This window comes from Hydra viridissima, unplaced genomic scaffold (genome assembly GCF_058129835.1).
Source record: "Hydra viridissima isolate aposymbiotic clone 2 unplaced genomic scaffold, HvirCarnegie_v1 scaffold_14, whole genome shotgun sequence".
Lineage (NCBI taxonomy): Eukaryota > Metazoa > Cnidaria > Hydrozoa > Anthoathecata > Hydridae > Hydra > Hydra viridissima.
The window spans coordinates 1,906,537-1,978,625 of NW_028324313.1; the positions used below are offsets into that span (position 1 = coordinate 1,906,537).

The 72,089-nt window shown below is 32.2% G+C and overlaps 3 protein-coding genes, 1 long non-coding RNA gene and 4 pseudogenes across 8 annotated transcripts in view; 5 read left to right on the plus strand and 3 right to left on the minus strand.

Annotated features, from left to right (window-relative positions):
* The window catches only part of LOC149878756 (uncharacterized), a 2,490-nt pseudogene extending 1,698 nt beyond the window's left edge, over positions 1-792 (minus strand). Inside the window, exon 1 of the transcript XR_016446858.1 lies at positions 1-792. This exon is cut by the window's left edge and continues 229 nt beyond it. The product of XR_016446858.1 is annotated as an uncharacterized LOC149878756 (transcript).
* The window catches only part of LOC149878755 (uncharacterized), a 13,328-nt gene extending 7,627 nt beyond the window's left edge, over positions 1-5,701 (plus strand). The window contains exons 2-4 of the long non-coding RNA XR_016446859.1: positions 1,235-1,310; positions 1,506-1,532; positions 5,212-5,701. This is a non-coding gene — a long non-coding RNA (uncharacterized LOC149878755). The remainder of the gene's footprint in view (positions 1-1,234; positions 1,311-1,505; positions 1,533-5,211) is intronic.
* A 15,950-nt stretch (positions 5,702-21,651) lies between these two features.
* On the plus strand, positions 21,652-35,942 carry LOC149878757 (uncharacterized). Of its 2 annotated transcripts, XM_090071495.1 has the most exons (5): positions 21,652-22,138; positions 30,353-30,607; positions 31,331-32,521; positions 32,844-32,870; positions 35,247-35,942. In XM_090071495.1, exons 1-5 carry the CDS (start codon positions 21,811-21,813, stop codon positions 35,363-35,365), a joined length of 1,920 nt encoding a protein of 639 aa, XP_089927621.1. In that variant the 5' UTR covers positions 21,652-21,810; the 3' UTR covers positions 35,366-35,942. The 2 variants fall into 2 exon arrangements, with proteins under 2 accessions (XP_089927621.1, XP_089927622.1); XM_090071496.1 differs by lacking the exons at positions 31,331-32,521; positions 32,844-32,870.
* A 1,744-nt stretch (positions 35,943-37,686) lies between these two features.
* On the minus strand, positions 37,687-38,495 carry LOC149878758 (uncharacterized). Its single transcript, XM_090072080.1, has 3 exons — positions 38,409-38,495; positions 37,992-38,151; positions 37,687-37,856 (listed from the first exon to the last, which is right to left on the minus strand). Exons 1-3 carry the CDS (start codon positions 38,493-38,495, stop codon positions 37,750-37,752), a joined length of 354 nt encoding a protein of 117 aa, XP_089928206.1. The 3' UTR covers positions 37,687-37,749.
* A 1,334-nt stretch (positions 38,496-39,829) lies between these two features.
* Positions 39,830-41,216, plus strand: LOC149878759 (uncharacterized; annotated as a pseudogene).
* Positions 41,217-41,399: 183 nt separating this feature from the next.
* LOC149878760 (uncharacterized) lies at positions 41,400-42,370 on the plus strand (annotated as a pseudogene).
* Positions 42,371-45,192: 2,822 nt separating this feature from the next.
* Positions 45,193-46,270, minus strand: LOC149878761 (uncharacterized; annotated as a pseudogene).
* Positions 46,271-64,462: 18,192 nt separating this feature from the next.
* LOC145193560 (uncharacterized) overlaps positions 64,463-72,089 on the plus strand; it is a 12,018-nt gene continuing 4,391 nt past the window's right edge. The window contains exons 1-7 of one of the 3 annotated variants that reach the window (XM_090071977.1): positions 64,516-64,563; positions 66,200-66,433; positions 66,699-66,814; positions 67,233-67,516; positions 68,257-68,563; positions 68,829-68,926; positions 69,074-69,313. In XM_090071977.1, coding sequence (XP_089928103.1) covers positions 68,872-68,926; positions 69,074-69,313 — 295 coding nt within the window. In that variant the 5' untranslated portion in view covers positions 64,516-64,563; positions 66,200-66,433; positions 66,699-66,814; ... (1 more) ...; positions 68,257-68,563; positions 68,829-68,871. Of the gene's footprint in view, positions 64,564-66,199; positions 66,434-66,698; positions 66,815-67,232; positions 67,517-68,256; positions 68,564-68,828; positions 69,314-72,089 lie in introns of all 3 variants that reach the window. The other 2 variants (XM_090071976.1, XM_090071978.1) reach the window with 2 other exon arrangements.

Below are 72,089 nucleotides of genomic sequence, written 5' to 3' on the forward strand. Positions count from 1 at the left end.
TTACTTTTACAATTTTTGGGGGAAGAACACCCAGACATATCATGTTCACACAGAAGAATCTTATGAGGACATGTTATGAGGTCCATTAGCTTATCTAACTTCAATATAAGTTCTTCTTTTACTTTTGCCTTAGTTCTTCCCCATGCAACGTTTTCTACTTTCTTCCAAAGGGTTTTAATTCTATAATAAAGTGATTTCTCACCAATAATAACTGGCTGTTGAAACTTAACATTTGCTTTTCTCCATTGAGCAAGAACAAATGGAATCAGATCGCTAGCAAGATCTTTGTTAGAATATTTATTATGGTGTAGATTGCATGTCATGCTTTTTTGTTCTTTTAGTAAAATCCCTTTTTGAATAACTGCTCTGTTTGTAGGCAGCTCGCTAGGAATAAAATCTTTTCCAGGTCCAATAAAATCTGAAATTGCAGTGGTGGATGATCTAGTCTTAACTTTCGACATTTATAAATATCTCGATTAAATAGCTAATAATGAATAAAATAGTAACAAACTTCGATCTTGTATAAAGCTTTTATACAGCGGAGAGCCAAGTAAAAATATCTTTTAAAATTAATTCGGCGCTGCGCTTATTAGGAGAGTTTATTACATAAAAACGGATTTTGTTTTTTTCATTTTAATAATCTGTAGATATGAAAATTTGGGTATCAAGACGTTTTCTGATCAAAAAGTGGTCCATAACAGACCTACCTTGAAATTTAATTTTACATAGGAATACACCTTTTCTTAAGCTTGAATTTTATTTTTTTCAAAAACATATAAATCTCACTGTACCCTAATGTGGAGTTTAACAAGGAAGAATGCGAATGGGAATTTAAAAAGCTTTGGAATGATGCCATCGAACAAATGCTAAACCAGCAAAATAAAAAGATTGTTCCCGCTGATCATAATGAGGCATTCAAGTTTAAACTTTATAATGGTTATGGGCAATCTGCAAAGTTTTACAGTACTATTAGAAGACATTGTGGTAGAATCTATAGAGAAAACCAATATTTTTATCTAATTGTAGAGTTATATAAGATAAAATAATGTCGCTCACAAAATCCAATGAAAGAGATCTAAGATGTGAAGTTGAGAATGTGATTTCATCAGCTATTCATCGTATACAAACTACTTTGTTTACAAGTGTGTATATTTTCGTATACAAACTTATTGTCAAGAGATTGGCTAAAAATCTTTGCAAGATTTAAATTTTAAAAGATGATCTTTTTGCGTAGTGAAAATTGATGGTAGGAAGCTTAACCGAACGATAGACTTTTTTAAAGCAAAATCAAAGATAAAGGAACACAAAAGGTTAATATTTTGGTTTCCTCACTTTATACTGTTTTTTTTTGTATGTGTGTTTTTTTAATATCTTCATTTTTTTTGTTATCTTACTACTACAAACTATTACTATTTTTATAATATTTATTTAGTTTGTGTTACATATATATCATATTTAGATTAAACTAAATTTTTTATGTTTACTTTTTGAAATGATATATTTAGAATCTCTTCCAAAGATGGCGCTTTTCGGTGAGCAAATTTTACTTTTATTTTATTACCCGCTAATTACATGCTAAAAAAACTTAACTTCTTGGTCAAACAAGATTTTTATAAAAGTTAGAATTACTTCTGAATCCAAAGTATCATTAAAACTATCGTGAGTTAGGTATAAGATTTGATATAAGGTTAGATATAGGAATTCTTGATTCTATTTTTGTGCGTTTCTTCTGTAGATTAACTGTAGATTAATTGTTTCAAATAAAAGAATATAGAGAAAAATCATTCCAACTTAATTTAAGTTATTTAGGGTTTTAATAATTTCAATTAAATATGCTGTTAAAGATGGCTTTGTAACATTTTTATGTAGAGACAAATGAGACGAGAATCAAATCAGGCATTTGAAATGACTATTGGCTACTTGTTTACATTAATAGTTAAAAGGAAAGATTAGAAAGATGTTTTACCGAAAAATCTTTTTGGGAAAATATCATATAGAACGGGTTTATATGCTTGACAGAATATAAATAATATAAATTTAACGAAGTTTAATTCTAAATTTTTTAAGTAAAAATTAAGACGTTTTGTCTTCGAAGTCTTTTGTTATAGTTAAAATCCAAAAAAATAACAACAGATTATGTAAAAGAGAAGAAAGAGAAGCAAGCGCATTTGTTTAACCAAATACCACAAAATGATTTTAGGAGAAAAATAACAACTTTTATTGATTTTAAACCGTGTTAGTTGTCTAACAAGTCTGTTTTGGAATTGCCAGAGAGACCATAACATCATGGCACACAATTCAAAGGCTGATTTTTAAGATACTGAGACCGAAGACTTAGGTAAATAGTGATATGCAATTAATTTGTGAGAATGATTTGGGAACGATAGGCTTACATGCTTATATGCTTCATCAATAACATTGACTTCTCATTTGTCTACTCTGATGAAACATTACACTTTTCAGCTTTAACAGAGTAGATACAATGACAGTGTAAATTTAAATAACCAATACTTATCAAAATCAGGATCATCTTAAAGAGATAGCACTATGCTTAAAACACCTTTTTTTTTGTCAATAAGTGTAATGATAAACATTCACACATACATTTCCTTGGTCAAGGACATTTTGATTCCCTTGGGCATATTAGCAAGACTTTGTGCCAGCCTACAAAGCAAATAAACCATTCAGTTTTTGAAAGAAGAAATATATGGTACCCCTTTTCACTTGGCTACCGTCTCTGGGATATCCCTGATTGTTTTCAAGCTTAGGAGGTGATGTTCAAAAATTACTTTAGTAACGGTGAAGCCTTATTTGATTTTAGATTCACCTTCAGGTTAAAAAGTTTTTTATGTTCTTATCGCGTCAATTTTGACACTTTTGCTCTGTATAAAACTTACAAGTATAATTGAAGTGAACCGTAAGTTCAAGAGAGATTAAAAATGTCGAGCTTAGAGTTTGCACAACATGAAAGAGACTCTAAGAAAATATATTTTTTTAAACCTTTTAAAGATAAATTGAATCTTGAAAAAAGGTGGGCAAAACAATTTTCCTTATCATGATTCGAAAACCAAAGTTTAGAGTTAGATGTGAACAACTTCAAAAATATTTAAGCTTAAGTGACGAAAAGTAAGAAAGTGCATGCTTGGAGCATTACAAAAAATTAGAAAGACTTTTTTTGTGAGTTTAAACATTACACAGTGGGCCGGGTGGTTGACAAATGTAAAAAATTAGCATTCTCAAAAATAACATTATTATATACCATTTTATAGCTGAAACAACCAGCTTTTAAGAAATGCATATATTTTTGTATAATTATTATGCCCCTTGCGTTTTAAGCTATAGATAAAAAAGTTTTTTTTCAAATTTTTTTTTTTTCAAAAAATTTTTTCAAACTTAATAATATTTTTGTGTTTCGAATAAGCATAAAATAGTTAATAACTTTATAACCACTCTTTTTATTGCATTTTTTAATAAAATAAAGTATGACTTTTCAAATGAGCTATTGCATCACTGTTTTGCACGTAACTGATGTCAAATAATTTAATTTTCATTGTAGTTCAAGTACTTTTTTTAGTTAAAGTTCCAATTATAAAATGAAATACTTTTGCGGTCCGACGTAGTCCAGTAGTTTGAGACATGAAATACATGGTCCAATATGTACATCATCAATAAAAATTTGATTTATCATCAGAAGATGTCCCCATGGTCTCTATTAATGATTTTTACAAGTTAAATGATGGATCAGATTTTATGGGGCGAAAAGATTATATGCATTCATATGCTTCTTTTTTTCATATGAAGTCAATTTGTATATTTCAATTTTTTTTTATTATCCATTTAACACGACGATGCTGCAGAATAAAAAATTGATTTGATGGACAAAAAAAAAATCAAATTTGGAATCAGCTTACTAAATTTAGTAAAGAACAACCATAAAATCTGATAAAAGATTGATAAAGGAGTTAAAGTAATTACTTTAATATACTGAAATTATATTACATGTAAAGTATTTAAAGATACAATAATTCAAGTCCTAAAATTCAACAAGTCCTAAAATTGAAGTATTATTTTAGATTGCCAAAAAAAGTGTATTACTTTATAAAACTTTAAATACATAGTAGATAGACTGAGTCTCATATTTGCTACTTGCTAAAAAACATTTTTGCATGAAAAAGTGGCATTGCTCAAAAGAATAAAGATAATGATTTAAATTACCTGAAGTTGATAACAAAAAATCTTTTTTACAGGTTGCCATAAAGATTTATAATTTCCATAGTAAAAACAGTACGAAAGACTTATTCTAATTCTTTTTAAAAGGCAATGCCATCTGTTCCGAGGGAAAAAAATTTCATTTCGAGCGTCGTAGTAGTTTCGAAGTAATTTTCTAAGTTTCCATGTCTTTTGTCACATAATCCTTAAATTGATTAAAAAATTTAACGATACCAAATAGTAAAATAAAGTTAAAATTTTATCAAGTTGAAAATTTAGATTCTATTTATTTTATAAAATTTAGAAATTGGTTAATATTTCTGTAGGGCTTTTGAACTGTGTTTTGTTAATTTTGATTTTTTATTTAAAAAAGTAAATCTTTAGTTCTTTTTGCTTAAGCTTAATTAGATACAAACAAACATTTTTGTCTTTTTTGTGTTGTTAATGAGTTTGCGTTCAGTTTTCTTCTATCATAATATGTTATATTCTTTAATAAGAAAAATAGTACTAAAATTAGTCTCTCGTTTTAAATTAAACTACCTTTTGAATTTCCTTCAGAAAGTATGAAACAAAGAGGTGACTTTTCACCAATTCCATACATATCATAAATCTGTTCAAATTTTTTTGATTTTGGGCAATGCTTAAATACCAAGGTTGTTCATAGTTTTTAAATTTTTGATTAGTAGAAAATTTTTAGCATTTGTATTGTTTAAATTCATTTAAACAATACAAATGCTAAAACTTGACATAGAATCGTCTTCTTTTTTTTTTCATTCTTTAAATGAGTTTTTACTTTTTTGTTTTTTTGTAAATATATTTGTTTTACTTGTTAATTAAACAAAAAAATATTATTGCTATTAAATAATTGACAAAACTTACTTTTATTATTATGTTACAACTTACCTATAATTAAAACTTATTGCTATGCATAAATTAAAAGTTTTATTAAAACCAGAATAGAAATGGATAAATTTTTTTTTTCCTAAATTTGAAAATTTTCAGATAAAAACGAGGATCAAGAGTTTTTCATGGAATGCTTCCACGAAACACAAACTACCATCTCCGATAAAATGAAGAGAGCGATGAAACAGCGAGAGTGGTTGCTTCTTATACCGAATGAAAGCGGAACATGAAAATAATTTTAAAAAAGTATTTCTTCAACAAATTTTTTGCTAAAAAAATGAAGTTGAAGTATTTGTGTGTTGAGAAAGTTCGTTTAACCTCCGATGAAAAGGACATAACCAAAGAGTGATCGACAAACGTTTCTTGGGTTATCTTTAAATTCCCAATGAAGTTCAAAGGCTGGACACCAAGCAATAAGTTTAAACACTTGTGGATATATATAGATAATAACGTCACAGATACGGACTCCGAATGCTTTTATCCATGGATTGAGCAGTGAAAAAAAGTGCGGCTTAACATTAACAGCAAAATTGCTTTCATCAAATATATTTATAAATGAATTAAAAATGAATTAAATATTGTACAAATATTAGGAAGTTGAAGGTCCGCTACTCTGATGAATGATTTAACAGCATCAAAAGCTTTAAATCATTTGTGAATAAAACATCTCATCAAGCTCATAAATGATTTAAGATAATGTCCAAGCTAATCTGATAAGTAAATTGAATTTGAAAGATTTGTTCAAACTTTAGTTGTTGTTTGATATTGTAAATTATGTCTTAACCCCTTAACTGTGTCAGACGGATATATCCGCCTTTCAAGGGTGTAGCTCTTCGTGTATCTGACGGATATATCCGTTTATTGGAACTGTAGGCTTATATGTGTCTGACGGATATTTCCGCATTTTGGAACTGTTGCACCATGTGTGACTGACGGATATTTCCGTTTTTGACATGAGTTAATGAACAGATCAGATATCACTGTTCACCAAATTGACCCCCAGGTTGAAACTCTCCCCACTCCTGATTTTTTTACATTTAATCAATCATATGCATTAGTAAACACAATGTATGTTGTCAGAAAAATATGAAGTGTTAAATATGTATACTTCCAAAATTAAAACGCATAATTTTTGGCTTTTTTTCTTCCAAAGTTTTAATAAAGTCAGCCATTGTGGAAGTCAAAATAACCCATTAATACTTCTTTATTTCATTTACAAAAAAACCATAATATACATACATTTGTATCACAAATGATGTTTAAGTTAATTCTTGTTTAAATTAAAATTTACCGCTGCAGATTTTAACTTTTCTCCATAACTTTTTTGTCCTATGTTTCTTTTATAGTTCATCCAAGTTTTTTTAAATTTGTGATAAACTAGTTCACCACATTGTTCTGCATAGCTAACTAAGCTAATATTATTGCAATCTACAAATGTGAGAATGTGACACACTAAAAAATGTATTTTCCATGAAACTGTCAAGTCATAGTTAAATACATCTTTTGTATATAGTTGAAGACTAGAAAATGAACTTTTGAAATCTTCAATTTTAACAGAAACATCTGTACCCATTTCCAAACCAAACACAGCTGATTTCACTAATGAAAACTTACGCAAGCAATTCATTATTGGTAAAACATTGATTGCTGCAGTTAAGGTAACATCCCTCTCCGAAATATCTAACAGGGGCATAAATCAATTATCATCCACAACTCCCATCATAATGTGAAGCTCAGGTGGAGGAACAATGTGTTCAAGAAAATTTTCTTGATCTTCTTTTAAGTAAAGGAAATGAGGATTTATTACATTTTTGTATTCCTGCATTTTCAATCTTTTTTTTCCACCATATACATATTGATCATAACATAAGTCTATGGAGCCCAACGTTCTTAGTTTCCCTGCTTCAAGGGAGCATTCTCCTTCACAATACAGACAGGCATATTTCCCAGAGTGACTTGAAAGTTCTAAAACCACTATTTACACACTTTAGGTCAAATGGCATACTGAAGTTTACTTCTTCAAGTTGAAGAAGTGCCAATAATTTTTGGAGATTGCCATTATCCTCTGAGACCATCTCCACTATGGCAAGAGTATAGGATTGCTTGACACCAGAATCTTCATATATTTCAAAGGAAGAATAATGATTTTAGGATCGAAAACGTTAATAATAACTTTTAAGAAGTTTTGACCACCATTTAAAGATATTCAGAGTTTCCTGCAATTCAGTCATTTTAACATTAATAATCAATTCAACAGCACTTGTTAGATTCCTGTGTAAAGTAGAACATGATTTTTTGGTTTTATTTATAGAGAGTTCTAATGAATTTGGTAGCTCCATAGTTTTTTGGTAAAAGATATGATTTACTTTCTTTCTTTTTGACTTAATTTCATTTACTCCAACTGTAACAGAGAGAAGATTTCCACCTGTAGACATCTTGAACTGCTCTACACTTACAATGCTTTCACTCTCCATTTTATACTTTAACAATCCAGATGCTACTTGTTCTGCATGTTTATCTCCAAGTGATTCACTAATATCTACGATATTGGTTACAGCTTTACTTTTGCAACAATCATGAGAAACTCCTCTAAAATTAATAGAAAGAATTTTATAACAGTTTTTGAAATAAGTAAAAACAATAAAAAACATATTGAATCAAACTATAAAATAGCATAGAGAGAAAAAATGTTTTAACTGATCTTGTTTTAACCTTATTTTTAAATTATAAAATCATAAATATAAATAATCTATACTAAGATTTAAATAGCAGAGTCCATAGATTTTTTCAGCTACATTTAAAGTATTTGAACCTGGCTAATTATTTGTCTGGATATATATCAGAGGTTCGCCTAATAGTACTCCTATTTACCTGAAATACATTACTTTCTATCAAATACATTATTCTACCTGAAGTATATTATATAATATCGATATGTATATGTGTGTGTTAATATATATACACACACAAACACACACACTGGCTAGAGAGTATATCAAAGGTACTTTATTCTAAATATATGTTAATGGGTTATTTTGACAACCATAATGGCTGACTTTATTAAAACTTTGGAAGAAAAAAAGCCAAATATTATGCGTTTTAATTTTGGAAGTATACATATTTAACACCTAGTTTAGATTTTTTTGACAACATACATTGTGTTTACTAATGCATATGATGTAAAAAAATCAGGAGTGGGGAGAGTTTCAACCTGGGGGTCAATTTGGAGAACAGTGATATGATAAGTTAAAAGCAAGTTTGTTTATTTATGTTATGTAATAGCTTTTAACAAAAGTATGGTCTTCATTTTATACTCTTGAGTTTTTTCAAAATATGGCTAATAGCTTTATATGACAATGCTTTAGTTTAGTGGAAAAGTAAACGTGGTCTCGGCTAGAAAATCTTATCCTAAAAGAAGTAATTATTCTGTTCAAGATCTAATTGAATACATGGGAGAAAGCGATAAATTATCTGATATTATTTCTAATAATGGTTCTTCTAATGAAGGTTCAGTTAAATCTGTTACAGAAGAAAAAATAACTTGCTCATCATCAGCAGATGATGATAGTGAAACTGGCCTTGTTGACACTGATGTAATGCTATTGGAACAAGATAATACAAACGATGAACCGAATTGGGTTAAAATAGACGGTTATAAAGCAAATTTTGTTAAATTTGAGGGTAATCCAGGACCTCATCCAAGTTTTATAGTTAATAGTAGTCCTCTTACTATATTTGAAGCATTTGTAACAGACGACCTCGTTGATCTTATTGTCGAGCAAAGTAACCTTTTCGCAATACAATATCGTAAAAATAATATAATTAAAGATAGATCTCGAGTTCAAAAATGGATACCTTTTGTCAGAAACGACATCAGGCTCTATATAGCATTCATTTTATATCGTGGAGTCTTATGGAAACCAACAAATGCTATGTATTTTTCAACAAACCCTCTGTTTGACACACCACTTACACCATGTAACAACATTTTTGTTTATGTTAATTTTTTAATGTTTCTTACATAATTTTTGTATGCTGATTTCAGTGGTACCATTGGTTTTTCTCTATCATCAAGATTTCCTGAGAAAAAGCATAAAGTATATTTCGGAGTTTTCGTATATGTGTAATGCAATTAAAACATTATATATATATGCTGATTTTAACTATATTCGTGTGTTTATTTTCAGTTTAACTAATTACAACTGTTACATGAAGTGGTGAATATGTCTAGTAGATCCTGCAAGCTTTGTCCTGACTCATTCTGTTATGTTTGTGGTTACTATATTAGTCCAACACAAGCTAAACATAAGATTGTCAGTGGTACAAAATTCTTTACTGCATATCATGCTTATTTTGGCATGGCTATGGGAGATCAGGAAAAATCGTGGGCACCACACTACAGTTGTGGTAGCTGCAGATCAACTCTGGAAGGATGGCTGCGTGGAATCCGAAAGTCAATGCCCTTTGCGATTCCGAGAATATGGAGAGAACCGACGAACCATCATGATGACTGCTTTTTCTGCATTGTTGACATTTCAAAGTATAAAAAACCGAAAGATAGGCTGACTCTAGTTTATCCAAGTACACCATCTTCTATTGGACCAGTTCCACACAGTGATGAATTGCCTGTTCCTACTCCACCTCAATCCGAAGAAGCAGCTGCATATCATTCTGAAGTAGACTCACCGGATGAACTCAATGATGACTGTGATTTCAGGGAACCGAATGATTCACCTCATTTCCCTATCCAACAAGAACTTGATGACTTAGTACGAGATTTAGGTCTCACTAAATCAAATGCAGAACTTCTGACATCACGTTTGAAAGAATGGAATTTATTAGATCCAAGCTGCAGAACCTCGAAATACCGAAAAAGACATGAAACATTCGCATACTTTTATGTAGTATCAGAATCACTGTGCTATTGTCATGACGTTCGTGGTCTTTTCAATGACATTGGCATTGTTCACAATCCTGAAGAGTGGAGATTATTCATTGACAGCTCAACAAGAAGTCTAAAGGCAGTTTTGCTCCATAACGGAAACCGATTTCCTTCGATTCCAGTAGCTCATTCCGTTCATCTAAAGGAAGACTATAAGAACGTGAAGTTGTTGCTTGAGAAAATCAACTACGACAGTTACAAGTGGGATGTATGTGGAGACTTTAAGATGCTAGCATTTCTTCTCGGTCTGCAAGGAGGATACACAAAGTACTCGTGTTTTCTTTGTTTATGGGATAGCAGGGCTGCAAACCAGCACTTCACAAGACGTGAGTGGCCAGTGAGAGAACATTTACAGCCTGGTTCGCACAATGTTATTAATCAATCTCTGATACCTGTTGAAAAGATCTTACTACCACCCCTTCACATTAAACTTGGTCTTATCAAACAATTTGTCAAAGCATTAAACCCAGATAGTGCAGCATTCCAGCATATTCGGCAGATGTTTCCAAAGGTGTCAGATGCAAAAATTTCAGCAGGTATATTCGTTGGTCCACAGATTAAAGTTATGTTGGCATGTAAGGAGCTTGAGGACAAAATGTCTGCTGTTGAAAAAGAAGCATGGACTGCATTTAGACATGTTGTTCATAGCTTTTTAGGCAACAATAAGAGTGATAACTACAAAGAGATAGTGGAAAACTTAATTGTACGGTACGCAGATATGAAATGCAGAATGTCAATAAAGCTGCATTACCTGCATTCACACTTGGAATTTTTCAGACCAAATTTGGGTGATGTGAGTGAAGAGCACGGGGAACGTTTCCATCAGGATATTCTTGCAATGGAGAAAAGATACCAGGGCAGATGGGATGCAGCTATGATGGGTGACTACATCTGGTGTTTGATACGCGATGACGAGAAACTTCATAAAAGAAAACCTCGTTCTACTGTTCACTTTTAGTGTTTTTTGAGATTGTGAGAGACTGTTACAATACAATATAATGTAACATGATTGCAAAACGATTTATATTAATTATATGTTTAATTGATTTTTTTTTTTTTTACGACCAAACGATTGATGCAATAAAAAATCCAATGTCATATTCAGACTCAGCATACTCAAATTAATTAAGAAACATCAAAAAACTTTGATAAACAGAAATTTTTTTTTTTTTTGTTACATTGTGTTATAAGAAAAGTATTGTCTTTTGATAGTTTTTGTCTTACTGAGAAGTTTCTTAATTTTGTTGATAACAGTAGTTTGCCAATAAATTTCTGTAAAATAGCAAAAATTAAACCGATCTATGACTATCTAGTAAATAAATTCAAAACTCTGTATATACCAAATAAAAATATATCAATAGACGAGTCACTGCTGCTTTGGAAAGGTCATTAAAGCTGGAAGCAATACATTCCAAGCAAGCGTTCCAGATTTGGAATGAAGTCCTTTGCATTATGTGAATCAGCTACTGGCTATATTTGGAATTGTTTTTTGTACACTGGTAAGGAAATGACTGACAGTTTTGCTCCAGACTTAAAAAAAATGCAAATATCAAGCTACTAAAATTGTTATTACTCTAATGGATAATTTAATTGGTAATGGCTATTGTTTACACATTGATAATTGGTATACATCTTATGAAATTTGCAAAGTATTGCTGGATCATAATACTGATTGCATTGGTACATTACGTAATAATCGCAAACAGATGCCGCAGGATACAAAGAATGCTAAAATTAAAATTTGTGATATTTTAGTTCGATATGATACTAAAACAAATATAATGTGTACCAAATGGAGAGACAAGAAAGATGTGCACATGCTGAGTACCTGTGTTCAAAATGATAAAATCACTGTTAATAGAGCTGGCAGAGAAAAAAATATTCCTCTAGTGATACATGAATATAACAGAAACATGGGTGTGTTAACCGATCTGATCAAATGTTGACAACATATGAATCCGAAAGAAAAAGACAAGAAAAATGGTACAAAAAGATTTTTATGAATTTGATTAGCGTTTGTGCATTCAATGCAAATATTATAAACAATAAGTTATCACCTAATATGACATCCTTACAGTTTAGAGAGTCCATTATCAAATAGAGCATTGTTAAATACCATGAATCAATCGAGAAAAAAAGAAGTCGAACTCGAGTATTACCTTCTCCTTTAAGATTAATAGAGCGTCATTTTGTTGATGCTATACCAGCCACAGAAAAAAATATCAAACCAACTAGAAGGTGCGTTGTCTGCTCTGAAAACAAGATTAGATCAGATACCCGATATATGTGTCAAGACTGTAATGTTGGTTTGTGTGTTGTGCCTTGTTTTAAAATTTACCATACAAAAGAAAAGTTTAAAGGTTTTTGTAAATAATTGAACTTTTGTTATTAGATTTTAAATGTCTTACAAATCTTTGTTTTATTTTTTTGTTGCCTATAAAATTTAGTTCCTTGTTGATATTATCAAGAAATGTTAAATGCTATTAGGTTTTTTTTTTGTTTTTTTTTTTGCAATTTTTGGCGTACTAAACGAAAATTAACTAAACAGTTTAAAGAAATCGTTAACAAAAATATTTTGCCGTAAATAACAAAGCGATTTTTAAAATTACGCCACAGTTAAGGGGTTAATATAACTAAATTATTAACATTAGAGAAATTTGAAACTATTTTTGTCACTCGGAAAGTATGAACAGTTTTAATCTTTTCGAAGTTTAAAATGAAAAATGGATTACGAAAATGGATAATTGATTTTAAATTTAGAAAAGGAATTGTCAAGGGGATTAGATTCATGTAAGCTTGTAAAACTGCGTAAAATCCATTTAACAGTTGATAATTTATCAAAAAAAACATAAAAAAATAGTTTATGAAAACCTCATTTAAGATACGCGACGCTTATTAAACATTGTTTGCTATGCTACTTCAATATTAGGTTTTGTCCAGTGTAAAGTATTAACCAATATAAACTGATGTCTAAATTTTTATGTTTCTTTATATAACTTAAAGGTTATTTACGGGATGGTAGACAGGATAAAAGAGGATCATTAAACTTGTTGCGGAAGAATTCAATGAGAACCATTATTTATGAATGACCCCTAACTTCAATAAGAACACAAAAGACTTATCTATTTAAAATGCAAAAGTTAAGAGAAAGTTTATTTTATTTTTGATACAAGTTAAAAATAAATGAGGAATGTACTTGGTAAGGTACACATAAATTTATTCAAAAATATAACAAATTGAGATTTTGAGGAACTTAAAAAAGGACTCTTTACATGAATAATTAAAAGTAAAGAATGTTTATTCACTTATGAACTAACAATTATTATAGCAAAAATGTTGATTCGAATGTTTGCTTTTTTTACTAATTCATTACCATCTTTGCCACATCCAGAATATGCAATTCTACATTGTGACAATTGATAATGGACAAGTGGTTTAATCTCTTCTGGGTCATTGTGTTTCTTAAATGTCTTTATTCTTATTAGCATTGAAAGTGATTGCTCTGTAGTACATGTTGTTATCGGAACTGTCATAATTAAGTGCACGATTTTTTTAAGCCCTGTTGATGAATCGTGCTATTTTCGTGACATTTCAAAACATTTAAAACGTCCATGAAAGACTTTAAAATGTTTGGCTTTAATTATGTTATGAAACATGTCATTGCAATATAAGTCAATCTATGTTTAGATTATCTTTATAAAAGTCACAAACTGGTTTTGGAGAGTCTTCTAAACTGATTAGAAAAGACTCTGCATTCAATAACAACAATTGGGAGTCAGAAGTAAACCTTAATGTTAAGCCGCTTAGAACAAAATTAATAACTTCTTTGTAGACTTGATTATAACGTTCTTTTGCTTTGAGAATGTGTGGCTCTGTTACTCCACAGCCAAATCTAATTGGTAGCTTTCTTTACCTTGGTTCTTTAGTTTCATCTAAACCAAGAAGTTTCCATTTCTCTTTCAAATCTATTTACAACATGGCAGAATTAAATTTTTCTGTCATGTTGTAAACATTGTCTTTTAATGTATCAATAAATCAATAATATCTATGGATGTTTTTAAATGTAGACTTTTTCTCTTGATAACGGTTCCTTCCAAATGTTTTAGGATGCTACAAGTAATTTTCAACATAACAAATTTATCTGCCTTATCCAGTTGCTTCATGAATCCGTTTGCTTTTGCCCCGCCTCATATTTTTCAGTCTAAGACAGTTATGAAAAGAAGTTTCGTAATTCTTCTCAACTGGTTCAGTATTGATGCAAGCGATGTGTATCGCAACATCCATCGTGTAGAGCGAAATGGTCTAAAGGGACATAATGTCACATTTTTGCTGAAATGTCTTTAGCCAAGCAAGTCTCTTCGGTCATTCAAGAATGAATGTAATTAACTCCCTATTAAGCAGAAGAATATCTCTTACCTCAATGAAATTCTTCATAGAGTCTTGGGATACGCGATTGCACTTGACAACATACAAATAATGCTCTAGATTTGATGGCTCTTATTTTTGCTTGTAAGCTGTTATAATCTCCCGAAACATTTCTTGCATTGTCAAAGCATTGCCCTCGTAAATCATTTATCGGTATATTTAATGTGGTTATTATACCACAAACCACTTTGAAAAGGGTTTTACAATTAGTTTTGCCGGTACCGTAAAAACCTGGAAAATATTCTTCAACTTCAAAAGTGTTACGGTCGACCGATCGAACACGCAACGACACCTGTTCCATCACAGATTTGTCTAAAGTCTCGTCAAGCATTATTGAAAAATATTTAACTTTCTTAGTTTTGACAGTAATAACTCTGATTATTTCGGATACCATTATTTGAAACAATTCGTTTGTTTTTTCATGCAAAATCCATTTATATTTCATTCTCTGTAACTAAGAACTCAATTGCGAAATATATGTAGCTCTAACTTTTAAAAACTGGCTTATATTTGAAGCTTCTTCTGTATAAACTCGAATGGCTAGTCCTTGACTTGGGAGTTATTTAATCCTTCTGTGGTAAACTTTGAATAAGCGGCCTTATTCGTTTCTTTTCTTTAAAATATTTAACAGAACTTTTAATTTTTGTCTTTGTAATAGTTAACCCATTTGTACCTGTCAAGCTAGGAATTGAGAATTTTAAGGGTTGATTTTCTAGTAGCTTGGCAGGTAATTTACAAGAAGGTTCAGTTGAAACAGACAGTTCTGAAGATTATTCGGAGGAAGCCAAAAACGTTGGTGATTTTAGGCCGCTCAATGAATAGCAATACAGCTATTGATGAGCCTGATTACATATCTTGAATTGGGACAGTAGATTTATTGTTGGTTCTAGTCATGTATTTCAACATAGCCATACTAATGATCCTGAAGCAGATTTTTGACCTTGTGATAAATATAAAAAGAAGAAAGCTGTAAATAATTTAACATATACCGATTTAATTATGAAAAATTCCTTTCCACAGAATAATAATTGAGATATTTTCAAACTCTCTTCGTGAATGAGCACAATAGTTGGAGAAAGAACAGCAAAAAATGAAGAGAGAAGGATTTTGAAAGCAGTGTATGCTAAAATGAATGACTGGAAGTCATGAATTCATATAACAGGTTGAAACATCCCAATTGCATTTTATAACAATAAAAAAGACAAAAAAACAAGCTATTTTAAAACATACATCTTATGTTAATATAATGCACTAAAAAGTAGTAAAGAATTTTTCTGTCTTGCAAGCGTGGGTCAATTTTGTTTCTTTTTGTTGTTTTGTTTGTTATTGTTTCTTTTCAATGACCATTTTTTGAAAAGCACTTTAAAGGTCGAATGGTTTCCATAGCGGTTCGTTTTTGCCAGGCTATTAATTCTATTCAAACGTTTGTGTTAGTTTGCTCACTTGAAAAAAAGAGAAATCAACATATTTTATTCATTGGATGTGGAAAGCATAGTGTACAAGCATAATTAAACATTGCTAGTGGACGGAAACTAATTTTTTGAAAATTTTCTGTCGGTTACATACTAATTTTTAAAATATGCTAAAAACAAACGAAAACTTACCACAAATACAAATATCCAACAATAGACAAACTGTTAACCTTAATTGCACTAAACACTCTTTATATATAAAAACATCAGCTTCATTCATTAACGTAATTGAGAGTAAAATAAATATCATTTAATGGCTTGAAATTCCAGTATTCTTTTAGAATCGAATTTCTAAATCATTTTTCTTTCCTTATGTCAACAATTGCCCGTTTTTTAGTTACGTACAGAAAAACCTCTAACTAAAAATTTTGATCTTGCATTTAATTTTTTGAAAACTTTTTTTTTGGTGGGTAGGGGGAGGGCCTTAATTTTTTAAAAAATAACGCGTTGTACGCAAAAGGGGAGGGGGTAGTTAAAGGCGTACAAGTGCGTATAGAGGGAAGGGGGGTCCAAAATTATTGGTTTTACTGCGTTCGTTATTTTTGGTCATCCCCTAACCAAAGTTCAATAAATATCAGTTTTTTTGTTTCGTGAAAAAAAGTCCATTTAAAAATATTAAATGGTTTTTTTGGGTTTTAGGGTTTTAAATTAATTTTGTCGAGAGTTTTTGATTTTTATTTGATCAAATGTTTGCATTTACTTTATTTCATTTTTAATTCGCTTTGGTACTTTGTTTTTGTTTTGGCTTTTTATTTTATTTTATTTATTTTTTTTATAAGTTTTGTGAACGCTTTGATGAATTATAAAAAAGGTTGTATGAAAACTCTCATAAAATATTTATTGTATAATTAAATAGTGTGAGCAATTATTGTTCTCCAACTTGCAAATCTTACCAGCAACCTGTCACAGTGTTGTGCACTATCATAAAAGTGTAAGTCAGTCTCACAAAACACTTTCATGAAACACGTGATCAATTCGAAGCGTTTGAAAGAATGGCAAAAGTATTTGCAAAATATAATTGCAAGGAATGTGCAAAGCGCAAAACTTTTGTGGAAAAAGATTTGAACCTGAAGCTAGGGATAAAAGTTATTTTGATGCGACTTTAATGTCTTTGTCTTTTGTTTTGAATGCGAGTGAGAATTCCCGTATCCGCTTGTCTAAGTAGTCATTGTCAGACTAACAGTTGAAAAAACTGCGAGTAACTTAAACTGGATTAAATTACAAATTTAGTTTTTTAAAAAGATAGTTGTAAAGTGAGAAAATGTTTTCTGAATCATATTAATGATTTAATGCATCCTTGTCATGTTTGAACTCAGCAATAGCAGATGAGTCATTGGTTTTCTGTATTTCTCGTTAGCATCATATCTGTTTCAGAATTGTCGAACGCTAAAATAGTGATTGAAGAAATAGAAACCATGTTTTCGAAATGTTGGAATTGCTTATCATAAAATATCTTTTCTTTCAAATGAAAACAATTTAGTGCGAGTGATTTGTGACCTTAAGAATCTAAAATATTTAATTCTTGAAAATTTAAAAGTCCAAGAAGGAATCACTTTAAGAAGCACAGCTTATATGACTTACAATCCAATTTATGCCGTAGATTACATAACCAGTCTTGGTGAAAACTGCCCCTCTAAGCTTCAAGGCTCCACTCCGATATGTTGTTAGATTGGTCTTTTAGGCGCCACTCGACTTTCTCCCCCCCCTCCCCCCTAATTTTATGATTGATTCTGATAGAGAATTTTATGTTGATTAAGATTCGTATAAAAACATAGGTCTCAAAATCAATGGAAAGTGCTCTAATTCGAAGTCAAAGTTGTAAAAAATCCCACTTAAAACCCTAATATTCGCCATTTTTTTTTCAAAACGCTTTCATTTTTAACGAAAATTAATTACCGTTACATTGCGCAATAAACAGACCTGGTTTCCATAAGCCTTAGCATTATTGTTTTAAAGTATTGTAACGAAAGTGTTATAACGAAATGAAATTAATAGAAGATTTCAAATAAAGGTTGAACGTAGAATGTGAGAATGTAGAAAAATTGATGAATAATTATTATTATATCCTACGCTGGTTTTTTTTTATTAAAAAAAACGGTTGAAGGTTACATTTTCTAAATTTTACATGTGATAGAACAACTACGAACTAAGTTTCAAAAGTTCTTCTTTTAGGAAAAAAAACTTTTGAATTCTTTTTTAAAATTTATTACAAAAGTACATTACTTGCAATATAGTTTATTCTCTAATAAATCAAAAAACGGCTATTTTCGTTGCCACAAAAAATTGCGCAAGATAAACATACTTTAACGAATTTTTTAACGTAAAAACCATGCTATTAATGTTTTGCTTTTGTCAGCTAAAAGATCATTAACTTATTATTTTCAAAATGGCGAATATTAGGGTTTTTAGTGGGATTTTTTACAACTTTGACTTCGAATTAGAGCGCTTTCCATTGATTTTGAGACCCATGTTTTTATACGATTCTTAATCAGCATAAAATTCTCTATCAGAATCAATCATAAAATTAGGGGGGGGGGGGGGAGAAAGTCGAGTAGCGCCGTCTTTTAATTAAATTTAATTCCTATAATGAGCGCGGTAAAAAATAAGTAGTTTTTCATTTGCTATATTGGGATGGTCACATTAAATTTATGCTGCGTAATTTTAGAATTTTATGCTGTGTAAGAATTGTATTAATACATAGGTCTCAAAATTAATGTAATGCATTCTATTCTGAAGTTAAAAGTACCAGAACAAACAACAAATCGCTAATTTGTGCCATCTTGAGTAATTATCATATGTTGTGGTTGTTTTTTTTCAAAAGTATTAACAATCTGGTTTTTTTTATTATTACTTTATTGAAGATTTCGAATAATGGAACAATGTTTGTATTCTATTGCGTTAAATTATAATCACAGATATAAATCTTAGCCTGGTTCTTACTTTATTGTTAAGAATATCTTTTTTTTTGACTTCACTAAGTAAAAAATTTTACTTTGTGAAGTCAAAATATAAACTTTATATAAATAAAATATGCTTTATAAACTACAAACCTTAAAGCAAGTAAAAACTTTTATATCAAAAATATATTTGATTAAAAAAATTACATTCAGTTAAGCTCCCCCCCCCCTGCTTTCAGTTAAGTCCCCGCCAACAGAAAAAGGATAAAAAGTTCAAGAACGATAAAGAAGTACAATTTGCTCGTGCAGAACTTATGGTTTACTCGTTGCTAATACGAAATGTAGTGGATGTAAGATGCCCTCTACACAGCAATTAAAGAATGGTTCAATTGCTCAAATCATTTTGGAGATGTCTTATTAAGCGCAGTAAAAAAACCTTTAGCTAAAGAAACGGAAATGTCAATAAGAAACTCTACCAACATTTATGGCAAATGTAATACTTTCCTTACGTTTGGAGTAGAAGTGCGGGTAAAAGTCGGGATTATCCATAAATGATTTAAGGCAAGAACTCAACATCGGAAATGACAACACCATTGTTGATTGGAGTCAAATTTGCGGAGATATTCACTTCTTTTATTTCCTCAAATACCCTGATCCAATAGGCGATCCAGGGTGCATTGGTGATAGAGATGAATCTGTTTTCTGTCGAAGAAAGTATTTAATTGGTAGAATAATCCCTCAGTACTGGATATTTGGTTGGTATGAACCTGCAACTCAGAAAGGCTCTTTTATTTCTGTCCATAATCGCGACGCTTCTAGATTGATTTCGATCATACATAACTCGATACTTCTCGGTGTTATTTTCTTAGAGTTATTTTGTGTGCGTATGATGAATTATTTGCTCCTGCATATTTACATAGCAGTGTTAACCATACACTTGACTTTTTAGATCCGCAGATAGGCGCGACAACAACTCATGTGAAACTATGCAGTGTCGAGCTCAACCAAAGTTAAGGTAAGTGATGAGGCTAACTTGTTGCAAAAAGGTTGCTTATCATCTATCTCATGTTATTTGGGTGCAGAGATTTTCCGAAACTAGTTTTTTATACTTTAGGGATCAGGTTGTATAAGCATAATTTGACAACTAACATGTTTGGCTTTCTGTGTGGATTGCTCGTAACATAGGTTTTAATTTATGCCTACGATTTTTTGAGTCTAAAAAGAATATTGCCATTGCCATACAAATTTATTAAGAACATTTGTGCTGGGAGCAATCCGAATTCCGTTTTTATTATACTGCGAAGGTTTGTTTTTGAATTATTTTCCTTCTCAGATAATAAAAAGAATGTTTATTGGAAAAATAGTCGTGGATTCCGTTGGAAAACTAATATTTGATAGAAGGAATCATACGTTGATTGAAAGCTAGAGTAACAAGTTTTATACCTTGTCTGTCTGATTGCACTTGAAAAAAGTTTTGTATCTATAATAAACAAAAAATCCTTTTGAGAAAAAACCTGACAGGCATTTTTTTTTTCTATTTTTTAAACAAAACTAACCGTTACTTTACTCAAGATGGCAAGTATTAGTGATTTACTTATTTAAAGTAGTTCTTTTTTTTGCATTGTTTAAAATGAATGCATTCTGCTCAAACCTCGATTTCAACTTAATTAAAGGATTTTCGTTTTAAATCCTAATGCTTGTTTCCTAACTTTGTGCTGTTATTTGTGTCAATATCATCAGTTTAGATTTGATACCATGATGTTTGCTGGTTCAATAATGAGTTTTCAGAAAATATTTTGAATACGGTATTTTAATATGTGGCATTAAAATAATACTGAAAAAGAGAATCATGATTACAATAACGAAGTTTATTTTGAACAAAGTTAATTTACAGCCATTAACTAATGTAGGAAGAGAGTTTTTCTGAACTTTCGTCACTTTTTTGATGGTTTTCTCTAACAAACTACTTTTAGTTGTTGTTGGGGCACAAGGGATCAAGTTTCTATATTTTGTAAATTGAATAAAAGTTAAATTATAAGTTTCATTTCATTCATTGGCGAAAGGACTGAGATATATGTCCTTCATGATAAGAAATCACTGAAACGCAAGCTTTTACTATCTAACGGCTTAAATAGAGGTTTAAAGTGAGTTGTGTAAATGGAATCTTAATGGCAGTTTAAATTTATTTTAACAGAAAAAAATCAATAATTTTGCCAAGTAATGGCATTAAAGCGTATCTAATTATAAATATAAAAATAGAAAAGTGTTTTTTTTTATTTGTGGTGCTGTTTAAATTGTTATGCGGTGTATCTTATGCTAGAGCAACTGTGCAACCATCAAGGAACGCAGTAAGTATCACTGCGCTTGCATTGACCCCAAACTAAGTACGTTATCTCAAACTCAGTGCTGCATGCATTAACGTTTTCTGCTGGACATAAATCAAGTTGCAGTGCCTGCTCATTGTTTTATTTCTGCTATAAAAGCACCTAAAAATGATCAATATATATGGTAAACAATTACCACGGCTGCTTTAAATACCTTTCATTCTAACTAAATTAGTTTCAAACAGTTCAATTCTCATTTAAAATTCTATTTCAAATGCATTCATTTCTAAAGTTCACATTTCTCTGATAATACTGTTTTTAAAAATATTCAGAACACATTTTGGAAACGCAGATTGAGAGTTTAAAGATGAAACACCAATATTTATTGTTTAGCTATTTTTTTAACCCAAAAAACATCAATTATATATGTAATGTTTATGCTACTGAAATAAGCAATCTTTAATTTACTTTATTTACCTAGATTGGTATAAATAACATATGGTTATGATTGCTGTTTATTCAAAATGGCTATCATAAATGAAAAATGGGACGTAACGGTGACCTATCATTGGGAAACAGGTAAAAGTTACGCCGATGACTTGTACAAGGTTCTGACTGCTAATGGTTATGCAGTTTAGATGGATGAAAATGTTTTACAGAGTAACATAGCAGTGGAAACATCAAACGCTATTGCGAACTCCGAAATTACTTTATTCCTGATTTCAGAAAAGTATGAGAAATCCCATTTTTGTAAAGCCGAATACAGGCTTGCTCATTACAACAAGAAAAAAATTATGCCCATACAGGTGGAAAAGTACTACCCTGCCCAAGGTTCCGAATTGCGTTTATATATAGCTGGCGAGATATGTTATAAATTGTTTGAAGATAAAGAAAATAACATGACTAAAATAATGATGGCAATAGAGAGACGTATTGGAAAAGGATTTTTGAGAAATCGTCTTAAAGGTAAGTTTTGTATGGATCACAGAATAATTGAGTTTGAATTCTTTCTAAGAAAGCAATTTTTATTTTTAGTTTATGACGAGTTAACATAACTTGTTCTTAACTCGCATATATAGTTTCACTGCGATAGGAGGATAATTTATAAACTATCTACCGGCTCGAAGAAAAGGTTGGAGTTAAGTATGACAAAATTCGCTCTTTAAAGCTCACTTTTGTGTAAACCAACCACAGAGCAATTCCACGACCGTCACAGCGTGGCAACCGTCTTTTTTTTTGTCTTTAGCCTTCAATATTTTATTATTAAATAGATATAAAAAGAATTTTTTTTGCTATTTTGTTAGCTCATAAAAGGTGCTACAAAAAACAAGAAAAAAAATTAGGGTAGATATATTAGCCTCTTATTCATGCGAGAAAATATAAAACGTCATAGCGTGACCAAAATTCTCTCATTGTTTTTTAGTTTTTAGATCAACATCGCGATTCAGCTAATATAGATAATATAGATATTTTTAGATATAATTCTAAATATAATTCCAAAACTGAATTATTAACTTGGGATTAAACAAAAAGTTTAGACATTACTCTTACAAGTTTTATAGCTAAATAACATTTATTTAATTAAATTTCAAACAGGTGCACCTTTAATTAACTAGTGCTAAACGTCACAGCGTGACCAGACACATTTGGGTAATTATAAACCAGGTAAATGGGATGTTTTTAATAAATTTAAAACTAAGTAGAGAAGTATTAGACAATTATATAATTACATCTTCATAAAAATAGTTCTTACATAGCAATATTCCGAACACGCCCATATTATATCAGTGTCAAATCGCGTCCATATTATATTGCTGTCATTTATACAACGTTTTAAAGTCTTTTGGTGATTTCGTCTGAAGACGTAAGTTGTTTCACTAAATACTTGGCACTTGAATAGGGTCGCATTTCTATTTTACCATTATTGTTTTGAATTAGGTGCGCTGCAAATATTCCTGGTTTTGCTGGTGCTTTTGTAAATAACTCATCAATTTTAAATTTTTTTATTTTATTTATAATATCTTCCATAGAAACAAAATAGACATTGAAATCAGTCTCATTTTTAACTGCTTCATGAAAAGTTATGGCATCAGTTATCATACATTTTCTCTGGATTATTTTTTGCGTTGCTATTAACGGTCCCACCAATAGCATCTACTGGTCCTTTCCCATGAGAAGCAGCGAAAAAGTTCCAGAATAATTTTAAACCATGCTGTTCTTCCAACCAAGGTATTGCTGATGAAATAAAACGATTTTTAAATTGATTACCTGGCCCGTCTGTCCAAACCTTTAGTATTTTAACTCTTGATTCAATATGCTTAGATAATAAACTATGAACAAATACAAGAATAGATTCTTTTGAATGGCTTAAATCATCTGAAACTATGACAGCTGATGAGCATGAATTTTGGTACCAAAATACAGCAGTAAAAATAGTAACTTGCTTCTTGTGCCAATGTGCTGACTGCACTTCATCTTGCCACAAAGTTGAAAAATTTTCAGCAAAATCCACTTGAAGAACGGCTGTGTCTGGATTACTTTGACGTTGGATCTTATGATCACGATATGTAATTGATTGTTTCTGTTTAATAAAATAATGCCAAAGAAATGAAGGTAAAGATTTTGAAAAGGTGCTGTAAAGATCATCAACTCTTCCCTTTTTTCAATTTTTTTAATATATTCCTTTCCATTACCTTCTGCAACTTTTTCCAATTGGTACAATGTAATGCATTTATTCTTGTCAATTTCATTCAAAACAAATAGATTATGAAACTCTGCAGCATCTTTACATGTTGTACACATATTAGTATAACAAATGTCTTTTTCACTATCACATACAATGCTTAGAGGAAATTTATTTGAATACTATGGAAAATTTGAATCAAACTTGTGCAAAGTTTCAAGGAAAAGAATTATATTTTGATGCTGTTGACAACAACAAACGTTTCTTGATATTGAACTAGACAAAAGCACATTTGATGGGCGTAAACTAGCAAACTTTGATTTTCCGACTGATTCTTCAGGATAATCACTTTTAAAAACAGCATAAGCTTCATTAACATTCATATACAAATGACGTATTTGCACAAGTTTCTTTCTTGTTCTTTAATCTCACCACAATGGTGTCTCTTTTACCGGGTGCTTGACGGGATATATCATCACGCTGGTAAAAATCAAGAACCAATTTTACAGTTAAAGCATCTAATGCATTTTTACTAAGTATTTTTTCTGGGCTTGGGATTTCATTCATTTTTGTTAAAAGTTTTTGTACAACTTTAGCCCTCTTTCTGGGTGATTTTGGTAGTGCTGACTCGGCTCTATTAACAGCTTTTCCAAGAGTGCTTGCAGATATGTAAGGGGGTGATGTAACAGCTACAGATTTTGATTCTACTATTTTTTGTCTGCTCTTTCTCTTTCGCTGCCTTTCTTTTTCTCGTTCAGCCTCCAAATTAGCGAGCCTTCTTTCTTTTCTTTTTTTTGATTCCTTTTCTTTAACTACTTTTTTGCCAAACTTTTCTAACTGCCTTTCACGATATTTTTTTTGACGCTCAGCATGAGTAAGAGGCATGTTAAACCGTTGAAAGATTAAAAAAAGGCAACACATTAGTTTTGGAGATGCACGTATTACATCTAAGGCTCAATGGAGTTACAGTTATCCCTTAGAGAGGCTCTTTGTATCTCAAAAGAGAGCCTCAAGGATAGCTGAGCATTCATCCTCCGAATGTTGCCTATGCAAAACATACCTATAATTTGTAGTATTTGTAGATAATGTAAAAGAAAGTAGGCCGCTCAGTAATCTGGGTCCTTAAAGTTGATAAAAACTCACTTGTCGTTTCAGTTTAGCAGTTTTGAATTTTGTCGTGACGTCACGGCGTGACATAAAAAGATTTTAAAATTAACTTGAGCTAATTATTTTTTTAAACATGTTAGTATTTTTTTAGATGTACTAGATTGAGTTCTCATTGCGCTGGATTTTTAAAACCCTAAGTTTTACTGGTTGTCTAAGAAATAAAACGATTGGTACCCTAATTATCACAGTGTGACATGTCACAGCGTGACAATAGTGGTAATAGCATTTGATTAAAACAAATGGTATTCTGAATTCGCCTGGTAATAAGTATGTTTTTATCATAAGGAGGAATGATTAGTGCAGCTAAAAACCTGATTGCAATGAGCAAGACAGTTTTTGAATTTTTTATAGGTTCAATTTAAATTTGGTGATTAAAAATGAATTAAATTATTGCAAAAACGCCTACTTTTACCTTCTGTTTCAGCCCGCGTTAATTTTTATAATAGCGGTATACTATAATAAGCTATATATTTTCCGAAAGAGGAGAAGTAGAGCTTTCTACTGATATATAGTATTATCTATTTTGGGTTGGTTTAATTTTATCATTTTTTGTGAGAAGGTCGTGGAATTGCTCCACATTAAGAGTTTTCATTCATTCGGTCAAATTTTTTCTCCAATTGTTCAGAGAGGATAAGAGATTCAGGGAGTGGAAGGCACTTAAAAAAAATTTAATCTGATTTTAATATAACTTTAGTTTCAGTTTTAAGTAAGTGGCTGCAATCATTTCGGCTTTCTTTAATTCTATTACTTTATTAATATGTCCAGTATATACACCATTAATATGTCCAATATTTCCAACGTAGATTCTTTTTTTTCTCATTTAAAAAAGGATTTCTTTGTTGTTGTTGTGTTGTTGTGATCAATTAATGTATTTAGTATTTAATGGCTGTAAAACTTAAATTTAGACTTTTCATAAGATGAACAATTTAGCAATAATGTAACATTGCTCATTGCTTATGCAGATTTATTTTACGGATAGAGTTCGAGTGAATCTGTGGCTATCAGTTGTCTCTAGGCGATCTCTTTAGTTGTTCTTGCTTTTGTTCTTTTTTTTAATTCCATGAAAAACAAAGCAATTATTTGTTTGAGAACCTTTTTAGTGTGTACTTTCTCATTTTTAACAAGGTTGGGTGCTCAAAATCTTTATATTGTTTTCACTTACTCTTGTGCTTAAAAGTATTTCAAATATTGATATAATTGAAGATTAAAAAGACAGCTATGACAGTTTACTTAAAAATAAACTGAAGTTACGTAATCTTAGGATTTCATTACATAACAATAACAGAAGAGTGTTATTTCCATGTATGTAGTCTCCAATGTACCTCATGACATATTTACAATAATCATACAAAAGCTTTATTTCCTTCTCAAACCAATCAACTGGTAGTGACTTAAACTATTACAGCACGCCCACCTATTTCCGGCCTCACATGGCTACTGTCTATACAGATTCTTTCAACAAAGGACATGTCATATTGACAAGCCAACTTCTAATCTAAACCAATGCGGCAGGTAGTTATTTAAAAATTTAAAGAAATCTCTGACAATTTTCAGACAACTAATTTCTTACAACTTAACTTGAATCGTGGGGAATTGGGTTATTTATGTTTGAGCATGATTTTTAGATAACTCTAGCTGAAATCTTATAATCTTTTTGGTATATTTATAAGTTAATTTTTGGTATTTTGGCCTCAGCATTCCGGCAGATAAATTTATTATGCTAAGCTTATTTTCTTGCATTTATGTGATAGGGTAGGTTGGGGCAAGATGTCCCCCTTAACAAACTTTAGCGTATTTAACAAATGCTTTTACATTTTCTAGTAGTTTTTCTTTTTAATTTCAAAGTTTACTTATAAGAGAAGACATTGGTGAGATAAAATAACTACTTTATTACTGGTGATTAACATTAAATTTAAAAAAACTAATAATTGTGCAAGTAGACATCTTTTAAAGGTTTGGGGCAAGATTCTCCAAGGAGTGCATCTTGCCCCAAACCTTTAAAACAGTTGTTAAAAGTAACTATCAGTTAAAATAAAAGCTATTAATAGTTCTTTATAAAAACTCTTTACATTTTATTATAATAACTGAAATATAAACACTGCAATTATTCTATGCAATTATCTTGAAGATAAACAACTTCTTTTTAATTTACATCACTCCTAACATAAATGTTCAAATAACATATACATGATTATGATTCACAGAAGTAGCATAAGTCTGAATCTTCTGGACCACATGAAAAGTGGTACCAAGATATACATTTAGTACATTGTGTCCAATCATCAAATGGTGGCATATTGTATGGACAAGAGCATATGGCGCATAGAGTTGTATCAGTGATAAACATTTCAGAGGCAGAAACCATTTTTTTCTTCCTTTTCATGTTTCTTTATTCCGTTATGTCTTTCTGCATTCTGCTTTTCAGGCTTCTTCACCATTTTTGTCTTCAAATTTATTGATTTCATTTTTTGCTTGATCAGCTTATTAAATGCAGCTTTTTATTTTCGCAATATGACTGCTTTTTGCTTTTCTTTTACATTGTTTTCATGCTTTTCTAGTCCCTTCTTGAAAGGTGAAGAAGTAAGGTTTTTAGCTGACTCTGTTTTCTCTATCGTTGTCTTAATACAGGAATTTTGGGACATGGAGAAATCTTTTCCAAAATTTTTAAGGGAGAATAAAGGCCAAGATACTCATCAACAATTGGCAAAACTGCATCATCAACAGTCTTCAATTTTGCAGCAGTAAATGTTGTGCTTATGACATTTGGCAACTGTATAGGTGCAACAAGAGGCAAATTAGACAATTAACTAGATTGTATACAGATTTCCAATGGCTCAGCTTCATTAGTGAGCAAAGCTGCGTCAAAGGCTTCATCGTTAAAAATAAGGTCATTTATTGGGTATAAACCAGAGCATCTAAACCCATTGATTGCTTTTTCAATGTTTGCAGTAAAGTTGTAGGCAGTTGCAAATATACCTGCCATGTCAAAAAGTGAAATTCTACGCCACGGTTGCTTGTGTGTACAATGAGGTGGAAGAGTTATGAGATGGATCCCATTGTCACAACAAAAGTTAATGGCCTCAAGTGTTTTGTGACTGTGATGACCATCAAGTACAATTAATTGCTCATTAGTTTTAGATGCATGAGTCACAGCAACAAAATGTGTTAACCATTCAATGAATAAAATTGAATCAGTCCATCCACTGGATCTATTTTAATAATTGAGCCTGAAGGTGCACCAACAGCCAGCCTATTAGTCATTCGCTTACGGGTAAATATAAATAATGGTGGGACATAAGCGCCACTTGCACTCATTGCACACACAACAGTCACAGTAGCACCTCTTTCTCCACTAGTCACTTTTGAAACTTGTTGTTTGCCTTTCGTTGCAAATTTTTTTCCTGGCTTATGGATATTTATGATTCCAGTTTCATCCATATTCCAGAGCTATTCAGCTGAAAACTTATATTCTTCAAATAATGACTTGTATACTGAAAAAAACTGATTTACTTTTGGTTTATTGAAGCCAATCGCTCTGCTTATACAGGTGGCTTGTGGAGTTCGAATAGAAAGTTGTGGATTGCGAGACATTAATTCTTGCAGCCAATCCACTCCTGTCATTTTTGACTCTTTATTAAAGGGATTATCAATTCCCATTTGTTTGGCAAAATCATATGCTAGGCGACGCACATCTATTGTTGTCAAGCCAAATAATGCTCTTTTCATAATCTGAACTTGTGTAACAATCATTAATTCAAATTCTTTACTAAAAACAGGAGATTTTCCACCCAGAGACAAACCACTACCTAATTTTACTTTCCCATCTCGATGACGCTGTAATTTTTTTTGTTGATACTAAATTCTGATGCAACATTCTTTAGACTGCAACCCATCTTCATTGCATCTAATGCTGACTTTATTCTATCATTTATTGCACCTCTCTGTGTTTTTCGCACATAATTTCTTACCATTATTTGTAATATTTAAATATGTATCTAAAGAAATATTAAAACCTTAAAATTTTAAATATATGAACATACAAACACATACACAGTATTATCTATTTAATACATTATCACTTTACACATTACATAACATCCATAAATTAACTCTCTTTGAGTAAAATAAAAACTTAATAAAGTTACATGTACATAGAAAATTACTCAAGATTATTAATAATAACACAATGTTGCAATTATTATTAATATGATGTTGCAAGCTAAACACAGATCCTTTTAGTAAAAATTGTATCACAAGCATGTAATAATACATGAAGTTGTATTACATTCAATTGCTGATAAGTAATTGAATGTAATACAACTTCATTCAGCTGAATGCAAATGCATATTTTTAAAAGTTTTACAAATATGCATTGAATTGCAGCAATTGCATGTGATACAGCTTCATTTTACTTAGCATATACATTATAACATGTACTTAATATGTAAAAAAAGTTTAAAAAATTATTTATAAATATGTATAATAATTATCAACATATAAACCAACATATAAACATTGTCAATGACTAAATTAGTAAATGCTATTATTTTCTAAACACATTTTTAAAATGGTAAAAATTCCGTAAAACTACGACGCAAGAAGGCCTTTGAGGGCATCTTACTCCACGTAACTGAGAATATCTGGCCTCATCTGTAGTGAGTGCAAGTTTAATACAAATGAAATTAATTTCATTGCTCAGTTGTAAACTTTCTTTACTATATATTATTGTGGGATAAATTCTCTATAAAACAACACATTTCTTACCTTAATCAAATTAGTATTGCCAATCCAATAAATATTTGAAATTAGAAGCAACTTAATAGCAAAATACTCCAAAAAGTTATAAACCGATTTAAACTTCAACTAACGGCGATATTAAAAACATTTTTCATTCCACAATACTTTTAAACTTTATCATTTGTATAATAGAGGATTAAAACATTACTATTTTATGATACTCTCACAAAAGCAAAAAAGACTTCTTGCCCCACGGGTCATCTTGCCCCACCCTACCCTACGTGAAGTTATTTGCTATATTTTGCTAAACGACCTGTTTGCTCATAATTTATGCGAAAAATTGGCTAACTAGTTCCCTGCTTTATATTACTAATGGAAAAAACCTAGTTTAAAATTTATTTTTAGTTTATAAAACAAGTTTCAAATAAGAAAATAAAACCTTTGCATAAATTTTAAAAAACTTGTTTTAATCTAAGTGTTCATAATATTGCCAAAGAAACTAAGATCACATATTTTTAACTTAGCGTTTTCTTACATACTTCATTAATATATATATATATATTTTTTTTTATATAAGTTATATCTTGATTTAGATATTCGTGAGATAATAAGGGGAATACTAGAAGAAGATATTTCGTTGGATTGGAAAGTATTTGCACGTTGCACAGGTTTTTGTGATGTAAGCCCTATCATCGATTCTCTTGAAAATGATTTGGATGATTATAAAAGTAAAATGAGCGGTTTTCTTGATAAACTCTACCAGGTTCATCCATATGACTATATGGATTTAATTGAAAAATCGCTGAGAAATTTGGAAAGAAACGATGTCATTGATAAATTAGGTCTTGGTAAGGTTTCAATTTTTCATTTTTTGTGCATGTATTTTTATTTTCAATTTGAAATAACCAATGAGAGCAGTCAAATATTAGCAACCCATTAGTACTCATCCAAAAGCATTGCATTAATTTTTGAAAAGTTGAAAATGGATAAATGCTCAGCATTTTATCAATCTTTGTTTCTCCACGTGCTGTACAACAAATTTAACTCTTTAAGCTCTTTCTATTATGTAGAGACTCAGCAAACATGCAGTTTCATTATAGAAAAAGATGTATCCAGCTCAAAAATAGTTTCCTAAAATAAAAAGGAAACAGTTTTTCTACGATCCTCATAAACTTCTTCCATAAATAGCTGCTGCTTCCTAGACATTTTTTAGGTTTTTTGTCATAACTTTAAGGGAAACATTAACTCAAAAAAAAATGTATGTATGTATGTATGTATGTATGTATGTATGTATGTATGTATGTATGTATGTATGTATGTATGTATGTATGTATGTATGTATGTATGTATGTATGTATGTATGTATGTATGTATGTATGTATGTATGTATGTATGTATGTATGTATGTATGTATGTATGTATGTATGTATGTATGTTTGCAAGTATGTATAAATGTCTGCACCAAGCTGATGTGTATGAGTGGTGTGATCCTTGTATGTATGCTTTATTTCCAGTATAAACTTATTAAGTCAATCAAAATTTACTGAATATTCAAGTATATTTGCTTTCAGATAAGCGCGCAGCACTCAAGATGTTTTACTGTAAAAACTTCAAGCAGACAATGCAAAGTCGGCTCTTAAGACTAACCATTGTTAATACAGAGAAATCTAATTACGTGGGTTTTGGTAAAGAATTTCATATGAAAACTAAACTATTGTTGATTTCTGGCGCAACTGGAATTGGAAAAACATCTTTTCTAAATCTGTGCCTCTTAGATTGGGCCAATGAGTCTTTATGGAGAGATATAGATTTAGTGTTTTATTTAGAGTTTCACCAACTAAATTGGTGCCATGACATGAGTTTTGATGAACAAGTTAAAAAATTATACACCAAAATATTAAAAGATTGGAACAACTTTTCTAATTTTTCAAAGTTGTTTATAATCGATGGATTGAATGATTATTCAAACGAATCCCCTTTTATAAATGCAGTAGCAGAAACGTTAAAAAGTCCGAACAACAAATGTATTGCTGTTGGTAGATTTAGAGCTATAAAATTGTTTAAAGATAAAATCAATGCTATACTTAAACAGGAAAACGAATCCACGCGCATAGCTTCATATCATGTAACAGGTCTTAACGATGATGAGATCAAAAAATATGTCAAAAATAACACGATAAATAATCAAAAGGAAGCGATAAACGATTTTATTAGAACATCTCACTTTGTTAAAGCCTTAACAACCGTACCATTTTGTTTAGAAAAAGTGTGTGCAGTTATTAGTGCTTCTTCAATGGACGGAAAATATTCTTTTAACAGCATGACCGAATTTTACAGTGGCATTTTTTTATACTTTTTGCAAACTCATGTTAATAAACCAGTAGAAGTTGTGAAACAATTTTTATCAGAAGTTTGTGACCAAGCTTTTCGTGATTTGAATCTAAGCAAAGCTAGTTTTTCTAATTCTGAATTACAAAAGCTGAAAAGTTTTAATGAAATTGATTATAAGCAATTTGAAACATTCTTTGGTAATCAGCTTGCTAACCACTCCTTTATGATTTTTTGCGCTTCTATTCATGCATACATTCATTTAAGTCCTAAGGAAATTGTAGGCAACAATAAGTTACACGTTTGTGTACCAATGATCTGTGGAATAATGAATTTAAAAGATAAAGTTAAAGGAGGTTTGGGAGACTATTTTCAATCCATAACGACGGGATCAAATGAAGAAAGAAAAAAACAATTGCTTTATATGATTTGTGGTAAGTCTAATTGTTAAAAGATTGGTTAAAAATCTATTCAAAATTTAGAATTTATTCGATGATCTTTTTGCATGGTAAAACTTGGTGGTAGGAAACATCTGCGAACAAGAAACTTTTTTAAAGCAAAATAAAAGATAAACAAGCACAAAAGATTAATATTTTGGTTTCCTCACTTTATACTGTTTTTTTTTTTTTTTTAAATATCTTCATTCTTTGTTGATATTTTACTTTTACTACTATTTTTAAAATATTTGTTAAGTTTGTATTACAGTAAGATTAAACTAAATATTTTTATGCTTACCTTTTAAAATGATATATTTAGAATCTCTTCCAAAGATGACGCTTTTCGGTATGTAACTTTTATATTTATCTTTTTGTCCGTTATAAAACCCTAAATTTAAGGTAAAACTGTATTTTTGTTAAAAGTAGAATTGCTCTTGTTTCCAACGAATCATTTGAACCATTGTGAGGTTCGATATCAGATTTCTTGACTCAATTTTGTGCGTTTCATTAGTAGATTAACTCTGAGATTATTGTATGAGATAAAACAATAAAACGAAAAATGATTCAAATAAAATTTAAGCTATTTAGAGTTAATCAGTTTCAATAATAAATGTTATCAAAGATATCTTAGCAATATTTTTATGTAGTGACGACAATAAAATCAAGCCTTTGTTTGCGTGGTTTATATGCTCGACTCAATTTAGATAATTCAAATTTAACGTAATTTAACTCTAAATTCTTCAAGTAAAAAAAAGACGTTTTCTCTTCGGAGTCGTTTGTTATTAAATGCAAAAAAATAACGACAAAAAATAAAAAAGAAAAATAAAAAAGAAAGAGAAGCAAACGCAAGAATATTGATTAAAAACTTGTAAAGCCAGACCAATATTGTAGAAGCTGTGAAATTTAATTTGAGGTGAGGAAATGTTTTTAGGCTTCAAGTAGATCTATAAAATAATGATACTGGTTTGTTAAACCAAATACGTCAAAACGATTTCAGGAGCAAAAAATTAGTGAGAATGATTTTGGAATGAAGAGCACCCATGCTCCCTAGTTTCATGAATAACATTGACATTTACTTTTAGCTAAAAACATTTACGCCTAAGTGACAAAAAGTAAGAAAGTGTATGTCATGCTTGCAGCATTTCGGGAAAATGGAAAGACTTTTTTAAAGTTTGAACATTGTGGAAATTTGAAAAGTCGATTCAATAGACCTTCCTTCTATCAAAATACCACCAACAGCATTATTTACAATATTTTGAGAAGTTTTTTGCTTTTCTTTCATAAACTAGCATATTAGTAGATCTTCAGTATCATGCAGCTTAATTGAAATTACGGTCAGTAATTAGAGTAAAAAATTTAACAGATCTGTTCAATTTTTTTAGCAGCTAATGTTATTGCATTTTAAAATAAAAAAAGTAATATAGTCACAAAAGTAATCAAATTAGTAAAAAGAAACTAAAATCGCTATAACTTCTATGCTCACGCGCTTACAGCCCTCACACTTCACAGGAGGATCAGTTAGTTAATTAGGAAAATTTGATGAGAGTTTTTGAAACACCTGGTGGAAAAACCCAAAGTTCAAAGCAGTTTGTCAACTTACTCCTAGTGCCAAATAGCCCTAATCTCCCCAAAATAAAAATGTAAACAACAGTTTACATGGCATTTCTACTATTGAGATCGTCGACATGCTAACTAGAAAGGTTTGAACTTCTCATATTCAATTTCTCATATTCTTTTTTTTATTGAGTCTTAGATCATCGATAGAACCAATTTAATTTACAAAACTGTATCCACATTTGAAGTTTTAAAAAAGTTAAAAAGTCAAAACAATTTTCTTACAGTTGATATTTACGGAAGTAATTGGTATGAGTTACTTCAAAAAGTAGCTCTAAAACTCAAGTATTATAATAGATTACCAGAAAAAGTGCACTATTTTTTAAGACTTTAAACAAATGGTAGACCAAGTCTCATCTTTGTTACATGCTATAAAACACTTTTGTATAAAGTGTTTTACAGCATGTAACAAAACAATAAAGATATTGATTAAACTTTTCAGAAGTTGATAAAATAAAACCGTTTTTATAAGTTGTTATAAAAATTTATTATTTCCATAGTAAAAACAGACAAAATCGAAATATTTCTGAAAAAATTCTGAATGAAAACGTTTAAAAAGACTATGCTATTTTAATGACCTTTTAAATGTCTTGGAAAAAAAGTATCTGTTTCGAGAATGCCAGTAGCTTGTAAATAACTTTCTAAATTTCCATGTGTTTTATCACAAAATCCTTAAAGTAATACAGTAAGTTAAATGGTTAAACTTTGAATTTAACGACAACAAATATCAAAATAAAGTTAAAAATTTACCAAGTTGAATTTTTAGATTCTTAATAAATACCAAGGTTGCTTATATTTTTTAAACTTTTAATTGATAGAAAATTGTTAGCTTTTTTTATCGGTTAAATGGTTTCAATCGTTTACATAGAATCATCTTTTTTTTCATTCTTTTGACGGGGTTTTGTTTTGTTTATTGAAAATATATTTTTTTTAATTTTTTTTTTAATCAATAAAATATTATTGTTAAATAATTGTTAACAAAACCTATTTTTATTATCTTATTTCAACTTACTTATAATTACGACTTATTTTATGTAAAACAAAAGTTTGATAAAAGCTAGAATTAATGGATATAAAGTTTTTTTCCCCCGACTTTGATCTTGTACAGGTGAAAACGAAGATAACGAGTTTTTCATGGAATGCTTTTACGAAGCGCAAGCTACCATCTCCGATAAAAATGAAAAGAGCGATGAAACAGCGAGAGTGGCTGCTTCTTATATCCAATGAAAGTGAACCATGGAAAATAATTCAAAAAAAGTATTTCTTCAATAAATTTTTTGCTGAAAAAATGAAGTTGAAGTATTTGTGTGTTGAGAAAGTTTGTTTAACTTCGGATGAAAAGGACTTAATCAAAGAGTGTTCGACAAACGTTTCTCGGGTCATCTTTAAATCCCCGGTGAAGTTCGAAGGGTGGACACCAAGCAATCAATTTAAACTCTTGTGGATATTTATAGATAACAACGTCACAGAGACGGACTTCGAATGCTTTTATCCATGGATTAGGCAGTGCAAAAAGGTGCGTCTTCACATTACCAGGAAAATTGTATTCATCAAATGTATTTATAAAACAATTAAAAACTGCTCAAATGTTTGGAAGTTGAAAGTCCGCTACTGTGATGAAAAAATTAACAGCGTTAAAGACTTCAAATCATTTGTGAAGAAAACATACTAATCAAGTTCATAATTAGTTTAAGATTACGCTCCAAGCTTCTGCTGATATATCGAATATAAAAAAATTGTTCGAATTTAATTGGTTGGTTTATTACCTATGTTTTTGTGTTGCTAAATACTATGATTAAAGAAACTTGAAAACTTTTTTGTGACTTGGATTTTGTAAACAGTTTTGAAACTTTTCAAAGTTCGTTTGAAAAGTTGGTCGTGAAGACGAAAAATTGATTTCAAATTTAGAAAAAGAATTTAAGTGAGGAAAGAGGATTAGATTCAAATATGTTTGAAAATGCATTTAATAATCTTATGCGTGAAATGCATTTACCTGTTGATAATTTATGAAAGGATTTATTAAAAATTAATTCGTGAAAGCATCTGCTAAGATGTGAGACTCTTATAAAACATTGTCTTGCTATGCCACTCAAATATAAGGTATTGTCCGGCGGAAAAAATTACACAATATCAACAAATGTCTAAATTATATACATTAAAGGTTATTTACAGGATGGTTTACTAGATAAAAGAGGACCATTAAATTGTTTCGAAAGACTTAGATTAGAACCGATTTTGAATGAAAAAGATATTCAATATGCATATATTTTGTTTAAAAAGCTCAAATATTCAATCTATAAATGATAAAACTACAACTTAACAGATCTTTAATAAAATTGCGTTTGCAACGTCAATTGTTCAAGTTATATAAACTATGCATACATTATATTTAAGAACATCTCTTCGTATTTATCAATACTCCATATACAAAATCGGCAGTAATGGTTGATCCTGCAACCCCATTATTATATATATATATATATATATATATATATATATATATATATATATATATATATATATATATATATATATATATATATATATATATAAATATATATAAATATATTAATATATATATAAATATATATATAAACATATATAATTATATATATATATATATAAATATATATATATGAATATATATATATATATATGTATGTATGTATGTATGTATGTATGTATGTATGTATGTATGTATGTATGTATGTATGTATGTATGTATGTATGTATGTACGTATGTATGTATGCATGCATGAATATATAAGACTATGCATGTATGCATGCATGCATACATGCATACATGCATACATGGTAAGATTTTAAAGGGTAACCAGATAATCATAAAAGGTCCTCCTAAAAAAGTAACATAAGCTTAAGTGAACATGGTTTTTGACTGAATATAATAGAAAAAGTCAAGCATCAACAAAATTGTCTTAATCAACTGACATTTAAAAAATCTGAAGTTATCATGGTTTGACGAGAATTTTGCATTCTCTGGAGCAGGAAAATCAGTTTCCATAACTTAACTACCGCTTCTGATTGATTCTGCTGGTATGAAATATTTGCTGTGAGTATTTTTCTCCATACCAAGTTTTTCAGACCAATCTAAAAAAAAATCAAGCTTACATTAGTAAACGAATACTACACATTTACTGATAAAATAGTATTTCGTTTTGTTTTTTTTTATACCATTTTAATATTAAGAGTGAACTAATCGTTTGAGCATCAGCATTCTAAACCCAGTAAGCACGGATACGTATAATACACGTATTATTCACGTTTTTACGACACGTGTTTTGAGGGTGGAAAAGAAGTCCGTATGAAATTACTTATTCACGTATTTTTAGGACGTGTTTTACACGTCTCAAAGAATCCTTTTTTAACGGCTTTTTAACGATTTTAAAAGGTGTATGACGTACTCGCTAAACAAAATTTGTGACTCGTACTAATAATGAAAAACAGCTAGTTTTCTGATGATTTAGCAACAATTGTTTCTATAATTTCTAGGAACGAAAAAGCTACGTGTATATATAAAAAAGTTAAATGAGAAATTTTCTTTATTTAATAAATCAAAACTACAGAATTTATCCTTCATTTGTAAATAAATATTACAAGAAACCATCTTTCTCTTTTTCAACGGCTCGAGGTGCACGTTTTAATTGTTCACCAAGGAACGAATCGATCACTGCTGAATTTGCATCCGATACTAATGCAGCTAAAAAATAAAATGATCGTAGAACTAAACGCTTAATGAAAATAGTAAATCAATCTAATATTCCCTATTCACATTTTGTCATAAAAAAACATATTTTAACATGTTTAAAAACTTTTAAGTTAAGTAAATATTTACCAAAAATTCCTTTACAGAGTAGGGTCCTAATAAAAGAACGTTTGCCCTTATTCCCGGTCTTGTTAAACTGGGCTTGTACACTTTTATCAAGAGTCTCGTTAATGCAAATCCTGACGAACTGCGAAGGTGTTGATCCATCTAGTTGTTTTAACCTTTTTACCTAAATCAAAAGAGATGTAAAAATTTAAACATGTCATACCATGGAATCAATTGATCTATTTGTCTATTTTAATATCCATCCTAATAACTTTCCTGAACAAATTTACCCCAGGATAACAGTTTACAACCCTTAACCTGATTTTTGAAAAAAAATATATACAACTTTTAAGTAATAATCTTATGAAGTATTTTTATACTTTAAAGTTAATACTTTATAGTATAAACGATTTTCATTTAATAAAGTAACTATATTGTTACCATAGCAACTTGATCTTCCCAGTTAGAACACAAACAAAACAAAGCAGTGAAGCCAAGCCGTGTCAACTTTATGATTCCCTTATGCATTAGACCTGAAACAACAACTTTATTATTAATAACACTTACCAAAAAATTAAATTCTACTTCAGTCGCCAACTTTTTTTCAAAAGCATCAAACTCTTTAAGGGAATGCCATCAAACTCTTTAAGGGAATACGATACGAAAGGGATACGAAAACGATAATTCCCGGGAATCTCGTTGGTCAATTCCCGTTCCTGTTCCCGTTTTTTTTTGGAGAAATTCCCGGGAATTTTTTTTAAATACAAATATGTAGATTATCATTTTTTAAAGTTAAATTTAAAGTTTATAGTTGTAATTGCAGGTATAATTAAAGTTTAAAACTTTTTTTATACCTGGAAATACACTTTACAGGTGTTAAAAAAGTTTTAATCTTTAAATATACCTGCAATTCTATGTATCAAAATGAATCTTCATAAATTTTACTCTAAAGTCTACCTGTAGTTGGTGGTGCAATTATTGCAATATAAAAACGCGTTAAATTAATTTGTAATTAGTTATTCAATATTTTTTAAAGTGTAAAGTGCATTGTGCAAGTTTTTTTAAAAGAAAGTGAAAAAGTTATTTTCGACAAATTATCAAAGATAAATATAGTACATATTATGTTATTTCTTTTTCTAAATCTTTTTCTTTTTTTTTTTATTTCTTTTCTTTTTTCTTCATTTCTTTTTTCTTCATATCTTATCTTTTAATTTTAAACAGCATGTTTTTTTTGTGGAAGCACTTCAAAAGGGAAACGGGCAATAAAGATAATACACGCTGTGACGTAGACTTGGGAAATCGAAAGTGTAGTGCTGTTCTCAACTGTGCTGGAGGTTCAACGAAGGTTTTGATAGAACATCTAAAGAGTGTTCATCAGATACTTGATCCATTGAAATCTGGACCGACAACTAGCAACCAAGCTCAACCAAGCACAAGAAGCACTGACAATCCTCCAGTAAAGAGGCAAAAGCTGATGACAGATTTTACTAGGGCATCGTTTGAGGAAACCATTTCTAAAGAAGTTGCTTTAAATGGATTGAACTTTGAACAGATCTAAAGAAGTTGCTTTAAATGGATTGAACTTCGAACAGATTGCCAACTCAGATATAATAGCAGAGCATGTGAAAGAGAAGTTTCCAACGAAAAACTTCCTAAAGAATGGATCTGGTGTTGCAAAGATTGTTCTAGGTTTTCATGAAGACATCAAGGCTAAAATAAAATCGTGGATTCAAACTCATCTAGCTGAAGGACATTTCTTTTCAACAAACCTTGATGAATGAACTTCTACTGCAGGGCAACGTTTCTTAAACATCAATCTTCATTATTTTGAAAATGGTGTTGATAAAGAAATCAATTTGGGCATGGTTCCAATTTATTGAAGTGCAACTGCTCTTGACATCAAAAAACTAGTAAGTTGATATTATAATATTTTTCTTTTTTTTAGGTTTCTATTCATTTTATTTTTTTATTAACAGTTCGAAGCAAGATTAATGGAATTTGGTTTGGATCCAGAGAAACACATTGTTGGCACTTCTGGTGATGGTGCGAGCGCTATGGTATCATTTGGTTCTATGATCGCATCAGAATACGTCCAGTGCAGCGATCATGGAATTCATCCGGGTGTTACTAAAGTTCTTTATCTAAACAAACAGTCCGCAGATGCTCTAGTGGATGACGACAACGATGATGTCTTTTTCGTTGAGTGTTGAAATGAAGATGAACCTGATGAAGATGTACCTGATGCCGGCGAGGACACAGAATCAGACGATGAAGAGGAGGCCGATTCACTTCAAATGGTTTTCGCTTCTCAATTAACAATCACCAAATTGAGAAAAATTGTGAGCCTCTTCCATCGATCATCGGTCAAAAATGAAATTCTTCAAAAATTCGTTAAGAGAATGAACAACGGGAGGGAACATAAGCTGAAGCTAGATTCAAAGACTCGTTGGGGCAGTCTTCGTGATGCTTGCGAAAGGTTCTTGAAGTTACTTGGACCTGTGAAGGAAGCTATGAACCACAGGGAGACAAAACCTACTTATGGGCAGAAATTGACTCAAAAAGATTGGAGGAGCTGGCAGAAGTTGTGAATCCAGCGAAGTTGGCAATTCTTGTTAAAGAAATCAGTAAACCTCATCGATTGCAACACAACTATCAAGTTTCTCTTGGACAATTTAGAAATGCATGATCATCAGCTCTCGCAGGACACCTTCTTGGCTATCAAAGAGAAAATCAACAAACGCAGACATTACGTTCTTCAATCACTCATCCTTTACTTGCACGACATCAACAGCTTCAATGGGTCGAATCACTTTGCTACATCGACTGTTGCAGCTATGAGCAAACTTGCTGTGAAACTGATGGAAAGACTCTTCAGTACTGAAAATGATGATTGTGTGGAACAACCTGAACAGCAAGAAGAACCATCAGCATCAACATCACAGCAGGTTCAAAGAAGTTTAGCTGAGCAACTGACACTTGCCTTGAAAGCTTAAAGAGAGGTCACCAACAAGCAGGCGGGCAAAGTAATTGACTACAATAAGGAGATGCAGATGTAAGACAAAAGTACGCTTACCAACTCTGGATAGACTTTTCGAGGGACTGAAGACAATACAAGCATTATCAGTAGCTGCAAAACGTCGTTTTTCGGAAGCAAATATTCTTGTGAGCAAAGTTCGCAACCGTCTTTGTGATGAGAACATTGATGCTATTTCTTTTCTTAAATGTTATTTTCGAAATAAATTAATATAGTAGATTTAAATATAAATTTTGAGTTTTTTGTATTGTTTTTTGATTAAAAATTTTCAGGTTTTAGAAAGAAAAAAAATATTTCAAAGCTCATTCCAGGTAACGGTAATTCCCAGGAATGAGCTTTTTTATTCCCGATATTCCCGAAATAGAAATTCTTGGGAATTTGAGGATCACTAAGTTTCAATTACAAGCGTGTTGCATGGACTTGTTTTGAAGAGGATCACCCAAAAGCTCCATGTGTATGCTTGGTACTTCACAATGTGATGTTAGATGTTATTGCAAAAAATCCAATGAATGAAATAGAAATGACCTTCCTTAAAACATATATCAACGACCCATTTGTCTCTTTTGAAGATAAAAGTTCTGAAGAAATGCTATTGAACAATCAGTAAAGAGTCAAATATGAAGTTAAACGTAATTATTGAAAAACTATGAGCAGAATAGCTAAATAAGTTTTAATCTAAGAGCAACAAAACACTTGAAGTGAATTTTTGCCAATATTCAGTAATAAAAGCATTAGGAAATGGAGCGGCAGATTTCGATGATATTTTTATTCCAAAATTGAAAAAAGAATGGAGGATGAAAAAGACCTGGTTGAAAAAGACCTGGTTGAAAAACTAACGTCATTAATGGAAACTGCAGATGTCATTGACGCCAAATTTATAACTGAAGAAGAATTAAATTTGAAGGAGCAATTCAGGAATGATATCAAAAGCCATTTATTTCAATGTGAAACTAAGTGCTTGTTTTGCGGAGCTCCCAACAATCAATGTCATGCGGAAGAAAGTTATGATCTTTCGAATAGATACCATCAGCCTCAACGGTTTGGTTGTTGCATTAAAGTAGATAGCATTCTCTTTGTAATTGAACTTGATATCGAACTTTTTATTTCTATCTGGAGCTTCAAAAATGTTGATACGAAACTCGAATGGGTAAATTACAACATGACGCACTGTATGAGCTAGAATATTGATGGAACAGCTAGTAATCGTTATTTATATTGAAAATATATCACATATCACGTTATGCAAAACAAGGAGAAGTTTAACCCTGAAGCTGTAAATAATGACGTAACTAGTAGGAGTGGATATACCAAAACTGAAGCAATAAATGTAATCAACACTTGCTTTTACTTACGTTCGAACAGTGAATGAGCGTCATATTGTGTGAATCATTTTAAAAGTTTTCGCTTTGTGTTTTGTACTATCACGATTACTTTTTAAAATAGAGAGTTATATTTCAGTTCAACAAAGTTTAATCAATATCAGTTTCTTTTGTCTGGTTTTAAAAAAGATCCATTTAAAAATATTGTTTAGATTTTTTAATTGAGAGTTTTATTATTTGAGAGGTATTGATTTTTTATTTTTTTTTTTAAACTTTTTAAACTTATTGTTCTCTAACGTTAATTCAAAATTGTATTTTCATTTAAAGACAAAATATTTCATTTACTAGAGTTTGCATTAATTTTTTTTTTTTTTGTAATTAAAGTTTTTGATTAAGATTTTGAATGATATCTTTACACTAATATTGTGAGCGACCCACATGCAAAACAATTGAAACATGACACATAACAGTGTGAAATTAGTAAACGTAATGTAATAACTAAATCCTATTTACAGGGTTGTATTGAAGTTTTCATAGAGTCTACAGATGTATTGAGGTAATCGTATACTCTTAAGCCGCATTGTTAACTACAGAACTGTTTATAGGACATATTTAATTACCATGTGCTTAACATGATGAAAATAGCTGTATTTTAAGTGATTTTTTGTATATTTTAAGTACAATTTTCTGTGATGTGTTGCCTTCAAATTTTGGCAATAAAAGTAGCACATCATTTTAATCAAAGGTGTTCGAAGACACTACGCACTATTTGCAACTTGGTGCTACTAAGAACTTTAAGAAGCACTTAATCTTTGAGAACGATGTTTTAAAACGCATCTTAATCAGCAAAAAATTCTCTGCCATAATCATAGACCTGTAAGGGCCTGTTTATATGTAAAGCGGGCTGGCTCGTTTGCCTTGCCAGCCCGTTTGCCGAGATATCGACGTTATCAATATTTCAACTTAATTTTATTTTGCGTTGATATGAATAAACGAGCTAGCCCGGATAGCGAGATCTTACTGTTTTTTGCCGAGATCTCGGCAAACGGGCTGGTTATTTTCTTAAAAAAATTTGTACGCATGCGTACAAATTCTTACATTTTTTAAATTTGTAAGCTTCCGCGTAAAATAGAAATTTAATAATAAAACTGGCAACTTCCGTGTACTTAAAATTTTAGTTGTTTTTCTTTTATAATTTGCCAAAAATCCAGTATCTTTTAAGTAATATAAAGTAATATCGACTTTTTTATCTGCTGATAGAGCTCTAGAATTAGGCGAAAAAGGGTCAGGAGATAAATAAGGGGTTAACTCTGAAACCAAATTCATGAAAAGAAACCGTGAAAGCCTAAAACTTGTTTTCCATACATCAATGGGAGCTATACCATCTATTATATTATGCCACCATAAATCAGTTCTGCCAGTTTTAAACCAGCAACTACGATTTTTTCTTTTAAGGCGCCTCTCTCTTGCTTGTTTCATCTTTTGTAGTGATTGTGATCGTTTTCGTAAAAGAATAATATTTAAAAAATTATCAAATTTAAATTGGTGAAGCTTATATAAAATAATTAGGCTTTTAAGAAGCATTATTTGTGTTATAATACCAGTTAAACACATTGTTAAAATGAAATGTGTTTTTTTGTCGCTAGCCGCCATCTTTAAAGTTATTATTTTACCGATAAAGAGGCCAGCCCTGCTAGAAAAAGCCAGGCTGACCTCGATACCATTTTTTATTTTTTTGGCAAAAAATTCATATACAGGTAAAAAGACCTCAGAATGCAGTGGGACCTCAGAATGTCAGGTTTGAATTAAACCAACAAAGAACTCAATTTTTTTAATTAAATTCTAAAAGCGTTGAATAATCTGATTTAGGAATATAATGTTAAATCATAAACAAAAAAATATTACATAAAATCCTTACAAAATAATCTAAATTACGAAAACGTTGAAAATAGTCTATAAGAAATAAACTTATTTTTTTTAAAATAATTTTAAATATTTCAATTCCTTCTGTAAATAAGTTTGCAGAACCTTATCAGAAATGTTGTCTTAAGACTCCAAAAACAGTGCTAAAAAGATGCGTGCGCAGAATAAATCCAATTTTCTTAAAATCGCTTTTTTAAATACCTAGCATTTTGAAGTGCAGCACCTAAAGTTTTGAGGTAACAAATCAAAAACTATATAACAAACTTAAGTTATTACTTTTATCTTTTTTTTTTTTTATAACATTAATCAACTTAAAAAAGATGTAATGAACAAAAAATATAAAAATAAGATCCAGGTAAACTTTAATTCAAAAAGAGGCGAATAGAGAACGCTAGATTGTATTCTAGATAAAATCAGTTATAGGAATGAAGTTTTCAATGTTATCTTCATCAGACTCAAAGTGAAGGCATTTTTTGGGTCCTATTTCACAAAAGGGTTTGATCATATTCGGTTTTAAGCCTGTTTTACCTCGGCATAATGCTTTACTACATGTAGATTTCAAAACATTATGGCACAACGAGCATTCTCGAAGTTTATTTGCTGCGCAAATATTCTTTCCACATGTACACTCTTCCTTACCTTTATAGAATGCCTCAATTTGTTGTTGTAGCTTGGATTTCCTTTCTTTATTTGCTTTCTCCTTTTTGGCTTTGTCTTCCTTGATTAAAGAAACCGTTTCCAATATTTTTTTCCACTCCATTGAGCCGTGAACATGGGTAACTCTAACATTTTCTTTTTTCAATTTAGGTGTTACTTTGGTTACAGGCAACAAGTTAGGTATTTCTTCCAGTGATATTGATTTATCAGATATTGTTTGAAAAACTTCCATTGCACTTTCGTATTTATGTTTCCAATATCTTGCTGAGCCACAGCGAACATCTTTCGGAGATTAAACTGTTACTGCTGTTGATATATGACCTTTTTCGGTATTTTCATGAAAACACAGCTCAGCTCGTAAAAAACTTATCTTCCTGCATCCACTTAACACTAGTCCTCCGCTTGAAATGCCAACTTTTTTACCTGCATTTATGATTGTTTGTTTTGATTCCCACCCTGGCCATAACTCTGCAAGTATATTCATAAAACTTTCTCTGTTGATTGTCATAAACGGAGAATAAAGTAAAGATTTAGTACTTCTGTACTCAGAGTGCAGTTTCTGATTGATTTGATCAAGGAGCTGAGTAACGCCAGTTGTATCAGGTGGAGTGATGAAAAGTCTAATATTTTTGCTTCTTAGGAATGTCAATACATCACTATCAAATCTTGAAGAGTGACCATCTGATAGGACAACAACAGGCCGTTTTATATTGTTTTTTTCTAAAAATGGTCAAACATTTGATATGCACTTAGAAGTGTACTGTGATCCTGACTTCCACTCTCATTTGTGGAGATTAGAAGGTTTGGAATACGTATAACTGCTTCTTTTGGAGCCATGTGGGCACTAATTCCTTTTCCCTTGAATATGATTTGGCACATTGCTATATCTCCTCCAAAGGAAACAAAAGGATGTATAGTTACGCATTCTCTATTTTCTCTTATCATCTTTTGACAACTTTCCCCTCTTCCAGCATACACTAAACCATTTGGAGTACCATCAACTCCATAGTTTACAAACTGGGGAGTTTCATCATGATTGTAAATTCTAGTGGTATCTATATATCCCTGCCATACACCTGTTTCTAATTGATTAGCCTCAATGAAGATATTACATTCTATAAGTTCTTCAGCTAATTCGTTGAGGGTTTACATGCCATTACTTTTGGGCAATTAAGGGCACGATTTATGGATACAGTTCCTTGTCTCTTTTTGGTTAAGTACTTTTGATATTTTGCATCCCAACGCTTCCAAAAAGACTTGTTAAGCTTCTTTGTTCGAAGTGCTCGTTGAGCATTAAGTGATAGCTTAGTGATCTGACGTCCACGAAGGTTTTTACAGGCTTGCTTTCTTACTTCCAAAACATTCAACATTATCCTTGTCAACTCCGACTTGTTCAAACCTTGGAGGCACATAAATATACTATTGAAATAATAATACAAGAAAACTAAATAGTATAAGTTTAGTTTTCTTAGTAAACAATATTAAAAAACCAGGATTTTATTACAGTTTATAAAAAAATTGTTTCATTTCTCAATTATGTGTAGATATTACCTATATCTTTTGTAAAAATTGAATGATATTCCTTCTCGCTTCCAGTTACAATGACACCATCAATTCGTTTATTAATTGTTCTAAGATCTTAAATTAGTGGAAATTTTCCTGAATTGATTGCGGCCCAACCACGTCTATTGTTGATTCGGCACCACTCAACTGCTTCCTCTAACTGCTTACTTTTTATCATTATGACATCTCTTAGAACATTGCATCTTGATTTGCATGTTAGTTTAATTCTAATGGACTTTCCCATTTCTTATTTATTCTTTGCTGAAAGGAATATCAAAACACACTTTTGTACTTGCACTTTACTTTAGTAAACGCACTTTAGTTTAATTAATTTAATTTTTCAAAAGCAAATAAAGAAAACACACTAAAGTGTGTTTTGAATCAGGTTTCGTGACGAAACTATAAGCAGAATATTCATTTCGTAATGTCGAGAAGAAACTGAATGCAAACAACTTTTTTTTTATATGTTAATTAGCTTTCATTAACCAAGCGTTTTGAGGTCCTAAATATTTATCTAAAGGCATATGAAAATTGTATTAAAAACTACTAAACTTTTTTGGCAATCTAGCAGGAGTATTTTTTCAAAAATAAAAACAAAGTAACTACTATAAAAGGGGAGTTCTGAGACAAAATGATTTTTTCATTTTCGTTGTGAAAATTTTGATAATCGCGGGGTGAAAATTTTTATCATCTTCGTTGTGTAAATTTTGATAATCGCGAGGTAAAAATTTCCTGGGTCAAAAAAAAAAAAGTTCAAAATAAAAATTCGGGTGACAAAAGATTTTTTTTTTCATGACGTGATAAACGCGTAATGAAAAAAAACTTTTTAATTGTTGTAAAGGTGTTTAAATCCTGCCTGATGCATTTCTTTTTTTCTTTGTTCTTGTTCTTGTTTTTCTTCGAGAATTGCTTTGTATTTTTCAATAAAGCTCCATCCAAATCCTTTGCTCTTTAAAAATTCAGTTTGGCCAAGTGTTTTTATACTTCTAATTTTTCCGTCCTCATTTCGTAAGATCCTAGTTTTTCCGTTCATTTTATAATGTCAAGAAAAAAAAATTTTTTTTTACAAAACTTTCAAAAAAGTAAACTTAAAAAAGGGACGTTTGCTAATGGGGAGTTTGGTCCGAGAAGTAATCCGGCGCCGATAGGTTCATATCCTTTTCCGCTTTTGACGTAATAACCATCTTTGAGTGAGCCTCCTTTGACCCAGGGTGTTAAAAATAACCCGTTGCCTCCGTGAGTTACAATTTTATAAGCGTTTCCATTTTTTTTGACGTAAATTTTATTGGGCACAGTGGATCCAAGCGATTGGGCAACTCCACCTAATAGACCAGTGGCAGCAATGGGAGCGGCTCGAGCTGCAAGCATTCCCAATAGAGGTAAAAGAGCTCCAATAAATCCTCCTTTTACATTTGCGTTGTGCTCCACTTGGGTTTTGCTCATTTTAATGGTGACTCCAACTCCTCGATGGAGAGCGTCCAAAAGTTGTCGATGTTGATTTTGCGTCACAAGCAAAACGTCGTTTCCGCTAAAATCGTCTCTTGAAATTCGGATGCTCACGGGTTTGCCTTCCATCATTGATTTTTTTATTTTTTCAATCTGTCCCTAGGCACATTTAGTTTGACACTAACATATTTGCTCCTTTTTTAAATGTTGAAAAAAATATATTTATTTCACTTCTCGGATGTGATAACGGATCATGATGTCCTCGCCGCGAAAGTCGATTAAATTTCCATTTTGGTCGACGATGCGTGTGATCATTGTGGAAATTTCTGGGACTTTGACAGGGAGGTAGACAAATGGGTTGGCCTTTCGATGATTTTAAAACCGGGACCGACGTCGGGATAAAAAGAGTAAATGCAATTTAATTGAGAGCCGTTGATGTAAGCCGATCCGATGACGTTGTTGACGATTCTGATCGTGTTGACGCTTGAAATTCTAACGATGTTGTCGGATTCGTATTCTGAATTGGGGTCCAATTGTTTTTTTGTGAACCCCTAAAGTGAGGCGATGCTGTTTTCAACGTTCAAGTCCATCAAATAATTCAAACCAAGTTTGATGGTTGATTTTAAAGTGTTTGAATTGGATCCGATTTTAATGTTTTCGGGAGAGTAGCTGATTTTATTTATGGAAACGTAGCTTGCGTTTTGAGACGCATAATTTTTTATTGTGTTTGAGACGGTCTTTTGCAAATAATTGTTGATGTCGATGATGTCGTAGCTCCCGTCTGGAATGACGACGTTTTCCCAAATTCCTCCGTTGTTCATGCTGTATCGGAAAGAATTGTTTTTGCTGGTGATGTTTGGAAAGCTGTTGTACGTCTCAAGGTCGAGAAAAGCCATCTCATAAGTTTTTCCTTTTTCAAAAAGGATTTTGTCTAAAAATTCTGTTATTATTACGTTGGAATTTCCATCCACGTCGATGATTATGCCTGACATTTTTTAAATGGGTTAAAATTTTTTAAATGGCCTCTTTCGGAAAATAAAAATTGTCAAATCCGCTTCGATATTTTCCATTGTATTTTTTTTTGAGGACAAATCGATAACAGCAAATCCATGAGGTTCAGACCAGCAATGTCTGCAAAATTTTTTGAATTCTTCTTTTTTCATGTTGCTCGAAACATGGTCTCGATAAATATGGTCTACATTTTTTGAATCTTGAGGAAAAAGACAAATAAAATTGGTGTTTTCTCTGATCTTTTGTCTTGGAAGCATAAAATAATTTTGGGCGAGGTAAAAGCAGTCGACGTTAGAGTGCCTTCCTCGGATGTAATATTTTTCGCACTTGTTTTGTTTGGTTAATTGCAAGTCGTCAAAGATCATCAAATTGTTTTTGGACGAATCGAGATCTTCAGGTTCAGGCACATCGTCAGCTGTTTCGAAAAACTGACATTCCATGTCCTCGTTTTCGGAATAATTTTTTGAAAGGTCGTGGATGACGCATTCAGGGTTTAAATTTAGTTTTTCCATTTCGTTTTGTACCTTGAACAAATCGAGAATAATATTTTTTGGAAAATTTTTTTCAAACAAACTTTTTAGTATTTTGTACTCGGGTTGGAAAAGAGATTTTCCAAAAACTTGCAAATGGTTGTAATCCAACCATCCCGGTCTTAGCAATAAATTGAGAAGCAACGTTGTTTTTCCGCATCCGGACTTTCCAACGATGATTCCTCGAATGTTTCTCGGCAGAAGATTGTTGTTGTTCCTTTTGCTTTTTCCAATATTCCATGACAAATCAGCAACTTCCTTTTTTTTTTTATTTAAAAATATTTTTTTTTAAAAATAAAAAATGTACTGCGTCAAATGCAAAAGGAAAACAGAAACAATCCATTTGAGAAACGAGGTTACAAAAAACAATCGAAATATGCTTAAAGGAACTTGCGACTCTTTCGGAACGACCAAATGCAAGTTTGTTTCTTCGCATGCGCTCAATGGATTAACAAAAGGGGGAGACTTGGTGGAATCGATCAACAATTTTTCAAAAAACATCAAGCTCCCGTGGGCAAAATTTCCAGGAGAAATGCACATTCCAGGAATGAATTTTGCAGGGCCTGGCACAAACTTGGATGAAAGGGTCGATTCTACCACCGACATGTATAAAGAATAGAGCGAACCGACGGATAGAGTAGACTATGCAGCATACCTCCACGATTTGGCTTATAAACATTTTAAGGACAAGCAAAACAGGGCTTTAGCAGACCAGATGTTGTTGGAGATGATTTTTTCAATCGAAAACCCTACCCCAAAAGAAATCAGAGAAAGAGATATTATCGCGCGCATCATCAAAGCCAAAGCCAAATTTGGACTGGGTGTCTCTGTAAAAAAAATCATAGAAGCCGAAGCCAAAGCCAAAGTTAAAGCCAAATTCGGACTGGGTGTCTCTGCAAAAAAAAAAAATTCCCAGTTTTAAATGGACGGATCAGCTTGCAGAGGAGCTTTACAAACCGGTGATTCATCATTTTAAAAAAAGAAAAGTGTTTGTGAACGACGTCAATGAAATATGGGCCGCAGATTTGGTTGACATGCGCTTTTTTTCAAAATTCAACAACGGAGTAAAATATTTGCTCACGGTGATCGACGTGTTTTCAAAGTATGGGTGGATCGTTCCGTTAAAAAACAAAACTGGTCTTGAAGTGGCTGAAGCGTTGCAAGAAATCTTTGAAGGATCTGAAAAAAGAAAGTGTGTCAAAATGTTGGTGGACAAAGGAATAGAGTTTTACAACAAGCACGTGAAAGCGCTGGGTGTTCGATTATATTCCACTGAAAACGAGGAAAAAAGTTGTGTCGTCGAGCGATGGAACAGAACGATGAAAGAAAAAATGTTTAATTTTTTTTCAGCAAACAACACCAATAAATAAATTGACGTTTTGGACGAAATGGTGTAAAATTACAACAATACAAAGCACTCTTCCATCAAAATGACTCCAGTTGAAGCCAGCGATGAAAAGAACAAAAATGAGGTCTGGATGAACCTGAATATAAAGACGCAAACAGAAAGAGCAGAGCCGAAATTTTCAATGAACGACAAAGTGAGAATCACAAAAAAGAAGTCCAATTTTGAAAAGGGGTATACGCCAAGATGGACTGAGGAGGTTTTTTCCGTGTCACAAATTCAGCGAACGGATCCACCCACGTACAAAATTACCGACGCCAACGGTGAAGAGATTCAAGGAACTTTTTACGAACAGGAGATACAAAAGACGCATCAAGACATATTCAGAATTGAAAAAATAATTCGCCGAACAAAAAGCAAATCACTGGTCAAATGGAAAGGATATCCAGACTCGTTCAACTCATGGGTGGATTATAAAGAATTGATCCGTTTGAAAAAATGATTTAAAAAAATTTTCTTTTCTTTATAAAAAGATGAATTTTGTTGCGATTGAAATTTTTGACGAGAGCAAATTATCGGTTGGAGAAATTTATTCTGCAACCAAACCAATTCAGTATCAAAAGATTCCGCTTTTTTATGAGTACCCCTCTGGAAAAGGTTCTTTTATTTTAAGAACGCCCGTTTTTTTTTCTCTAGGCGTGTTTGAAAATTGCAGTTTTGGAACGACCGAACTCGAGGGATATTCCATGTCCTTTCTCGGTTTCAACGAAAAAAACGGAATGAACGAAAAAGAAAAAAAGTTTATCGAGGCGACTGAAAAAATATCAAAATTTCTTCGCGAGAAAGTCAAGAAAATGATTCCCACTTTGAAAAAAGGAGGAAGAACAAAAAAAAAAGCGACGGAGGATTTGTCCATTTTTAAAAACAAATCTGAAAATCCAAACGCAGCGCCCATTTTATTCGGAAAGTTGCTTACAAAGAAAAACGAAAAAAACATTGAAGTGTCTTCTTTGTTTTTCAAAAAGAAAACGAAAGGTTCGTGAAAGTAAATCCTTTGGAATATGTTCGACAAAAGTGTTACGCTGTAGCCTCTTTGAAAATTAAAGGTGTTTTTGTCGGAGCGCAGATCGAGTCCATTCAGGTTAGAATTCCCGAAGTGGTCATTGCAAAAAATGCGCCTTCCGTTCAAATGGGTGACGATTTGGATTTGGGAGAAATAGATTCTGACGAGGAAATGTGAAAAAAACACGAAAATAAAATGATTTAAAACATTTTCTTTTCATATTAAAAATGCATGCCCCTCACAAGTTGTTTAAAAACAGCGCCTCAGCCGAGATTCACAATTTTAATTTCCATTTGGGCTATTTGGAGGAGAGAATCAAAGAGTTGGAACGAAAAAATCCGAAAAACATTATCGTGGCCAAAAAATAGTTGGACCATCCCACTTATTTTAACGCCAACGGACAGCACGAAATTTTTGCTCAGAAAGACATTAAATTTGCTGCTCTTTCTCACACGCAAATCTCGTTATCCATTGGACTGCAATTGGATAAAGGGATTGCTGCTGTCACTTTGATGAATAAAATAAGCGATCAATTGAACTTCCACAAAAACGATGCTATTTTTTCCGAGTCTGTGGACGACGTCGTTTTGGACGTGAGCAGCAACAGCATCCACGACGTCATAGTCAAAAAAGGTGAAAAGCTTTGTAAAATAAATCATATCGATTCGAATTAAAAAAAAATATGTCTTTGTTAAAAAGATGGAGATAATAAACACTGGAAAAATTTATCCAGTTCCTCCAACGGCACCATCGGATGGAGGACACGCTTAACGGCTTCAAAAAATAAGCCAGATCCAAAAAGAAATGGAGGATGAAAAAGTGAAACGAATTGCTCTTAGCAAAAAATACCATCGAGTGGCAAAAATTATTCGTTTCGCAGACGACGGATTGCAAACGGCATGCATTGGTTCGGGAATCGCAGAAATTACACTTTTGTCAACCGTCGTTGCCACTCCAGTTTCGATTGCGTGCGAAGGGGTCGCTGTTGATTTGGGTGCTTTGTCCATTTTTGGAAATCAACAGAACAAAAAAATGATGCTGAAGGCAGAAAAGCAGGAAAAATTGAAAGTTCTTTCCGAGTCAAAATTGAACACGATTAACGACCACATTTTAAAATAGCTCATGGACGGATTTGTGAGTGATTCCGAGTACGAATTAATTCTTAGCGAGCTTAAAAAATTTAAAACCATGACTGAAGAAATACGAACCAATGCAAAAAGCAGCATTGACAAATTGACCAAAGAATCGTTGATCCAAAAAGGAAGAGAAGACGCGATAAAAGCATTCAACAACCTTTTTAAAAAAGGCGAATAAACGCAAATACGAATAAGTTTTTGCTTAAGTTTTTTTTTCTCCGTATTTTAAAAATGTCTTTTTTTAAAATTCAAGACCCGAAAAAGAGAGATGAGATTGTTAAAAATTATATGGATAAAAAAGAAAAAATTTACAATGAGAGGCTCAACGCTAACATTTCAGATGCAAATTATCAGACTGATTTGTCCAATTTTTTTAAACCGCTGATTGAGAGCAATGAAAATGTGAAAAACGAGCTAAAAAGCATCGCATACAGAGAGGTTGGAAACACTCCACTAGCTTTGACTTACCCAGAAAGCGAGTCGTCTGTTGAAAGATTAAAAAGTGTTGAAAAAACTTTTGGAAAAATGAATGTTGGAAATACTGCTTTGGAATATTTGTCAAAATACGCAGCTAAACGATTTGTTGCAGACAGAGTGTTTGGAATTCACTCAAAAGAACGCGGGAAAATGTTTGTTGGAGACAAAGAAATTTTTATCGACAATAACGACATCATTATTGATGGAGAAAAGTACGAGGGGACGGTAGGTTTTTGGGAGTTGATCACAAGATCCAAGCCTGATAAGAACAAATACACGGATGAGGACTTGAAAAATTATGAAAAAATACTAGTTGAAACGCATGCAATGGAGAGAGAAGGGAAGCCAACCGTACCAAAAGCTTCGAGAAGTGAAAAGTGGGAAACGATTATTTCAAAAATTTGGGAAAAAAATTACACAAAAACGAGGGGAAAAAAAGGTCACAGGGTGATCATTCTTCCGAGCGATCCGAATGCTCTTGCGCAAAGACTTAGTTTGAGCATCGCCGCAGGACATGCTGGAAATATCGCATCGAGAAACGAGGCTGTTTCCATTTGTGATGAGCTTTTGAGACAGGGGGAAATCAACAAAGAGGAATACAGATCGATTCAAAAATACATCGAGTCGTGAAACACGACGGATTTAAAAAATATTTTCTCATTTTATAAAAATGCTCATTGTGAACAACAGAAGATATTTAAAAAGAACGTCGTCGGAGGCGGAGGGATCGTGGACACGATTAAAAATTTTTTGAGGAGAATGGCAGCTTCAAACGCTTCGCGATCGTCTCTTCATTCATTGAGAAAAGCAGCAGCAAGCGAAATTGGAAAAGAAGCGATCACAGCCGCCAAATCTGCTGGAAAAGAATTGGCCTCTTCAGCCATATTGACAGCCAAAGACGTTGCCATCGACAAAGGAAAAAAAGCGATTGAAAAAGTTTATGCCAAGACAGGAACTGTGAATCCAAACCAATTGGCTAGCACGACTTTAAACGAAGCGGCAAAGGTGGATCAGTATATTAATCCGATGGAAGAGCTGCATAAAAAAATGTTTGGTTCGTCAATTCAAGAAAAAAAGAAAATGACGAAAAAGAACGCGGCCAGAATCCAAGATCTCGTCAAAATGGGGAGCGGGCTTTTGATTGCTTGATTTTTTTTTGACGAATCAAAAATGACATAAAAATTTTTTTTTCTCATTTTAAAAAATGATAAACACCGACAGATTAATAGTCGACGAAATGCCGGTTTACGATACCGGCATTGAAAAAGTTGATTTTTTCGAGTACCTTCCAACAAATCTCGATTTAAATTCTTCAGGATCGATCGTTTTTGAGATTGATTGCCAGTCTGTGCAGACACTTCCGTCTGAGGCTTACGTCCTCGTCGAAGGGGTTCTGAAAAAAGCAAACGGAACCGCTTACACGGCAGCAGACAACATTGCTCTGGTAAACAACGCCATCATGTATTTGTTCAGTGACGTCACTTACGACTTATCGGGGCAGCAAGTGGAAAGAGTCATGTATCCAGGTCAAGGAACAACAATGCTTGGATTGTTAAAATATCCTTTCGGTTTTCAACTTGCCGATGGTCTAAAGCAAATGTGGTACAAAGACACCTCAAACGCCACCGGAAACTCAGGGTTCGTCGTCAGACGAGACCACCTGTTTGCAGACACCACGTCCATTGGCGCATTTTCTTTCAGGATTCCTTTAAAGCACATTTTTGGTTTTTGCGAAACTTACGACAAAGTTGTTTACGGATTCAGGCACACGATCATCTTCACAAAAAAAGAATACGACGACGCTATTTACAGAGCGGGGACTGTTGATGCAGGAATGATCGACATCAAAAAATTCCGACTTTTCATGTCTAGAATTGAGCTGGATGTTTTGAAAAAATCAGAATTCCTGAATTTTATGACGAAGAAAATTTCCGTTCCAGTGGCCTATAAGGCAAATAAAGTCGAAAGGCAAGCCATTCCAGCTGGCCTCACAGAATTCACCTGGCCCCTTGGAAGAATCACGGACAAAAGCGTTCCGAGATTTATCGTGTTTGGCCTTCAGACAAACAGGCCTTCCAGTCAAACCGCAAATCCAGCCGTATTCGACCATTTGGATATTTTACCCCATTTTTTCGTAACCGTCAATGGGGTAAAATATCCAAATTACAATTACGACTTTAATTTTGGAGAAAAGAAAATTGTCATGGCTCATTCCGACGCGTTCACTTTTGACGAAAAATAATACGGTACAAACGAACTTGTTTGCCAATTAGGTTTGTCTCTGCTTGAATATAAAAATTTGTTTCCGTTGTTTTTTGTCGACATTAGCAAGCAAAAAGAAAGAGTTGTTTCCGAAACGGCCGAATTGGTTGTTAACCTCAAATTCCGAACGGCAGTGCCAGACAGCACCGTTATTTTTGCAGTGATAATTTCCGACAAATTGATCAAATTCGTTTCCGACGGAACAAACATGAACGCTGTTAATTAGTTGAAAAGGTCGTCATTAGATTCTTGACAAAAAAAATGATTAAAAAAATTTTTTTTCTATTTAAAAGTAAAACATGAGATACACAAAAAATTATCTGAAAAATTTGCTGATGGAAAATGGAGTTACAAAAACCTCAAACAATTTGTTGACTTTGATACTGATTGCGGTTGAGAACAACCTGATAAGCAAAAATTTGCTTTTGGAAAATGCAAAAGAATACAGGCCGGTGGGTCGACCAAAAAAGAAATAAAAACGGAATATGCGAAAACGGAAAATTCAAAAAAATCGATCAATCCAAAATACGAGAGGCTTGGTTCAATTCGAAAAAAACCTGTGTCTGTGAAAACGACCAACATCGAAACCGGGGAAGCGGTTGAATACGGATCCCTTTACAAAGCGATGAAAAAGACGGGTCATGGATGGAGATATTTGGAACGTCGAGATGGCAAAGTGGAAAATGGAATAAAGATTGAAATTTTAAATTCGGAAAAGCTCGAAAACACAAACAAATTGCCAAGCCCGAAAAAGATTGAAATCAAATCGCCAGGCGTGAAAAAAGATTGAAATCAAATCGCTAAGCGTGAAAAAGATTAAAATCAAATTGCCAGGCGTGAAAAAATATATGAAAAATACTGAAATCAAATGTGTAAAAATATATGAAAAAGATCGATAATCAAGCGGACATACATGATAAAATATACCGAAAAAGCATGAAAAGCACGAAAAGCCCGAAAAAATAAAAAAAAATGTGAAAAAAAATTTTTCAATTGTCTGTAAAAAAAGAATTGAAAAAAATTTTCGTAAAAAGAAAAAAAAATTGATTTCGCGAAAAAAATTTTCTTGACATAATAAAAATGGAAAACAAATTGCGAAAAACTGCTAAGTCTGAAAAAATCGCCGAAAACAAAAAAATTGATTTTGAGTTAAATAATTTTCTTGGCATAAGAAAAATGGAAAACAAAATCGTCAAAGAAAAAAAAGTCAAAGAAAAATCTCTGACAAAATTGCGAAGTGAAGCCAGAGACAGAGCGATAAAAGGTTTTTCAAAAATGACTAGGGAACAGCTCGTTGAGGCTATAAAAACAACAAAGCCTGTCATTGGCTCTCATCCAGTTCCTCGTTCGATTGCTCAAAGCCCAGTTTCGAGACCGGTTCCTGCTCCTCGTCCTGTTGTTGTTGCCAGGCCGGTTCCTGCTCCTCGTCCATTTGTTGTTGCCAGGCCGGTTCCTGCTCCTCGTCCTGTGACTAATCCTGAATTTTTTTTAAAGATGACAACAGCTGCAAGAAATGCTATTGTCGACAGTTTTAACAGTGTGCTTGAAACCATTGATTCATACGTCCCAGAGGCGGTGAAGAAAAAAGAGAGAGATGCAAGAGACATTGTTGAAAAAAAAAAAAAAAGTCCCTCATATTAAACACACCGGTTCCCGCAACGCGTCAGATTGTCCAAAAACCGGTTCCTGCTCCTCGTCCTGTCAGGCCACTCATTCATTTTCAAATAACCGATCACGCGTTGAGTCGTGCTGTCAAACAATTTTCGCATCAAGTCAAAGGAAACCATAATGACGCTTATGCCTCTTTAGAATTGGCAAAAAACGGAGCGATGAAAATTCTTCAAGAAAATAAAAATAAAAAAGCGACCCTTGTTTTGTCTTGCGATATGATTAGAGTTAGCCTTACTACCGGAGAGGAGGTGCATCAAATCGCCACTTTTTCGTCAAAAGCTCAAAGAATTTTGGAGACGACGGATTTGGAAAAATTTTACGAAAAAGCAAAAGAGGAAGTCCTGGAAAACATGGTCAATTACAACAAAATGGGTTCGAATTGCACAGTGTCCGCCATCTTGAAAATGGATATCAACTTAATCGATTACAAACCCATCGGTGGCCGGTCGTACATCCCTCTCGACGACTTTCTTTCAAGCAAAAAAGCAATCATAAACCTGGAGAACGAAGACAACGAATGTTTCAAGTGGTGCGTCACCAAAGCGTTGAACATGAAAGAAAAACACGGTGAAAGAATTGACAGAGACTTGATTGAAAACTCGAAAAATTTAAATTGGGAAGGGATTGAATTTCCGGTCAGACTCGATCAAATCAAAAAATTTGAAAAAAATAATCCAGAAATAAGGGTTAACGTTTTCATGTGCGAAAATAAATACATTCAACCTTTACAATTATCCAAACTTTTGCAACGTAAAAATGAAATTGATTTACTGCTTCTTTCAAACGAAAAAACAAATCATTATTGCCTGATAAAAAATCTAAGTCGACTCATTTCCTCCCAAGCATCCAAAAAAAACGGAAAAAAATATTTTTGCAGAAATTGCTTGCAGGGGATGAAAAGCGAGGAGGATCTTTCAAAACATTCGTCTTATTGCAGAGAGCACAAGTGCGTAAAAATGGATCTCCCTGAAAAAGGAGAAACCCTTCAGTTTAAAGGCTTTAAAAAGTCGATGAGGGTTCCGTTTATCGTATATGCCGACTTTGAAAGTTTTATCAAATCGATAGACTCATGCGAACAAAATCCAGGCCATTCTTACACAAAAAAGTTTCAAAGACACGTTCCAAGTTCCTTTTCCTATTACATAAAATGTTTTGATGAAACCATATACGATGGCGAACCGTACATTTCCGAATCGACAAACGAGAACCAAGACGTTGCCTAACTTTTTGTTGAGAGTTTGGAAAAAGAAATAAAAGAAATTTTTGGAAAAATTGAGAAAAAAAAGATGGTTTCGACAAAAGAGGACGAAAATAAATTCAAATCCACAACAGTTTGCCACATTTGCGAAGAAAAAATTCTAAACGACGACAAAGTGCGAGACCACTGTCATTTTACTGGAAAATATTGAGGAGCTGCACACAACGATTGCAATAAAAAATTCAAATTTCCAAAATTCGTTCCTGTCGTTTTTCACAATTTGTCGGGTTACGACGCCCATTTGTTTATCAAAAAATTTTGAGGAGAAATAACCCGCATTCCATGCAACGAGGAAAAATACATCAGTTTCTCGAAAAAAATCAAAGTGGGAGAGTACATTGGGAAAGATGGAAAGCCTAAAGAAAAAAAAATTGAATTAAGGTTCATCGACAGTTTTAAATTCATGGCCTCCGGTTTGGATACTTTGTCTAAAAATTTAAAGCCAGAGCAGTTCAAAAACCTCGCAAAATATTTTGAAGGAGAAAAATTTGATTTTCTTTGTAAAAAAGGCGTGTACTCTTACGATTGGGTGGACGGATTCGATAAACTTCAAGAAATGCAATTGCCACCAAAAGAAGCGTTTTTCTCAAAACTTAACCACGAGGGAATAATCGACGAAAATACGCGCATGCGCAAACGGTTTGGAACGCGTTTAAATGCAAAACGTTCAGAGATTATCACGATTTGTACAACGTGTCGGATGTTTTGATTCTGGCGGATGTCTTTGAAAATTTCAGGGACGTTTGCATTAAAAATTACAAGCTCGACCCCGCCTGGTATTTCACATCTCCCGTGTTGGCCTGGGACACTTGTTTATAAATGACAAAAATAAAATTGGAATTGGTGACATGCTTCGCATGGTGCAAAATGGAACCCGTGGGGGAATCAGCATGATTTCAAACCGGTATGGAAAAGCGAACAACAAATACATGGGCGACTCGTACGATCCAAGCCAACCGTCTAAATTTATCCAATACTTGGACGCCAATAATTTGTACGGATGGGCCATGAGCAAACCTCTTCCCACTCACGGTTTCGAATGGATGAGAGAAGACGAACTGTCTGATTGGAAATTGATTCCGTGCATTTTGGAGGTTGATTTTATTTATCCGGAAAGCCTTCACGACGAACATAACGATTACCCTCTGGCTCCTGAGAGAATGAAAATTGAAAAAGTGGAAAAACTCGTTCCAAATTTAAACGACAAAATGTTCTCCACTGCGAAAACCTAAAATTGTACGAAAGATTGGGAATGAAAATTTCAAAGGTGCACAGAGGCATGAAATTTGAGGAACGGGATTGGATGAAATCTTACATTGACCATAACACCAATTTAAGAACGCAAGCCACCAACGAATTTGAGAAGGAATTTTTCAAGCTGATGAACAATTCGGTGTTTGGAAAAACCATGGAAAACATTGAAAAGCGAGTGGACGTTAGACTGGCGACAAAAAAGGAAAAAACAATAAAATTAGCGGCAAAACCAAATTACACCAAACACACGATTTTCGACGAAAACTTGATTGCCGTTCACATGAAAAGAACACATGTTTTTTACAACAAATCAATTTATTTGGGAATGTCCGTCTTGGATTTGAGCAAGACTTTAATGTTTGAATTCCATTATGACTACATCAAGAAAAAATATTCCGACAAAGCAAAATTGTTGATGACGGACACGGACTCGCTGGTTTACGAAATAGAAACGGACGATTTTTACAAAGACACTTTCGACGATGTGGAAAGCAAATTCGACACGAGTGAATTTGAAAAAAACCATCTCGCCATTCAAAGCGTTGGGTTCAAAGTTGGCTCACACAAAAAGGTTATTGGGATGTTCAAAGACGAAACCGGAGGAAAACAGATTGAAGAGTTTGTCGGCCTCCGGTCAAAATTGTATTCTTACAAAATCCATGAAAAAGAACAAAAAAAATGCAAAGGCGTCAAAAGAAGTGTCGTTCAAAAATACATTACGCACAACGATTACAAAAATGTCTTGAAACCAAAAAAGAAAAAGTAAACAAAATGAACGTCATCTGGTCCCATTTGCACGACATTTACACGAAAGAAATAAACAAAGTCTCTCTCAGCTCCGACGACGACAAAAGAATCATTTTGGAAGATGGAATACACACGTTGGCTTATGGTCATTACAAAAAAAGATCTTGTCCTGATTTGATCGATAAACCTTGTTTCAACTTGATCGATTATGATAAGTTTTTTGGTTCATAGTCAGAGGAGGAACCCGAGCGAGAGGAGGAGGAACCCGAGCGAGAGGAGTCAGAGGCAAAAAGGTTGATCGCAGAGTGCAGAAAAATAATCGCAGAAAACAAAGAAATTTCAAGTAAGTCAAAAATGGTGATTGCAGAGTGCAGAGATATAATCGCAGAATCCAAAAGATTTTAAAAAATTTAACAAAGTAAAAAAAATGAGCAACAAAAAAATAAATGTGGAGGGAATTGTTTTGCCGAACGAGGCTTTTCAGTTGATGGAAGCAGCAAAAAAACTGAAAATAAAAAACTTTCGGGGAGTTTTTGTCAGAGACGCATTGCCAAAAAAACCGAGAAAAAAAGAATGCGGAATTGTCAACACGGGGGATTCGAGCACGGATGGGTTTCATTGGGTGTGTTGGTTCAAAGACGGCGACAAAAAATTCAGCTTTGACTCTTACGCTCAACCTCCTCTCGTCGAGCACGTTGACTATTTGAAAAGCCCCGTCTTTTACAACAGCGAAAGGGTTCAATTTGGAAACACGTCTTTTTGTGGCCACTTGTGTCTTTACGTCTTGAAAAAATGCGAAGAGGGAAACAGCTTTTAAGACATCGTCAACACACTTTGGTGACCGCAAATCGAATTTAAAGGAAATCCAGGAATCCAAAAAGAATTTTAAAAAATTTTCGCCCGTTTAAAAAATGATTGACAAATTCAACAGAAGCGAATTCAGCGTTTATTTCGACAATCTTGCATCAGACTCAACAAGCAACGTTTATATTAAAACGGACGGATCCAGCACGATCACTGCAGATTTGGATTTCAATTCAAACAAAATCATTAATTTGGCAGAACCAACCAACTCACACGACGCCGCCACAAAAAATTACGTGGACACACATTCGTCGGGAGGAACTGGCATGGTGATTGGAGCTGCGGACTTGAATTTAAATTTTCACAAAGCGATCAATTTGAACGAACCGACAAATTTGCACGACGCCGCCACAAAAAATTACGTCGACGTCAGCTCGAGTCTGTGTGTTAAAACAGACGGGTCGAGCACGATCACGGGAATCATCGACATGAACTCTCACAAGTTGATCAACGTTTCCGATCCAACCGCTTTAAAAGACGCTGCGACAAAAAGCTACGTGGACACCAAAATCGCTTACAACAATATTTCATACACCGACATCAACATGACGTCACACAAATTGACCAATTTGGCTGAACCCACTTTATCCTCAGATTCAGCCACAAAAAATTACGTCTACACGCATTCAGGACGGACGACCGTGGGCACGGCAGACTTGGATTTAAATTCCCATAACTTGATCAACGTGCTCGATCCGACAAACGCACAAGACGGAGCAACAAAAAGTTACTCTGACGCTTTGACACAAAAATCCAATTTTTTAGGATTTGTTCCCAATTCAAGTTTTTCATCTTTAGGATTAAAGTCTCAAATTGTGGCAGGATCAACCACCGCGCCAGTATTTAGCTATGCAGACGGTCCTGGAGTTCTGAGAAGGTTATGGCAAGCATTTTACGGAACAGTCGGAGGAGGATTAGCCGTTCCCGGACAAACCTTCATTCAAATATTAGCTGACGGAGAGCTTGTAGTCGGAAATAGTTCAACAACCACTGAAGGAATAGGAATAAACACCACTGCCCTTGCTTGCGATTTGCTCTTTGCCCCTCTCGGAGGACCTTTTTACGCCAACTCTTTGCAAGGTTGCAACGTTCACAGCTTCACTTCCTTGGGAGGATATTTCACGCTCGACTTACCATTTGCAACAAACCTAACCATCAAATTGGTTAACAATAATACCGCTGCAATCACTTACTGGATTCAACCCTTCATTTCCACATTTACCACCATCCCTCCTCTCCTTTCCTCCATTAAATTGTACTCTGCAACTTTCAGGTACCTCCACACCACTTACGGAAACGAATATGTTTTGCTGAACACCAATGGAAAAGGAAATGGCGTTTTTCTGCAATACATCAGGATGCACATCATTGGAGCATCTGGAAACTGGTGGGAATCCAGAGTCAGAATATACGACGGAAATACATCTCCAGGCAACGGGACTGTCCTTAGCCCATGGACACCTTACAACGCAAACAATTACAACACTTTCCCTGGTTATGACGCCAACAGCAAATGCATCTTTTCCTCGTCTGGTTTGGAAGATTTTTACTTGTCCTCTTGGAACGGATCAAATTTGACTTCCTTTAACAACAAATCAACTGGGCTGCTGTATCAATCCACCGCCTCTATCGGCTCCACAACCACCATTTCTTTTTACAGAAATTTTGCAGAGGCAGACTCCATGCCCGGAGTCGGACATGGCGAAAGACTCGTCGTCACGCTCAACTCCGGCGACGCGCAAGTTGGTCAATCCGGAAGCTATTACCTTCTTCTAGGACAAGCATATTATTACGCTTAATTTTTAAGCGTTAAAACACCTTTACAAAAATTAAAAAGTTTTTTTTCATTACGCGTTTATCACGTCATGAAAAAAAAATCTTTTGTCACCCGAATTTTTAGAATTTTATTATATAGAGTTTTCTATTTTTATGTTTAACAGCAGAAATATATACAGTTAAGGATAGTTAACTTATATATAAAATGAATGTAAATAGGCCTACAATAAAGAAAAAAATAATTTGTCACAGTTTTAAAGAATTTAACAAAGCCAATTTATGGCAAACTGCAAGAATAACTAAGTATTTAATTTTAACATAACATGATTTACCAGCTTTATATAAACTAATTTTTATTTGACAAAAACAAATGGGTTATTATGTGCCTTTTATGACAAATGAAATAATATATTAAATATGAAATCGAAAATATGAAATATCTGCCTGCATTTTACAAGATAATTATAAATTTGAATAACTTTTCAAAAGGTTTTGAATTATCAAATTAATTATAAAAAATCTCATTACTAAATACACCTACTAAAATATAATGCATAGTAAAAGACATATTATGGAGCTTATAGAGTAGTCGAGGTAAAAAAAAAGGCGACATATCGGAAAAAATACTCAAATTTAAGCCTGGTGAATGAAGGACGAAAGAGTTGAATGAAACCAGACCTTAACAAAAAAATTTATTTAAGCTTTTTTATATTTCGCTATACTTTTTTTAGTCATTTTAAAACTATCCTTACTGGTCTATTTTATTATTGACGGAACTTTGTTTACACGAAAACAGTTCCCAAATTTACAAATCTTGAAAAAATGATGAAAATCTGTTCGTGCCGACAACTAATTTCCATTATTCAAAGAATGTGCAATGTCACCGTTATTATCTATGAACAATTGCCAAGATTATTTCATAAAACTTATATCACTCATTCAAAATTTTTAATTGTTCATTGTTTAAAAGAAATACATTCTGCTCAAACCTCGATTTCAACTTAATTAAAGGATTTTTATTTTTAATCCTTTTTTAATAAGAATAATAAAATTAAAAATTAAACCCTTTGATTAAATGCATGTTTTGATAAAATTATTATGGAAGCATGTATGGAGCATTAATCCCTTTAACAACTCTAATCTCTAAGATTATAATCTTAAGTATATCTGAGACAATTCCTTTCATCACTATGAACTACTTGAATTAAATTATTTTGCAAATTTGTATTGAATGATGAGCAAGATTTAATGAACAAAACGGTATAAAAAGTTTAAAAATTTTAACTCAGTCATTTGAAATTCACTAAATCTTTGGTTCAACTTGTGTTTGTTTTAAAATATTCATGCATATATTCATGTTTATGTTAACTTTATGCTGTTATTTTAATATTTTTGTTATAATATTGACAAAATAACTTATCAATGTTATAATATGTTAATTCATTATTTTTAATTTACGATTCGACACTGTGATATATACACTTAATATTGAGTTTTCAGAAAACACTTTCATTAAGGAACTTTAATGAGGCTTTAAAAGAGCAATAAATAAGTGGTTTATGATTATAATAACAAATAATTTACCCTTATTAAAAGTAATTTTTAGTTATCAACAGAAAATGAAAGAGAACTTTTCAGATTTTTCTGGACGTTTTGGAAGGTTTTCTAAAAAAAAACTACATTTAGAGGAAGTTGGGGCACACTGGATCAGATTTCTTTATCTTGAGTTAAAGATAGAAAATGCATTCAAAAGTTTTAAAGATCAGCATAATCATTTGCTAGTTTTTTATGTGAGTGCGAAAAAGTCCATAATGTATCCTGGAGGCCTTCACTACGTAATCTTTCAACAAAATTTTTTCATTAGTAAAAGCCTGCAGGTGTTTGTAGTTTAGTGTGTACTTTGTTTTATCAATACCGTATTAATTGGCTTTTTCCACATCTCGAGGTAAAAACTTGAAAATGCAACTTTACTACGTTTACTAATCATCTGATTTGCTGTATCCTGATTAACTGAGCTCCACACATAACAAATTAAATTCAAGACTATAAAAAAAAAAAGGCTTATATATGAGCAAAAAACATGATGACTTATTTGTGATTAAAAATATTTTAATCTTTCAGAAAATGTCTTTTATTCATGATAGCTTTGACTAACTGTTCCTCTCCACTACTTAATTGCCGCAGTGTCTTGTGGGACTTGGTATCATTTAAACTTAGAACGTTTGGTTTTAATGCCATTTTGGTTTTAATGCCATTTATAGCGATGTTTTAAAAACCTTGTAGTTGGTTTACTTTTCAAGCCTTAATACACTTTTTTTTTTGTCAGTATTCTTGATTCAAGTGATGTTTTTTTTTTTTAATTTGTATAACTGTTTTCAAGCATTTTACGCGCTTCGTTTCCTTATAAATTTTATTGCAATTGAAGATAAGATCATTCGACAATTGAAGACAGGGCTGTTGAAGTTTATCACAGGAACATTCTTTCTTAGAAAAAAAGAACTTTTAAACCATTGTGATAATGTCATGTTAATGCTAAAGGCATTTTTGAATTGAGAGTATTCATTATCCAATGAGATTTAAAAAAACCTGTCTTTGTAATATAGTAACACGAGTAACAAATTACATTATAGGAATGGATGTCACTCTAGTAAAGATAGAGGAAAGTAAAGATAGAGGAAAGAAGTACTTAAAAAGAAATGAACTGGCTGTTAAAATTTATTTTAAAATGGAAATACCAATAGTTTTCATATATTGTGGCCTTAACAGTGAAAAGTGAAAAGTAAAAAAAAAAGAAAAAAAAAAGAAAAAAAAAAAACACAGTTCAGTGATAAGGGGTTTATGGTTTTTATACCAAGAGTGATAATATTAATAATTATGGGTGTAAATATGTTTTCAGCTCAGATATAGAGCAGACATGGTTAGCGCACCTAGGCTGCGCTTGCATTGAGTCAATGGCCTTTATGGGATCAAACAAGGTCATTACAGGCGCACTGTGAACTATCATAGAGCAGGCGAAGGCGCGCTGGCTCATTAATACCACTAAACCTAACCTTGTTTGGCTGAAGTATGGTGTAGTGTTGCATCAAACAGCTATTCACGAAAGTTTAATCGGTTACAGAATTTTTATCAAGTAAGTTTGGTTTTTGTTTAATAAAGAAAAACTGTAAAATGATATCGACTTAATTTTTTTTATTTATTAAAGAAAAAGTAATTAGCTTTAAAATGAATATGAACATATTATAAAAATTTTAATATTTAGTTAGAAAAAAGCTATTACAAAAAATCTTATAGGAAAAATAAGAAGCACAAAAGTTTAAACGAATTGCAACATACGAACAAAAAATGAAAAAAAAAAGCGAAATTAATATTTAAAAAGTCCTCCTTTGTTTTTATAGCAAAGATAAACTCGTTTATGCATTGATTCAACTAATTTCATGCACATCACGCGAGGTACCTTCAGCCAGTACTCATTCAAAAGTTGCTTTAAATGCTGAGTTGATTGAATTTCATGGTATGTCAGTTGATTGTCGATCCAAGACCAAATATTTTCAATTGGGTTGAGATCTGGTGATCTAGGGCACCAGGGCATTGCATTGAACTTTTTTTTCAAAAATATTCTTTGATTGAGTGTGCTGTATGAGCTGAAACCCCGTCTTGTTGAAAGATGAATTGCTTGCTTCTGCCATACAAGTGTCTGAGTGATGGAACTAAACACGGTTCCAATGTGTTCTTGTAGGTGTATTGATTAATTCGGCTTTCGTACAGCTTACAGAAGCCTATACCTTTGTGAGAAAATCATCCCCAGATGCCAAACGAACCTCCACCGCCTTGTCGACGATGTTGCAAAAACCTGTCTGAATATTTCTCAGTTGCAAATCTTTTGACATAGATTCTTCCCTTATAAATAACTTTTGCTCATTGTTCTACAGAGCAGTCCAGCCTTTCTTTGGACCACACTCGTCGTTTACGTTTATCCGTGATTGAAAGAATAGGTTTTCTAGCAGCTATGTACGTTCCAATACCTTTGTCCGACAATGTTCGTCTCACGAGCTCTCTGCTAACTTTTGGATTATTTTTTGACTCATTGAAGATTTGTGCTAGCTTTTTGTAGCTGAATCTGGGGTTTTCTCTGCTCATTCTGAATATACCATTTTTATCACGGTTGCTGAGTTTGGATGGTCTCCCAGTACGCGGCATGTCGGAGACGTCCTTGGTAAGTTCCCAGGTTTTGATGGTTTTTCTAACGCAATATTCAGAAATGTTAAGTATTTTGCCTATTTGAACGTTTGTGATTTTTTGTCCGCGCCATACCAATAACTTGCTATTTGATGTCACTAGAAACTGATTTTCGACCCATTTGCACGCAATTGAAATTAATTTGAACTTTGCAATATTTCAAGTTGATTTTTAATGAATTAAAAGCTGCCTGATGATGTTGTGATGAATTTTTTGATTGAAAAACTACTCAATTATTTGCTAATTAATTGATAAATCCGCTGCGAAATTTTTTTTCGCAGCGGATTTATCAATTAATTAGCAAATAATTGATCCTAAATAAAATTGTTTAAACTTTTGTGAAACCTCTTAATTTGTATCACCTACCTTTTAATGAAATTTCTGAGTAAACAGTGATGAGTCAAAACCTACTTTTTTTTATTCTATTAACAAATAACCTATTTACCAAATTGGAAAATAATTATTTTGATATTTATTTCCGTTAGATTTTTATTCAAGAAAAACCGAAGATTAGATCTGAAAATTCTGCAATCGTTTAAACTTTCGTGAATAGCTGTACAATGAAACGAAATGATTTCCTTGTTAAGAAATAAAAAAAGTCAAAATTTGTATTCAAACTTTTATTGTTTTTAGGTATAAATTTTTTAGCATGGTATTTAAAAATAAAAAAGCTAAATTATTTTTTTGGCTAAATTTTTGCCTTTACCCGCATTTTAGCAATGAATTTGATTGTGGATCACTTTATCAATAACTGAAATGACTGCTAGTGTGTAATGCTGCTGGAGTAAAGGAGCTGGTAAAGCAATTGCCTTATAGGTGGCAAATATTGCTCACTCAAATTCTAAGGGATGACAGCTAAACTAAACTGGGTGGGTCATCTCGATGTCAGCGCTAAACGCATCAACTTTTTCTGGTTGACGCAAATTCACTTGCAGCGTCTGCTAATTGCTTGATATCTGCTATAAAAACCTCTCTACATCTCAATATGAGCAATATCAGTACTAAAAGTTTGCCAGAAGTGCTTGTGAATATCTTTCATTCTATTTCCTTTAGTTTCAAACAGTTCTATATTCTCATTGAAATCTCATTTCAAATAAATTCATTTCTAAAACTTTTTTGAAAAACACTCTTTTGTTTAGTATCCAAAATACATTTTAGAAACGAACACTGAGAGTTTAAAGATGAAATACTTATTGTTTAGCTATTTTTAAACTCAACAACTTTCAGTTATGTATAGAGTTTTTATACAACTGAAATAAATAATCTTTAATTTACTTTAATTTACCTAGCTTGGTTTCAATAATATACGGTTATAATTGCTGATTGTTCAAAATGGCTAAGATAAACGAAAGATGGGACGTAATGATAACCTATGAGCGGAAAACAGGTAAAAGTTACGCAGATGATTTATACAATTCTCTGACTGATAGAGGCCATGCAGTTTGGACGTATGAAAATATTATTCAGGGTAACAAAGGGATGGAAACAGCAAAAGCTATTGCGAACTCTGAACTTATTTTATTCCTGATTTCAGAAAAGTATGAGAACTCACATCATTGTAGTGCGGAATACAGGCATGCTCATAACATCAAGAAAAAATTCATGCCCATACAGGTGGAAAACTATTACCCTGCAGAAAGTTCTGAATTAGGTTTATACATATCAGGGAAGAAATATTATAAGTTGTTTGAAGATAAAGAAAAAAATATGACGGAAATAATGATAGCAATAGAGAATTGTATTGGAAATGGAACTTCGAAAAATCTTCTGAAAGGTAAGTTTTGTTTGGATCACAGTTTAAATTAATTCGAATAGTTTTTGAGAAAACAATTGGTTTTTTTAGTTTATGTTAGTTTAGTTTATGTTTTTTAGTTTATGCCGAGTTAATGTTCAATCATTTTTTAAATAAAATCTTCCATCGTTCAGAGAAGATTTTAACTATTTCCTATAAAATCCGTTTTTCTTTTAAATTCTTTCCTTTTGATTAAACTAAAATAAATAAACTATGTTTTTTTTTGTAAATCTAAGTTTTGAGTAACAGCTATCATTTCGCTTTTTTTAACTTAAATGTTCTATTAATATCCAGTATTTCCAACATAAAACTAATTTTTCTCATTAAAGATTTTTTTGTTGTTGTTGTGAGATCACTTATTGTACTTAGTTTTATTGGCTGAAAAACTTGAGTTTAGACTTTCCATGTGAAAAGAGCTAAGTGCATATGCAGATTTCTTTTACGGATAGATTTAGCATGAACTTGTAGTTTTACGTAATCGAGAAGTTCTCCATTCGTTCTCATTAGTTTTTTTATTTTTGGCTCCAGTTGAAATCGTGAAAGGTTTATGAAATGGAAGACTTTTAAGAAGTTTGATTTGAGTTTAATGAGAAGTTTGTTGGGAATTATTTAAGTAAAATGGGATAAAGAGAGCGTTTGAATCATGATAATACTTTTACATTAGAGAAGATAAACTCTATAGTGTTAAAATTGCGATTGAGATAATACCATGTTTTTGTTGTTATGTTAGAATAACATCATATTTTATTATTATGTTAGGATAATGCCATATTTCAATGTAATACTATCTTTGCTGTTAGATAATGATGAAAAGATAAATAGAAAAACAAAACAAGTACTTTTTTGAGTCATATTAGCATTTTAAACAGGTGTAGATGCTCAACATTTTTAGATTGTTTTCACTAGCTATTGTGGTTAAAGGCATTACAAAGATTTAATGCGATTGGTTATCTGTAAACGTAAGTCATGTTATTTGAGAGGCTTCTTTTAATCCCCACCTGTCTTACTGCATTAGATCAATAGTTGACTAATCATTGTGACATGTTGTCTGTTGAAAAAATTTGCAGTTACTATAGTTGTGTGAGGCTGAATCCAGGCCACTACTTGTCGATCAATTTGAAACCGAACTTAAACGTTTGTATGATTGTTTTGACGATTTAATTAGGTGTGATGGAGACTGCACCATAATTTCACGCTTTCTTATGTTCTAACTACTTAATAAAAAAATATTAGTAAATTGCTCAGATTTTTTGAAAATACAAAAATTTCTTCTTAAAACCCTAACAGATTCGCGACAAACTAAAATATATATATGTTGCACCTGATTTTGAAAAGCTATGGCTAAAGCCTTGTGATTACTTTAAATATTAATAACAGAATATTGGTGTTTTGGCCTAAACGTTGAGGCAGACAATAAAGTCATCATGATATGATGTTTATGCATTCATATACACCACCAACATTATTTATGTGAATGACACGTAAAGTAACTTGGTTTACTAAACGACGCACAGTGGAGTATTTGTATGACAAAATCAAAAAATCAAGTTCGCATAAAAATCTTATTAGCTTTATTATTTTCAAGCTAGAATATTGCTTCATTAGATTATGTAACAGAAAATTCTTCTCGATTTTTACTTTTGTCGTATTTTTGTTCAGAACGTGGCGTTGTTATTTGAAATTTCGTGGGAAAAAAATTTAAAAATTTGTGACATTTGCTATTGCAGCTATTATTATAATATTGTTCAGCTTTGAAAAAATAAACGGCTAATTATGGCAGAGGAAGGTATGACCTATATTTTAAAATAAAATTTCATTAAACTTCTGTCTTTATTGTGCATAATATAAAGCGTTTTTATGATGGACTAATTGAGTTTTAACTTTTATATAAAATTAAAAGATAATAATGTTTTTGTTAACAAGTATGGCCTTGTCGAGTTACAATTTTTTTACGAGCAATAACTATAGGCTGTAAACAATCAGATACTTTTTTAAAATTATCCGCCAACGTCCGCCACTTTTTATTTTAACGCTTCAAAAATAGTGTGTAAACCATTTCGTAATATACACAATTTTATAAAAAGTCTTGAAATAGCTATGAAATAAATTCTTGTTGTCTAATTTTTAAATATTTTTGTATAAACTTAACCAAACTACGTAAATCTTAAATTGTATCTAATATATTAAACTATTGAACTATAAAATCTCAAACAAAAAAATATATTTTATTAAGTGCAATAAAGCTTCCAATGTTGGAAATTGAAAAAATAAAGCATATCTTGCTTTTTACAATGGTAGATGGTAAAGTGTGCAACGCTGCAACTGGTACTACACCAACTATGAGGTGCTACATTTGTGGACAAACATCAAAAGATTTTAATAAATTGATTAAAAAAGAACCAAACAATACGGAAACCATCTCATTTGGACTCTCGATTCTCCATGCAAGGATCTGCATTTTTTGAATCACTTCTTCATTTAGCTTAAAAATACCTTTACAAGTGGCAAGCTCGATCAGTCTAGGAAAAAAATTGTCAAAAAAGCAAAAAAGAAAATACAAACATCTTTCAAAGAAGAATTAGGGCTTCAAGTAGATATACCCAAAGCAGGGTTTGGAATTACTAATGAAGGCAATACGTCAAGAAGATTTTTTTCAAATCCAGAATTATCTTCACAAATAACTGGTGTTGACTTGGATTTGATAAAAAGTTTAAACTTTATTCTTGAAGTCATTTTTTGTGGATATAAAATTATTTTT

What these genes read in the sequence shown, in the direction of transcription:
- LOC149878757 (XM_090071495.1), top strand. Translation starts at nt 21,811, where the DNA reads ATGGATGAAAATGTTTTACAGAGTAACATAGCAGTGGAAACATCAAAC. An exon ending in TTTGAGAAATCGTCTTAAAG is followed by an intron (nt 22,139 to 30,352) that starts GTAAGTTTTGTA and finishes ATCTTGATTTAG; the next exon opens with ATATTCGTGAGATAATAAGG. An exon ending in ATTGCTTTATATGATTTGTG is followed by an intron (nt 32,522 to 32,843) that starts GTAAGTCTAATT and finishes TGATATATTTAG; the next exon opens with AATCTCTTCCAAAGATGACG.
- LOC149878758 (XM_090072080.1), bottom strand. Translation starts at nt 38,495, where the DNA reads ATGCATAAGGGAATCATAAAGTTGACACGGCTTGGCTTCACTGCTTTG. An exon ending in GGGAAGATCAAGTTGCTATG is followed by an intron (nt 38,152 to 38,408) that starts GTAACAATATAG and finishes CTTTTGATTTAG; the next exon opens with GTAAAAAGGTTAAAACAACT. An exon ending in ACTCTGTAAAGGAATTTTTG is followed by an intron (nt 37,857 to 37,991) that starts GTAAATATTTAC and finishes TTTATTTTTTAG; the next exon opens with CTGCATTAGTATCGGATGCA.